Genomic DNA, 72,089 nt, shown 5'->3' on the forward strand with positions numbered 1-72,089 from the left:
AATGTTTGTAAAATGTATCATATAGAGGTCAAATACCTCGCAATGTAATCAACTATTGTGAATCGTTTATAATGTATATGAACGGGTCCTTTCAGTTGGTATCAGAGCGGTGGTCTTAGCGAACCAGGTCTGCATTAGTGTGTCTAACTGATAAGTCGATAGGATGCATTAGTGAGTCTGGACTTCGACCGTGTCTGCATGTCAAAAGTTTTGCTTATCATTTTGTGTCGAAAATTAACTACTTATCATCCTCAGGAAATTACCTGCTTATCATTTTTAGTCTAAGACACGTCTTGCTGCATTGATTGCATGAATAGTGTATAGACAAAAATTCATATCTTAGCATATCTGCTAAATCATATCTTATCGTATCTGTTACTTTAAACTTTGCCTGACATATCCCGCAAAGTCCTCCGTAATCTACGAAATCTATATATATATATATATATATATATATATATATATATATATATATATATATATATATATATATATATATATATTCTATGTAATTAGAATACCATCCGTTAGCCAAAATCATTTCATATCGGAAAAAAAATCCTTTATCCAATCGTACGAAATGGAATTCGTCATCAGTTCAAGTCACTCAGATTCCGAAATGGAATCCCATTCAAGCTCCGAAAGCAGTGTGACCGGAATAGATCAACCAATCAGTCATCACCTATTCTGGATGAATTGGGGATGGGTTCGTAGCCTCCTCAATCATTGGAGACAAGAAGAAGGTGATCCCTTCCATCCACCACATTGCCCTCTTGACGAAGAACCTGAAGCATTTATCGGCGAACCTGTCCGAAACACCATTTTCTCGCTCATTTCCAGAGTATCTTGTCACGATTATATATTACATCAAATTTTAGATTTTATTTATCCGCTCGTCCGAACCGACAATCACCCCGGTGTAATAGAAGAAGTCAACGAGCTTCGCGCTCGGGTAGTGGCTTTGGAGAATATGGTGCAGAGATTACAAACACCAGCAGCAGCATCAGCAGCATAACCAGTACCACCATCATCAATGCCAACAGTACCATTACCACCTCCAACCACAACCGTGTCGTAAACCTCAACTTCACAATCTGTCCCACGAGCATCAACGTCATACGCACCATAGATACCAAGGAGTACCAACAACAATAACTGACGAAGTATTAATTCATAACTTCATTGGAGAAACATTCCGCGGCGATTATGTAATCTCTAAAGTCTTAGAGATTATCTAATCTAGCCCTAACCATAAATCAGTTAAGCGAACCAAAATGATAGAATGAAGAGTAGAAACCCTGACAAAAATGGTGTGTGATTAACAAGCTAAACTTGCTTTACCAACAGCATCAACAGTACCGTCAGCGTTACCAGCATCATCAGTACAGTCAACATCCGAATCAACAACACCGATAACATCACAAACTCCGTCAGTTCAAGAATCACTGTGGATATCAATACGAATCAATAACGTGTATATTGTATCAACGAGTTATGAAGAATTAACTCATTCCCTCTGAAGAAATTATATGTATATTATATATATATATATATATATATATATATATATATATATTTTGAAATAAATCTTTCCGTGCTAAGCTATTGTGTGTGAATCTTAACTACTCGGTTAATTCATATTACAAATATGCAATAATGTACGTCCTTCGGCCGCAACTTAACCAGCGTTAACTACAATCTCTGTCGCAATTCAACAAATTCCAATTCATAATAAATCAAGTATATATTTGATTTTACACTTTCATCATCGATGTACCCAAAAATTTTCAGATAACATCATTCGTACTTTGCGAAATTCACAAGAATTCCACGAACCGAACATCATAAATCAACAAATAACAAAGTATTGATTCATAATTTCAATGTCATTAAAGAAATACTGCGTAAAAGTTATGTACTTTTTAAAGCCTTTAGGGATTATTCAATTCTAGTTTCAACCGTAAATCAAATGAGTTTAATTTAATATTAACTCATTAAATCTATGTTACATCTGAAGAAAATATACATATATATATTTTTATAAAGACTGTAATAAAATTCTTTTGTACAAAATATTAATTGTGAAATTTTTTTTTAACGGGTAGGTAATACCCGAGAGATATATAAATTCACAATTAATATGTTACATTCTTCGAATCTGATTCAGCAAATCATCCATTATACTCCCTACTTTCACAACAATATACATTCTTTTATAGAAATCAAAACAACCATACTCATTCAAAATTTAATTACATATTCTAATTTTGAAATCTCAAAATTCAACTTGAGATATGACCAAAATCATCACTCTTAGATCCTTACATCTTTCACAAGCTATATTTTGACTTCAAAACTGTGTTAGAACATCAAATGTATGTTAACGATTACAATCTGTGTTCAAACCCTTCAAAAATTTCTGAAGACACTTCGAATGATGAGCAATCGAGATGATGATCCAACCACATGTTACCCACAGTTATATACCCGAAAAACTCTTGAAACCAAAGTAAAAGTTTAAACAATGTATCCGCGTCAGATTCTTTGACATTTATTAGCAAAAATAATTTTGCGACTCCTATTCAAAGTAGCCAGTTTTGTCACAGCTCCAGCAAGTCAACTTCGACTTTTCAGTCAGACTAACCTTATTATAACCTTGAGATATACACCATCGTTACCAGGGAACCTTTTACATTCCACCATATTATTAGCAGATGTACCAACAACTTCATTACCCTTTGACTTTAGCCTCTCCAAAAAGTCATTATAATTATTCATTGAAACCCCATCATTTACTCATTCGCATCTTGTAATGAGAATTGCCATACGAATCATTGGGAATTAGCAATCAGTATTTTGAAATCTCACAGCATGTCTACGCCAACAGTTATATGTGTATATATAACGTCTATCTTCTGGACTTAATTTGAATGTGAAGTTTCTGAAAAACACTCCGAACTACGAATTGGTTCTCCGAAAATGGAAAAATTGCTGATGAAGCAGCAAAAACTATAAACGACTTTAAACGGTAAAAGCTGGATGATAATGATGAAGTGTGCTGGCAAAGCACAGAAAAAGAGAAGTTTTGGAACTGTAAAACGGATTGAGCAAAGTAGGAAGGAGGCTGTGGACAAATTACAAAGACTGAACCTGACTTCAAAGGATCCAAATGATTCAGTACCTGCTGAAGTCATTAACGAATACCTTGCTCCTGACTCTAAACCCCTGCGGACAATATTCTACATCATCCTCTGATATTAGAAATTCTAAAATATCATCATATCTTTCATTATAAATATCCTCCATATTTCTGAAGTTATTTTCTTAATTTTTCTTATTTGAAATCATTTACCTCTTCGCGCTATCTGTATTACATCATAAAAGAAACTATTTTAGTTTCTAAATTCTGAAACATTCAAGTTTAAAATAGGAATATTTTGAAGTAGTGTTGGGAACTGAAGCATGAATTAGTATAATATAATGACACTTGATCAATGTAATTATATTACAGTAAGTCATGCTAAGTTTCTAAATGGAACGTGATGATTCACAGATCATAACATCATCATGTGCCATGTTATACGACTCTTGTATTCTATTTAACCTCTAAAATATCAAGAAAATATTTCTTGATGATTCGGCCTTTTCTAAGGTATTCTAGTAATTTGACAAGTCAAGATCGTGCCATCACAATTTCCTTCCTAGAACATTAACAATGTTCATTCCGAAATTCATATCTGTGAATTCTGGACCATTACAAGCGGTGCTTAATCGCAAGAAGAAGAAACGAAAGGACAAAACTCCTAAATAGAAATTGGGGTATAAATTGCAGCAAATAAAAGAGAGCATTAACTGTGAATGATAATGATTATAGAAGACAGAAGCAGAGACTTTGAAATATAAGGGAACATATAAAGCCCAACGACAAACCAGAAATTAAAAACCATATATATCGATGCATATAGCAATATAAAGACACGGGAGAACTAGAAACACTATAAACCCAAGAGTATAGTAGAAGTAAATAGATTCTTTCAGCGGTAGATAAAAAGAAGAATGACCGATATGAAAGTTAGAAGTATATCGAGAATCAGAACTGGATAGAGCATATTGATGAATACTTTAAAATATAAGTTGAAGGGGAAAGAATAGAAGGTGATGAAACATGACTAGGAACTTAGAAATCAACAGATTTAACTCACACAATGGCAGAATAAGTGAATCAAATCAAACCCTCTAGTGAATAGGTTAAGTTTTTTTTGATTAATTTAGTTAAATCACAACTAAATCAAGTGTGATTAGATCAACACCTAGAGCTATTATTCACCACCTGGGTGATTTGGACTGAGAGAGAATCGGAGGAGCTCACTAGATCTGAGTGTGTATAACAAATGAGAGGCTTAACCTAAAATGAAGAACATAAGACTTTATATACCTCTGCTGTTGACTCACCCATACGATTCATTCATCACACGTACGAGTTGGCTTCATCAGCCGTACGGGTGATCACTCACTCGTGTCTTCTCATTTAGGTTGCAAATGTGACTTAGCTCAGCATCAACCGTGCGTATGAGCCTGTCAGCTATACTAGTGAGGCTTTACTCGTACGTCTGACTAAGTCTAACATAGTCAAACATCTAAATCTCGTTCCTGCAGTTCCTGTAACCATATACAAACACGGATAGGATAATAACGAGCAATCATGGTGGCCTGTAAACTGTTGTACCTGCAATGGACGTGGGTAGATGTCTAGGGACTTGCATAAAATGCATCAACAGAAGGTGTGAGTTGTAAGGAAATGAAGGAGGTGAATTTATAAGAAAATCTCTGACAGAACAATTAAAATGGACGATCGCATTTAAAGCGGATCCTAATTCCCTTGATTACCAGAGAGTCAAATCTTATTAAGAAGATTTTCTTCAAATCCCTTAAAATCTGGGAATCAATCATATCTATGTCAAATGATAAGATGAATCTACACTTACTCATTTCACTCTTCTATGTTAGCTTCATTCGTACTCTTCATATAAATGGATTGTTTATCCAAATTATTCGCTGATGATAAAACTATAATTTTCAGCCCGTATGCATCATGAAAACATACTTATTATCATTCACGACCTTTCCACTCAAATTTCGGGACGAAATTTCTTTAACGGGTAGGTACTGTGACAACCCGGAAATTTTCAACCAAATTTAAACTTTAATCTTTATATGTTTCTGACACAATAAGCAATATTTGTTAAGTTAAATTTCAAGAATTTTAAACTATGTTCATACATTCATTCAACCTCGACCAAGTTCCAACGATTCACGAACTATTAAACGAATATGATTATATATGTATATGTGTATATATATTATAACTTGAAACGTAAACAAAATATTAGATTAAATACTTTATATGATTGTATCTGTTTCAAAATGTTTATCAATGGAATTAGAAGATAAGATCAAATGATTGAATTATCAGATATATTGAATTATGATTACAAGTCTCTGTTGAAAGGCCCACGTTGATTTGAGAAATCTTTCCATTTTAACAATATTCGGAAAATGGTAAAGTGATTTATAAATAAGAACAAATTGTCAATCATTGAGAACTAGACAAAGGATAGTGGAAGATTGAATCTCATAAAGACTCGATTGATCTATTTAGTTTCAAACGTACAAAAACGTTTTCAGTTTAAAAAGAACTTTATTATTAAACGTATATAACTTTTATAAATATCTAGAACCACTTTTGACAACTCATTACTTAACTAGTATGATAAAGATAACGATATTTATATTTTATTTTATTAAATATATATAACGATTTAAATTAATATTATATATTTATACGTGTATTATACGTACATAGTTTTATACTTTTACTATACTTAAACTTTACCTTTACTTTATTTTTACTTTACTTTAACTTTAATAATTCACTTTAATAATTCATACTTTAATAATTTACTTTAATAATTCATACTTTAATAATTCACTTTAATAATTCATACTTTAATAATTCACTTTAATAATTCATACTTTAATAATTCACTTTAATAATTCATAATTTAATAATTCACTTTAATAATTCAATAGGTTTCATTATTTCATAGAAACTTGAAAATATTTTTCTCTAAACTCTCAATCGATTTACATATATATATTTACTCCGTATTATTTCAAGATATTATTAGTATACATAAAATATTACTACGGAGTGCTGTCCGAGTGATTTCGAAATTGTTTTTCGAGTAGGATATGATTAAGGAAATTATGGGTTATAGCTATGGAGGTGATTGAGTATGGTTCATAGATATGCTCGTGAGGTCAATATAGTGTTTATCATTTCCGTTGCGTCTACGTACCTTTCCTGCAATATTGAATCTCAATATTGATACGTGAGTACTCATAATTTAACTTTTACATACTAATAGTGTATCCCTGACTAGTGCTCGAGTATTTAGGATTATGCATGCTTGTACTTTTGATATTGCCCTCAGACAGGCTAGGTTGAATCTTGAATTAGTTACACTTGCGGTTGAGATAAGGTATAAGATAAGCATGTCCTTGGAAAGCTAGCGAAAAATTAAGAACTTTTCCTTTAGATATCGAATGGTTTCGATGAACGGATTAGAAGTTATAATCAATTGAATTTTTGATATTTTTATTAAAAATGATTATTATTATTATCGTTTTTATTGTCGTTCTAGTTTTATCTTATTATTATCATTATTATTATCTTTATCAATAAAAGGGATTTATCATTAAAAATTGTTATTTTTTTTATTATTACTATCGTTATTATCGTTAAAGTTATAATTAGTATTATTATTATTATCCAATTATTATTATTATTATTATTATTATTATTATTATTATTATTATTATTATCATTATTAATATATATATCATTATTTAAAAATGGTTATTGTTATTGTTATTATTATTATTACTATATTATCATTAAGATAATTATTAGTATTATCGTTAATAATCTTATAGTAACTATCATTATTAATATTAGTGTAATTAAAACAAATATTTGTAACACCTAATTATTTTGATTACTATTATTATCATTATTATGAACACGATATAAAAGACGATTAAAAGCTATTAAACGAAACGATTAGGAAATAATGAGTAAGAGTGTCATGATGAAATTAAAATATTATAAGATATTGATTTAGATAAAATTATCGTTCTTATTATTTTTATCATTACTATTATTATTAAAAGTATCGTTAGTATTAAAACTATCATTTTAACAAAAATTATCATTTTAATAGAAATGTCATTGTTACTATAAAATATCATTATTATTATTATTTTAAATAGAATTATTATTTTAAAGATAATATTAAAAATTATCGTAAATATTAAAGTTATCATAATTAGAATTATCGTTTTATCATAATGTCATTTTAGTAATTATAAATATTGATATTTTTATAATAATAATTATTATTACAAAATAATATAACTTTTACTTACTATCATTATAGATATTATTTTATCAAATAAATATGTGATACAAACATATTTTACTACGTCTAATAACTTACTTTAATAATACCTATCATATTATCTTTATGATATTAAATGAACCCTATAAATTTTATTACTTAATATATATAAAAGTATATTTTATTATATAAATTTAATATAAAATTTTATTTATTAATAAATAAATTATATTATTTACTCTAATAAATCTTTTAAAAATATTCAAAAATATAAAATGATGATATTTAAACTATATATTAATCATGTATAGATTTTTAGAAATTATTTTGAGTCAAATTTACTTTTGTTGACTTTTTCATATTAGTCTCGAGCATTAGGATTGTGGTACACTATGACTTGACCTAATTTGTTAGACAAATATTGACCAACACATAAATATATATAATTAATTTAGGTTCGTGAATCCGAGGCCAACCTTGCACTTGTTCAATGACGTTATATGTATTTTTACTACGAAATACAATATGGTGAGTTTCATTTGCCTTTTTACCCTTTATATTTTTAGGACTGAGAATACATGCGCTTTTATAAATGTTTGATGAAATAGACACAAGTAATTGAAACTACATTCTATGGTTGAATTATCGAAATCGAATATGCCCCTTTTTATTAAAGTCTGGTAATCTAAGAATTAGGGAACAGACACCCTAATTGACGCGAATCCTAAAGATAGATCTATTGGGCCTAACAAACCCCATCCAAAGTACCGGATGCTTTAGTACTTCGAAATTTATATCATGTCCGAAGGAGGATCCCGGAATGATAGGGGATATTCTTATATGTATCTAGTTAATGTCGGTTACTAGGTGTTCACCATATGAATGATTATTTTTGTCTCTATGCATGGGACGTATATTTATGAGAACTGAAAATGAAATTCTTGTGGTCTATTAAAATGATGGAAATAAATGATTGTGATAAACTAATGAACTCACCAACCTTTTGGTTGACACTTTAAAACATGTTTATTCTCAGGTGTTAAAGAAATCTTCCGCTGTGCATTTGCTCATTTTAAAGATATTACTTGGAGTCTTTCATAGCATATTTCGAAGAACGTTGCATTCGAGTCATTGAGTTCATCAAAGATTATTATTAAATCAATTTATAGTTGGATAGTGGATATTATGAAATGGTATGCATGCCTGTCAATTTTCGAAGTAAAGAAAGTTTGTCTTTTAAAAACGATTGCAATGTTTGTAAAATGTATCATATAGATGTCAAATATCTCGCAATGTAATCAACTATTGTGAATCGTTTATAATGTATATGAACGGGTCCTTTCAGGACGTTGGGCCCCGGATCCGACCATTCAGACCGATGGGGTAAAGGAAGGATGTGTTCCATATACGTACTTATATAAGTTTCTGTCGTGAACCAATGAGATACAAATTGAGTAACATCAGCTACTCCAAACAGTCGTGCTGCTGCAATAACATGTCCGCAAGGTATGCCTGATCCCTGCCACTGCCCACATGAACAAACTTTATCTGCTAGATTAACAAGGCCATTTTTTCGTCCATCGCGCACTTCTACTAGATTGTTTGTCGATGGAATTGCTTGCCATCTTCTTGACTTTTTTGTCCTCTTAGCTAGTTTATGTTCAGCATATGGAGTAACAGTTGAAGTAAGACTAACCGCTTGATTGCGATGTTTGAAATACCAATCTTGTACCGAAGCGCGAAAAAATTCCAATAACATGCAAACAGGTAGTTTTCGAGCATGTACGGATAGTGCATTAACAGACTCTACACTGTTGCTAGTAAGCTATGAATACCTAACATGTTCCGCTCTACTTCTAGACCATTTGTGGAACCCGACATCACTTAAAATTTTGTAAGACGCTTTCAATCTTCTTCTAAATACATTGAGATGATCCTCAAAATCCGACGCACGATAAGCTTTGACCATTTTCCAATAATGCCATTCAAAATATTTGAATTTGTTGGATTTACTTTTAATGCTTGCAAACAAATGACGAGCGCAGAAACAGTGAAACGCTTCGGGGAACACGGTTGAAACACCATGTGCTATTGGCAAACCTCGATCCGAAATAAAAGTAAGCTCTGACATACGATCACCCATTCCCCAAGTCATCAAATGGTCTCGTAGGTTGCCCAAAAACCAATCCAAAGACTCGTTTGTCTCGCCGCCAGCAATTCCATAAGCCAATGGCAAAATTCCATTATTGCCATCCATCGCAACAGCAACTAAATTCGTACCCAAATATCCTGCCTTCAAATGCGCTCCATCGACGATGATTATCAGGCGACAATGTTGAACAAATGATTGAATCTGCAGGAATGAACAATGTTAAAACAAATATGTTTTTAATTTTTTAATCGATACGCAAGGAACGCAAACATTAAAATTTTTATTAAATGGTAATAGTGATACTTACAACTACACCAAGGGAATAATAACACATCAGAAATCTATTTTCTTTGTCTGTGATCAAATTCATTACGCTTCCGGGGTTGTGAATCTTAATGTTATGTAGGTAAATTGGAAGCATTTGGTACGACTCTTCACTACTCTCACGAAGCATCTGTAATGTATGACATTTGGCCCTCCATGCTTGATTGTAAGATATGCTGACACCGAATCAGCTGCCTATATCCGCATGTATATCGTTTGCTTTATATTCCCGGTTTGCATATTTGAATGAATCCACAAGCATACTACCCAACACCTTTTTGGTTGCATGTTTATTGTTTCCCATAATTAGTGTGCGTGAGCATGTGTGTACGTCATGCAGTTTCTTTACCATAAAGTTTTCAGTGAATCGTATTCTGTAAGCACTACATTTCCACTCACAGTTTGACAACACACATTTAGCGGTGTATCGAGATTTGTCTGACTTTACAGGCTTTATTTGAAAGTTTTCTTCAAGACATTTTGTAAATAGGGTGTTTATAAACTCTTTGTTCAAGAAAGTTTGACGGACTTTAATTAAATCTGACACCCTATACGTGGTTGGTATTTCAGTCGTCTGTTCGCGCTCTTCCTCATGCTGACTCAAAAGAGTTGGCATATTCCAGAACGGATCTTGCTTTTCTTCTTCATATTGGAATTCTGCGTCTCGGTCTTTTCCTCCATCTGAATCACTATCTTCGACAAGAGGTACCTCAAGCGGGTGGTCTAATTCTTTAATTTTACATATGTTTTCAAGACCATAGTTATGCAAATCAAACTATTCTGTGTTTGGAAGTGGCAATTCAGGTTCTTCCACTTCCAAATTGTTACTTGCGAGGTTTTCTTCGGTATCATGTTGTAGTAACAATTGTTGTGGTTGGTGTTTTGGTGGTTTTGGTGATTTTGGTTTTTTTGGTACCTCTTTTTCTTGGTTTTATTGTAGTAGTGGCTGGTTTGTCAAGTATTTTGTTTCTGGATTTCGTTGTGACTGATGCATTATTACTCTATCGACAATATAAATATCAATAGGACCATTTACAATTGCATATTGTAAAAACTCTTGAAAGTCTTCATCATCATCAGTAATATCAAAAACTTGATTATTAAAAATGTATCTCATTGAAACAGCTGCATTGGGTGGGAAGTCAATCTTTTTAAGAACATTTTTTAACAATATTCTCCGATTCATTGGTTTTACGGGCGCAATTGGGAGTCTTAACCGAATTCTAAAACAATCTCGTGGCATATATATGGGTATGTTGTTAATGTACTCAAAAGAACCCCCACAACATATATTAACAACAAATTTATCATCATTAACACAATTCATTATGACAAAAATTAGTGAAAAAATGGTTAAAATAGTACCTTAACGTGGGTATAAGCTCTCCATTGAAAACTTTTGAAATTTTTATGAGACTGTGATTTCAAAGTCTCGGGGTCAATCTATATATAGGGACAAAATATTATCCGTAAAAATCTAGGATATCTGACGAAATCTTATCCACAAAATCGTATTTCTGATCAGATAAGGTCGCAAGTCCGCAAGACGCAAGGACGCAAGCTTGCGCCTTGCGAGGGCAACTCGCAAGGCACCTTGCGTCTTGCGAGGGCAACCTGACAATTTTTTTTTTTTGGGCTCCAGCGCAAGAAACTTGCTGGGAATGGGCATTTTGGCTATAATCCCAAAACAATACATGGTACCTTTGTATTTTATAAGCCCAAGTTAAATAAGCCCAAGTTGATTTGCAGGGAGTGCCTACACTTATTTAAGCAAGGAGTACAAATTTCTTAAGCACATTGGGAATTACTATTCATAGAATTTCTCTTGTAGTAAAAACTAGTGGTTGGGGCGGGCGTTGCCACATTGTTTTGTAACTGATTATGTTCAAAAAGATCCATACTATTTTACTACATGTTTTTTACATCAAGACCATACACATACCAAAAATAATAAAGCCAACGTCTTCATCTCTACCATCACCTGCAGCTGCTGTGGGGGCATCGATATCATTATCAACAGCAGCAGCAGCAACTACATCAGTAACAAAAGCGCCACTGGCATCAACGACAGTGGAATTGAATGTTTTAGACTTCAACGAGCTCCTGTCTTTTCTCCGACTGTTGTTCTCTTGCTGCAAACGTTAAAGAAATCATTTTATCAGTTTTAGACTTCAGTAAAAATCATCATCATTTATGTATAATGATATAGATACAAATAAGTATAGTAGTGACCTGATAAAATTTACAGGCTTTTCAAAGGAAATAAAGTGATGAAGTTAAAAAGAGATAAAGAAAAAAAAGAAAAAGGAAACGCGTGTACACAGATGAAGAAATCCCGACGATTATATTACATACATTTTTATAAAACTATTTATCCTCTTAAAATAGTCTCAAGAGTATGTTGTGTACAAACTAAAATTCACTTGTGACCTGTGGATAAATAATCTAAAGAATCTATTGTGGATAAATAATCTAAAGAATCTACTAGTCTTTGGAAGATGTGTGAAAACTTAATACGGAGTATAAAACTCGATAACTTCTGTTTAACAAAATGTATCAAAATACTTGTTTACTTCTATTGTGTTCGTCTATTGTCTATGTAAAAATGCCTATAAAGGAAATGCTTTAACCAAGAAATATGTGTAAATACTTGTAGTAATCCAAATATATTGTACTCTAGTGTTTGTTTGTTTAGTACTTCCGTTTCTATCGAATCTGAATTCTAGATGGCCTTTCGTCATCCCCTAAATTCTTGGACCGGGTCATATAGGATCCCTATTCATTTTCAATTCAGCTGATTAATTAGCCTCTTGTATCTAAATACAATATGCATTAAAAATCAGTAATTCTCCCAAATCTCAGTGTGGTGGTACCTTCTACAGTTTGCTGCCTAGGTCTGATTGGTTCGCATTCAAACTTCGAGATCTTATAGACGACGTCTAGGTCTTTCAAATTGAAGAAGTGAATGTACTCAACATTAGTGTTCGCTTCAATAGCGCTACCCTTTAGTATGTTTAGGTTTCAAATTAGCTTTAACGATATTGTAGCATACTTACTTTGTGTGCTGATATATATAAAAAAAAAACTCAGTTAGTTAAGGTTAGTTTGCGTACCATTTCATCAATCAACGTACCACATTAGCCGGTAGAGGTTTGATCTGGGATTTTCTTGCCATCTATTTCTGAAACACTTTAGCTTCTTTGCTCCGTCATTAGGTCTACCTTTGGAATATATCAACACTATCAAGAAAATCTAAGAAAGCCTCAAACAAATACCAGCTGTACTAAAAGCTACAGAAGGCACAACTCACATCATGCGTTTCCATTTTGGCTCCTTGGCAACAAATATAGGTAACTTAAGTCACATCTTCGCAAAAGGGAACAGAAAATTAAACACGAATAAATCTTAAGAAAGTCTTTAATATACATATTTCGTATGTAAAAAAAGAAGAAATCAGGCTCATATATATATATATATATATATATATATATATATATATATATATATATATAAAACCAAGCAAGGGAACACGAATCGCCATGGCTGCAACGTGCAGTCTGCCCCGCCGAGATGCGCACGCATTTTTTCTCATTGCTTGACAAACTCCCACGTATGAATCATCATAGCCTTTATTTTGTAAAAGTTCAGAACTGCAAGTAGCATGAAACAACTGAAAAAACAGTGTTGACAATGCTAGAAAACTCATTATTGACCATTTAGCAACAAAGTTGCTATATCGTCAGAGGATGGCAGCCCAAGTTTGTGCAGCAGTTTTATGTCCGAAGACAGGAGTGAACCATCCCAAAAGTAAACAATGATGGAGTATAGCTGCAACTTAATGTTTCCTTGCCGATACATCAATCCAATGCGAGAAAACACTATTGAGCATGGCTGCAACTAAAATGTTGCCATGCCAATACGTCAAGCGTTTATTCCTCATATCGTAAAAAGACATCTAAGGAACAGGAATCGCACAGTGACAGTAGTAACTTTGTAAATTAGTATATAGAGATATTTTAGGAACAGAGCTCCTGCGACAATGATTGAACATAGCTGCAACATAAATGTTGCGTTGCCAATACATCAACCTTATGAAAGAAAACATGATTAAAACATGTATTCATTACTGCTGGTCACAACTTTCACGATAATAAACAGTGAACACTGCCCATAAATAGCAGTGTAGATTGAAATGCGGCAAAATTAAAGTTATTTTATCATCAATAAAAGATTTCTGAATCGGTTACACAATCGCTGATGGTACAAACCCTAATTTAATGTCTAGGTTTTATATCGAATGAGAAAAGCATACCCGCGATAATAATTTATCGATATGTTGATATCGATTTTGTTAGACGAATAGTAACAATCCCCATCTTGAAGCAAGGCAGACAGCAAAAACGACCATAAGCCCCAATTTCTTTAGAGCCTTCGAAGGAAAAAAACAAAGAGAATATGTAAATCCATATGCTAGATGAATATCGTCACAGAAACATTGAATAATTGGAGTATCGCTTGAGTAGACCATCAAATATTGCAAAATTGCCAGAACCCTAGTTGAAGGGTAAAGTGGTGTCCTTTGATGGTTTAGGTATGAGGGCAAATTTGTCAATTAGGCAATATAAAGACACCAGTGTATTTCTGGTTGGTCAGTTTTTGTTAGTGAAAATTAAAAAAAAATTAGTAAAAGACGTGCAAGGACAATCGCTACACTGATAGCACAATGGCATGGCAGTAGTATGGTTGCTCCCAATGAGGAACTCCTCCTTCAGCCCAGCCTCTACTCCAGGAGTACACCAATGGCAGCAAGGTGTCCGCCCTCCTGTTAGTCCTCGTGCTTTTGTAAAATATTTGAGGACAGAGTGTTTGTATATATTCATTGTACTTGTAGTATTATGAGTTGTACATAATTATTAATTATTATTAATTATTAATTATTAATTATTAATTATTATTTTAATTAATTATTATTAATTAATTATTATTAATTATTAATTAATCTTATATACTAAACCTCCCTCAAATTTGGTCGTTTCAGTTTTACCGTTTTACGTTTGCGTTCACACTACAAATGGTCCTCCAACTTTCTCACAAATTACACAACAACCTCTCAACTTTACACTTTTTGGGGGGTAAAAAACGTAAATTTATAATTTAATTAAAATAAAAAAACCTTACTCCACCCGAATTTATAACGGGTCCTATCTTCTCGCTCGGTGCGAGTTAAATTTTTCCGAGGCCACCGTTCAACTCGAAAAAATCTCACGAACCCAACGGGACTAACTATATGCAAAACGGACATCGTTAAAAAAACACTAAATAACGGGCCCTATAACGGGTCCTATCTTCTCGCTCGGTGCGAGTTAAATTTTTCCGAGGCCACCGTTCAACTCGAAAAAATCTCACGAACCCAACGGGACTAACTATATGCAAAACGGACATCGTTAAAAAAACAATAAATAACGGGCCCTATATTCACGCTCGGTGCGAGTTAAATTTTTCCGAGACCACCGTTCAACTCGAAATAATTTTACGAACACAACGCGACTAACTATACGCGAAACGGACATCGTTAAAAAAAATAAATATTTCGGGTTATATTACATACATATATATACATATACAACACGACTAACTATACGCGAAACGGACATCGTATATCCAAATTGGACCGCGCGTCGAATACAACCGCAGCAACGCGCGGTCGGATTTTTTCTAGTTTAATTAAATAATATAAGTGGGTCCAAATTTATTTGAGGGAGTATATCATGGTTGGTAGTGTTTAGTCTTGGGTTTAGTCCTGGAGAGGAAGTGCTGATGTGGCAACCAAGACTAAGAAGGGAGGAGTTCCTCCGTAGGGAGCACTCTAAGTAACTATGTAAATTAGTATATTACCATATACACTAATAGACAAAAGTTATGCATAGTACTATTAGCACGCTTTAATTACCTGTACTCGCACGCTTTAATCACTTGTACACCGTGCAACAATAGTTGTATGATCAATCCTTAATTAATGATGTTACTTAATTACGGATTGAGTGCAATAAGATTGTAATGGAGGATGGAATGTTTGATGATTATTTTGGGCCCCGATGATCGTCTTTCACTTTAACTATCAAGTGATCAACCACCCCGACCCGGTCTTGATTGTTAATTAGCTTAATTCACCTTTGCGCGGTGTAAAAATCCCTTGGGCAAGATCACAAGTGGAAATTACAAAGGCTTAGGCAAAATGGCAGAGAATCAACAACCCATAAATGAGAGGCCAAGCTCCCTATTTATAGGAATCGAAATATCCGCGGTCTGCGAGTTACTTAACTATCCGCGGAAACTCAGCGGATTAAACCGCGGTCTTGCATTAATACGAAAACATAACCGCTGCACTTATTTTCAGCGAATTTTGTATAGCTTTGCCTTATAATTCGCGTAGTTCTGCCTTTGACTTTTAGCAAATAAAATATACATATACAATGCCATGTATATGATCAAGTTCCCCCAGTTTATTATGATGCATTTTCGCGAAGCTAATGCATCATGATAAACTTTAAAAATAACGAAATGCTTCTTAAAATAGTTCGCAAACAATACTTTAATATTTCTTACCGCCCATTTATTACCGTTGTTTTAATTAAGCTCAACGTGTAATTACAACGGTAACTTTCGCCAATCTGTCAAATCAACACGCTGTAACGGCTAGAAAATTACCGTTTACACGTTTTACCACGTTGCGGTAATTTCAGCCATTTAAATGCAATGATTATCTTTTCAACTTGCTCGCCCTAATCCCGATTATAAATAACACAATAATCCGCATAAAAACTTTACTCTTTCTCTTTCAATTTCATCTGCAACCAAATTCGTCGAATCACAATCGTACTTTGCAATTAGCCAATCGAACCTTCAATTTCATCAATTCAACCTCCGATTTAGCTTTTCTTATTATTCAATTTATTTTCTTTATTGCAAATGGCGTCGTCTTCATCTATGCATACCCCCGGAGGTTATGTTTCCTATATGACAGAAACAAAACTTCAAACCCTACAGGAATGGTATCCGCCACTTGCTCAATTTGTTCCTACCGCGCCTGCGGAAGAACATCGAGCCGATACTCCCCCTAAAGGGATGATTTCTGTTTACGAGGCTGCCATTTCTCAAGGCAACCTTCGATTTCCACTTACCCGCTTTTTCCGCAGTGTTTGCGAATACTATAATATCGCCATGGCACAGTTGCATCCTAACGCAATTAACAAAATTGTGTTGTTCGAGATGTACTGCAATGCCACCGGCCAACCACTACTGCTGAACGTTTTTCGTATGTGCAATAGCCTAGTGCTATACGATGTTGGGTGGTTTTCTTTCCGCAGTAAACTTGGCGTAATGACTTCACCCAAGGACTCAATAGGCAATTGGCGCAGTTCGTTCTTTTACATCAACGACACCGCCTATTTGGACAGTGCTATTCCTAAAGCTTGGTGTACAGAGCTTAACCCCGAGCTCAATGAGAGGCCTGTACTCGATGATCTTAAGAATGACACTCTCAAGACACTAAAAAACGCGGGCATATTTCTACGACCTTACTCGAATGTACCACTGTACGTTGGCAGAGTGTCAATTCAATGGTCGTGGAGCGACCATGATGCGCTTTTGGTTGACCAATCAAAAAATGGTATGCCGCTGAAATTTATCGCAGTATATTAACATAATACACTTACATTTTTCGCAATATTTTCGCTTTGCATAACACTATGCGCTTTTATTTTTACAGTGGTTCCACTTGACCTTATCATGAGGTCCGCTGATATAAGCAGGATTAGCCCTGCCCTTCGCCTAAAGAACGGCGACGGCGACATTATTCTTATTGATGAACTGTAACACCTAGACAAATCCCACATTGCCCACACACATGAGTGATCATGGGATTATAATGTAATACTCACGCTTAAATGACACAACGCGTTTTGGGACCACAGGCAGAGCAGATGTGTGAGTATGCTGCAGTTAAGCGTGCTCAGGCGAGAGCACTACCAGGATGGGTGACCTCCTGGGAAAGTGCTTCTCGTGTGTGGTCGCCAAGAAAAAGCCGTGCGCCTGCGGGCAAAGCGGACAATATTGTGGTCATGTTAAGCTGGGGTGTTACAGAATGGTATCAGAGCCACTCATGTGCCGTTGGGGGTGGTGGGGCAAACCTCATCGAGGACGATGAGTCCCTAAAGGGGGGGGGGTGAATGTAACACCTAGGAAAATCCCACATTGCCCACACACATGAGTGATCATGGGATTATAATGTAATACTCACGCTTAAATGACACAACGCGTTTTGGGACCACAGGCAGAGCAGATGTGTGAGTATGCTGCAGTTAAGCGTGCTCAGGCGAGAGCACTACCAGGATGGGTGACCTCCTGGGAAAGTTCTTCTCGTGTGTGGTCGCCAAGAAAAAGCCGTGCGCCTGCGGGCAAAGCGGACAATATTGTGGTCATGTTAATCTGGGGTGTTACATGAACCGATCATCAATACATGTTATATTGCTGGAGGCGAGGACCGCGGCAAGCGTAAGGTTGCGGAAACTACTCCCACTCCACGCAAGAAACGTCTACGCACTCATTCTGAACAAGAAGCAAGTAAGCAAATGCTATTTCGCAGTATTTATTTGATTACGCATTGTTTGTTTTAGCATAAACTTGCTATATTTGCTTATCTGTTTATAGCTATTCTTCCAGGGTCATCCGCTGAAGCTACACCGCTTTACAACATTAGAGGAAGAATCCCTACAAATGTTCTTAATGAACCCAGGAATGAAGATTTATCTCTTCCATCTGACACAGAAGCGTCCAACCAGGAAGAGGAAGGAGAAGCCGATGCGGAAGAAACTGCCGCAGCAAATCGGGCCTTTAGACTATACCAAAGGCTTTATAAATTTGTTCCTGAAGAAACAAGGGAGCAATATCGCAAATTGCCTTATCCCGAGGCTGCCAGACAACGACTACATAATTGCTACAATGCAATTTATCTGACAGTCGACAGCATGGAGCGCTTCACTGAGATGTCAGACGAGTATGATAAAGCAGTGAAAACTGCTAATGCACAAGAGAGAAGGGCGCGAAAGGCTGAAACGCGTCTTGAAAAGGTAATGGAAGAGAACGCCAAACTTAAAAGAAGGGCAGAAGTTGCGGAACATGAGTTCGCACAGCTAGTCAAGTATCTCCCAACATTCGCGGATAAAGTGATGGACTCCGAGCCAGTCACTGAAAAATTTCAAACATATGCTCAAGCAGCAAAGCTTGCCACTCGCTGCGAGTGGTATGATTTATTATGCAAACTCGGCGATCTTTCGCAACCTCTTCCTTCTGACATGGCGAAAGAAATATGCGCCACCGATGATGCCCGCGAAATACTCGAGAGGGCGAAGAAGGAGGTTGAGAAGATTAGCATACCTGTGCTTGAGGAGCTCAGTCAGCGGGAAGGCGTTTCATTTGCAGATATTAAAGCATTAGAACTTTAGTTTTGCTTTAACTAATTTGTTTTTGAATGTATTTTCGCAATTACAAATTGCGTTTGCTGTAAGAATCCGCTTTGCGTACGCGCTTAATATTATTCACTTTTTTCACAGTCCGTAGTTGCAACTTCTTTTATTTATATAGCGCTTTATTATCAATATTCATAACACGGACTTGTCCTTTGCAATTTCCAACTTTTATTATTGTGCACATAATAAATGTGTACTTTTGCGAAACAATCTGTATGCGTATATACTTATACATTATGAATCTTTTAAGTCCGCCATAACGATCCTTAGGCAAATTTAGCATTGCGAAGCATCTAAGTATTGACAAGATCAAATACTTAGGAAGTGTTATCCTTTCGCAATTATTTTCAAATTAACACAAGTGGGCAATTTCATCACTTTGTTTTTAACAGATTCTGTCACAATGCATTCTTGCATTATTATATCATTTAAGTAGGCCACACTTAGCGAAAATCATGCCACCTTACTTAAAATATCCGCAGAACAAACATTAACTTAGTGTTGTAAAAGACAAATAATTGTATTCTGCGAAAAAAGCACTACGCGTGGCCACACGCAGTGTTTTCGCTTTGTAAAGAAACAATTACTAACACTGAAATTAACTTTGCTTTATTCATTATTATTTCGCATTCGAAACATAAACACAACTATCAAATTCGCATCTTAATATCATGCATTTATAAATTTTGCCTTAGCATCTTATTACAACTTTTTAAATTTTCGCACTATTCAGGATTAACTGATCATCCTTCAATACCCAAATTCGCATTTGCCATAATCATAGCGCAGAATGGCTAAACTTCCGTAGAAATCAGCAAGCCAATGCCCTTGTTGGCAGAAAATTTTAACATACCATGTATGGTAGACGGTATAGCGCCAAACATGCGCAAAGCTGTGCGCCCAAGTATCATATTGAATCGCGATTGATTTCGCATTATGTATAGATTCAATAAAGCTTGGCGCCTTAGCGACTCATCGCTGTCATCAACTAACTCCATCTATAATTCCAGCTGACCAACGGGCCAGGATGACTCTCCTGAGAACCCGGCAAGTGAAACCGCAGTAGGTTTCATCAAAGCTTGAATGTTCACGGGCAACTTGCTAAAGCATTGTTCGTACATGACGTCGACACTGCTACCAGTGTCCACATGTACCTTCATTATCATTATTCCAGTATTTGCAATGCGACATGAAACCACTACAGGCTTATCATCATCCGCGGTCAAACTTGCAGGAGGAAACGCAATAGAAGGACATTTCCAACTGACAATCTGTTTTGAAATTTGCATTATCGACGTGTCGCCCTGCACTTCTACCACGTTGATTACCTGGATTTCGCGCTGATTTTCTTTTTTGCTCACCATTTTTACTCCCAGATTTTTTACTGCGGGAGCCTTTCGCTCAACCGCGTTTGACGCATTCGAGGTATTAGCTTCTGTAGGCATTATAATCGCATTCGTGGTGTTTTGTGCGATTAAATGGTCCAGCTTGCCTTGCTCGTATGCTTCCGCAATGAATTCCGTCAAATCTCTACAACGATTGGTGTCATGACCGTAATTGTCATGGAAAACACAAAATTTTGATCTATCGCGCCTGCTATTTTCTCCCAAAGGCTGCGGATCAGGAAAAGACTTAGCAACTCTTTCTTGCAACAAAATTTCCTTGGGCGTTTTTGTTAGCGTCTGAATGATGTTGAATGATTCATTGCTCCACTTTCGCGTAGAATAGCGATCACGGCGTCCATATCCATGGTTATCATTTTGGCTTTGAAACCTGTCATTTCGCGGGTATCCACTGCCACCATTTCTTCGCTGAAAACCTGATCCGCGGTAATTATCACTGTTACCATCGCGAAAAGAGTCATTATCATCTCGCCAACTTTTGTCTCTACCCCACCCACACGCAGGGGTTATAGTGCTATCCTCTCCACCACGGAGGTAATCATATGTTTTCTGTTGAACTTTAGCAAAAGTGTGCGGAACATCTCTTCGCAGCCTTCGCACCAGAGTTGGATGTCTCTGCGGATTAATAGCATGCAAAAATCCAGAGATTTTTTGATCTTCATGCAGGCTTGGAATCTTTTGACATTCGTAGATGTACCGCGTAAGTAATGCGTTCAAAGTCTCCTTGTTGCCTTGCTTAATATCGTGACATTCTATGTGCGTCTTTTTCTGCGGTAATAGATTTTGAAACTGCAGCAAAAAAATTTCTCGCAAATCTACGAAGCCAATGATACTGCGAGATTGAAAACTATGGAACCATTCCCTTGCTGACCCTTGCAAGGCCATGGGGAATACTCTACACGTGACTGGTTCATCCCAGTTATAAGTGCTCACAACGCCTTCGAAGCGTTGTAGAAAATCCAAAGGATCAGTTAGACCCGAATAGACTCCCAGAGTTGCCGGCACGATCGGCGGAGAAACAATTGGATAGTCAGAAATATGCTGGGCAAACTTGTCCGCAGCAGTAGTGATTTCTGTTGCCTTCTTTGTGCGAGTATCTGCATTCTCCGCACAAAACTTGGTAAGCATGTCTTGCAAAAAGTTTGGCTGATCAAACTTATATTGCATTGACTTTGGCGCAATGCTTCTAAAAGCATCCGCCAAAAAATTCTGGGCATTTTCTCTGCGAGCAGCGTCAGATGCATCGCCCTCTTCCCCATAGCGAGGGAAAGGTGTTGGTGGTCGCTTTCGCTTAATTTGTGGATTTTTAACAAACTCTTCTACGCTGTCCGAATCATCAGAAAATTCGCACTCTTCTCTTGGCGTTTTTGCCATTTTTGATTTATACACAGAGTTCAAATGAATGCGATCTTCTGCATTATCACTATCGCTATCATTATGCTAAATAACTAGACGATCAACTTGTGATCCTGAATCATTCAATGGCCATAAGTAAGTGCGCGGTATGCGAGATTCACAATTACGTTTAGCATCTCTCTTAGCATGCTCGATTGCAGTACCAACAATCTTGTCAGTTCGCAAACTAGATTTTCCAGCCAAAGCTTTTGGTTGCTTCCCATCAGCGGTTATTTCACTACGATTTTGTAGCAAATTTCTTCGCGCAATCATTTTTTCAGCAGCAACTTCTGGCTGCGAGTCACTAGCATTGTTTTCAGCAGATGTTTTAGCGATCGACTCTTGAACCGATTTTCCCGCGGTTATACTAGCATTTGTTTGTAATGGAAATATCACAACGTTCTGTGAATCACCAGGCAGTGCATCAGCATTCGCAGAACCACCAGTTTGCTTTGCATTTGTCATCATGATTGTCGAGCAGATCGACTGATTGCGTATTGTAAAAGCACCTGCAAATCATCACAACAAAAACACGATTGCAATTAAACCGTTAAATTAATTGTTTAACGGCACGAAACAAAAAATTTTCAGGTTAATTTATAAAACGTGTCCCACGGATGGCGCCAATTGATCAATCCTTAATTAATGATGTTACTTAATTACGGATTGAGTGCAATAAGATTGTAATGGAGGATGGAATGTTTGATGATTATTTTGGGCCCCGATGATCGTCTTTCACTTTAACTATCAAGTGATCAACCACCCCGACCCGGTCTTGATTGTTAATCAGCTTAATTCACCTTTGCGCGGTGTAAAAATCCCTTGGACAAGATCACAAGTGGAAATTACAAAGGTTTAGGCAAAATGGCAGAGAATCAACAACCTATAAATGAGATGCCAAGCTCCCTATTTATAGGAATCGAAATATCCGCGGTCTGCGAGTTACTTAACTATCCGCGAAAACTCAGCGGATTAAACCGCGGTCTTGCATTAATGCGAAAACATAACCGCTGCACTTATTTTCAGCGAATTTTGTATAGCTTTGTCTTATAATTCGCGTAGTTCTGCCTTTGGCTTTTAGCAAATAAAATATACATATACAATGCCATGTATATGATCATTGTACACTGGTCACTGTTCACGCGAACAGTACTATTCACGGTACTGTAGCAATTTATTTTTTTTAACAGTTTTTTTCCATTTTTTCTTTTTTGGTTTCCTTTATATTTTTCTTCACCCGCAGCCAATATCTACTAGACAAAAAATATGAATAGTACCGATAGTTTCTTTATAATTAGCAGCAGCAAATATCTACTAGGAAAAAAATATGAATAGTACCGATTGTTTCTTTTATATTTTTCTCTACCCGTTGTAACAATTTTTTTTTTCTTTTTTTTTCTTTTTTTGGTTTCCTTTATATTTTTCTCCACCCGCAGAGATGCACCTATATTGTTAATTTAAAATAACATTTAAATCTTTGACGGGTTATACCTTTTAGTTCGACTCGAGTTGCGCTTCAACGACATCATCGTTAAACTAAACGCAATAAAATACATTGAAAACCGAACCCCCGACGCGAAGCGAGGGTAAACAACTAGTTAGGATAATTAAAGGAAAAGCAAAGTCATTAATTATTTTAGATTTAAACACTATTAGTTATGGATAGAAATTCATATATCCATATTCCTTTCTTTTTTTTTTCTTTTTTTTTCTTTACAAAAAACATGGAATAAGATAAATAAAGATCAACTCAATGATTCTCTCTTTTAGTAAAAGGGTTAATAAAGATCCAATTCATTGAAACAATGAGTTGAGTCAAAAAACAATACATGGTACCTTTGTATTTTTTTTTATTTTTTTAACGACGATATTGACATCGAATGTTCTCATTTGTCACTCACACACGCAGTAGGAGGAAAGCCAATTCGCGATGATGTTGGCAGTACCATCGAAGGTTGGGAAAACCCTCCAGAGACCTTCCCAAGTCACATTAATGTTGGCAGTACTATCAAAAGTTGAAAATTCTTTGCTTGGAGTGAGAATCGAACCTGGGTTGTCAGTGCCTCAAATTGGAGCTTACGCTCATACCACTCAAGTCAAGCTTCGGTGATTGATACCTTTGTATTTTCAAAGAGGGATATAAGCTCAAGTTGAATAAGCCCAATTTGATTTGTAAGGAGTGTCTCTGATAATACACTTATTTAAGTAAGGAGTACAACTTTTTAAATATACTGGAGTACAACTTATTTCTCTTTTACTCCGTAGTAGAGAGGTTAATATAGCATAATAATATAATGACATATATAAAATGTAGGATATAAGAATGAGCCAATAGTCTAGTGGCTAATGACTCACTCTCCCTTAGGGGAGGTGAGGGTTCGATTCCCACTAGGTGAGGATTTTCCAAATAATTGGATCAAAAACATTTCTTACCGGGCCCAAATGATCCCTTGGTCCCACGCATGTGAAGATTGAAACAATGACAATGCAAGTTCGTTTATCGGGCTTGGCATGCTGTGGGGAATGGGTGATGGTGTTTCGTCAGGCTCCAGTGGGCTACCGGGAACCGCTAGATGGGTTGACAAAAGTCAACACAGGGCTAACATGTCCCTGCCGATACACATGTTTTGAAACAATAAAATGTAGGATATTTTCTTTTTGTTACCAAAGAGAGTAATAATACAATTTCATCCCTACCATGAAGTATCACTTATGACATCTTTCTCACATCGCGTTGTGGGGGTAAAGGGAGGAGGTTTTACCGTCCATGCCCTGTATGGGATTGGTACGGATTTCCTCCTGAGCACGCAGTGGGGTGGGAGGGGGGGGGTATAGCAACTACGGAAGATGATCGCGTGAGTGATTAAGTCCACTGGGTGATCCCCAACTAACTGTTATCTGAAAAAACATATTGTCTAATTTTCGGTATAAACAGGGAGATGATCCTTACACCGCCATTTTTAATATATCTAAGTAAATATACTTTAATGTGTTATACTACAATGTTTTAAAATATATTTGGTAATGTATGATTAAAAAGTAATATAGTGTAAAGATCATCGCTCTTAACAATAATCTAATATGAACATATATCTACTTTAATTAGTCCATCATTAATTCATCAAACCACTTTTAATTGCAATTCATTACAAACATTTAATAAAAAATCAAACAACCAAAAAACACTAATGATAATGTAACTTGGGATAGTCATCCTCCCAAAGCCAAAACATAATATCATCTCCATCATCTTCAAACAAAGCTTCCATTTCATTTCCATAAGAACAAAAGCCTAAAGATCCTGAAGAATTAATTCTCAAAATTTCGTCGTTTTTCACATCATTTTTAGCGCATTCGACACTCGTATCTTCTATAATCTTTTCTGTTTGTTCCTCTTCTTGAACACTCAAAATCCCATCTGATGAATTTGTAGCCCCACTTTCTAAAAACTTGCTAATATCCACTAACTCATCATCATCATCTTGAAATGTTGGACCCAATTCTTGATCTTCTGCGTCGTTTATGTTGACGGATACTGAATTTTTGTCCATTATTTCAATATTTGGTCTCTCTTTATTTAGTACTGTTTGTAGAGATGATTGATTGCTAGTATGTAGTGATGTTGACTTGACATGATGAACTGCATTATTCTTGTTATACTTTTTAGCAACACAACGACTTACACGACCAGTTCTTCGCTTTGTTTGTACAACGTTAGCTAAGTCGATTGTGGTTAATGACGAACTGTTTTTAGTTCTCAAAAATCTGTATATTTTGCGGCTTAAATGAGAATTCCAGTAGTTCTTGATCTCATTATCTGTTCGTCCAGGTAAATGGCTAGCTATCACAGACCATCTAAAAAAAATGTAAGTAAATATTTATTCATGATAATTCACTAAAAAAAAATATACAATACAGCTTTTCTATAAAGCTATATCTTCACATTTATGACTTTATTCTTTGAGAACGTATATCTAATGTGTAAGAGCGATAAATTTGTAATTCGTCAAATTTGAAATAAGCTTCACATATAGATAGTGTTCAAAATTTTGGTTGAGAAAGTGTGTTTCACTTGAACACAAATTAACATATAATAAATTGATATAGATTAACGACTATTTAGTGGGTTTTTTTTTTTTTTTTTTTTTTTTTTTTGTAGCCACTAATGAGGGCTTTAAAACGAACTAAAGCGAGTCCAAAATGGTTTAATGATGAATGAGATATCGCGTCTCAAAATTGCTAGTTTACTATAAAGAGGAAGTCTTTTGAAGGATGTGGAACTTATCTCACATAAGAATGGGAAAAAACTTATATGGAGTATATAAGTGAATAGCTATAAGCTATGTTAAGTTGTTATGCTGGGTTTTACTCTAGCTCCTATGTGCACTCAGGCAATTGTTCAAATTTGCTTTCACACCTAAAAGTGTGGTCATTTATGATTTTTAGGTGTGTGGGAGATTTAAGGCACTGCTTCCTATTTTTGCTTCCTATTTTTAGTAGCATATACAGATGTAGATTTTTTTGGCGAAAGACGAAAAATATTAACAAAAATATATATAAATGAAATTGAAAATCAACACGGTAAAAATTCAATATAAGAACCAAAAAAAGTAGCCAACCCAACAAACACACAAAGACCCTTTGTAATGCAAGGAATGCATCAGCGTGAGAAGGTGATGTGGCACCAAACCCACGCCCAAAAATGGAGGAATGGTGTGTGGGTTGGGGCATTGGTAGGGATGTGTGGGAAAGCAACACTAAAACTCACGAGTGTAGCTTTTGAATGGGTAATTGTAATTGGTTAATTTTTTTATCTTATTATTTTTATCCTATTTCTTTTCAACTTTCAATTATATTATATTTTATTACATCATCACAAAACTTCTCACACACAAATCAACTCGCACCACCATTACTTCACATTTTCAACTCACACCATCAAATCATAAAAAAAAAAAAAAATGCACATCACAAATTCACGTCCCTCCCCATTACAAATAGTCTAAACGATGAGCGATCAAAGAAACAACCTAACCTAAACTACAACCTTAACGACCAAGAGAATTGACAAAGAGACTAAGATTAACAAGGTTAACAAACTAAACAAAACTTTTTTTCAACATTACCTTCACACGAGCAATGTTAATAAACATATAGCGACAATATTGTTAGCAGAGTGTTAGGCCCATTATATTTAGCTTGGTTTAGGGCTAAGCCCATTGTAATGTTTTATATAAACTCTTGCTTGTACTGAGATTCATTATGCAAAATACATCACATTAATCTAAAAGAAGAGATCGGACTTAAGAGACAAACAAAAGTTCAATCGAATTTCATGTTAATTCAGTCGGATTGATCCACCGTACATATACGTCCCCTACATATGTACGTTATATATAGCTCGTAGTATAGTACTCCGTATGTAAAGTGGCTTTGAATTGCACATGGAATTGAATTTGTGTATATATTGGATCCATACGTGATTTGAAAATTAACCACTAAATCAAGATCGTATAGTACTTGTTGCATTGACTATTTAATCCCGATCACGAACATTGAGTACGTGAGGACCATATTTATACATGTGACTTTCTGCCACCAAAGCTGGAAATACATGCTCAAGTGAGTTAGTACCTTGAGGCTTTTAAATTTTTTTTATGAAAGTTTCGCTTTTTATATATTAAATTCTTTGTATATATTAAAATTATATTTTACGTACGCACAAAAAGTGACTTAGACCGAGTTTATGGCGCCTCAATACTTTGTTAATTACTCTCAGTATAAAAAAAGTGTCAACTTATTATTTAAATCTCGTCGAAATAATTGCTCACATAAAAAAAATAACTACTACTTTCGTCCTATAATTATTATTTCATTTGATTTTTTTTTCTTTTTAAAGACAAGTTGTTGGCATAAAATACTCTCATTTGCCACGGACGCACGCAATTCGGGCAGGAAACCGAACCGCATTACAGGGATCCGAACCTTAAACCATTCCGAGGGGCAGGCGGTCGGACCTGGGTCTTGAATACGGGTCGGTAAAACCTTCCTTGGGGCAATCCGGCTTCAAGAAATAAATCTCACAGATATTTTTAAAGAGAGAAACTTGAACTTGAGGCCCACCACCCCCATCCCAATGTACAAGTGCAAAGAGGTGAACAATTGTACTAATAGGGTGGATTCATTTGATTTTTTTCATGAATTTAAAACATATCACCAAATTGTCTAATTTCCCATTCAATTCTAATGAGTTATTTTATTCTAATTAAATAAGGTTGTTATAAATAACACTTGTTGATAAATTAATTGTCCTTTTGAATGTCACTTCCTTAATGATAAAAATGGTATAATAGAAACTTAATGAATTTTATTGTTATTTAGAATACTTCCTTAATAATAAAAATGGTATAATAGAAACTTAATGAATTTTTATTGTTATTTAGAATAAGGAAAAAAAATTTAGAGACAAATAAAAAATCTTAGGCAGGTGATCCTCACACACAATTTTTTGATCCATGTAAAACTAATTACCTATTATAAACTTAATTATATTTAAATTAATAATATAAGTTTAACTTCCTAAATTAATATTGGAGTATAACTGTAAGTTTATGAGATAAAAGTATACATAGATCAAAAAGTGGTGTATGAAGATCATTTCTCAAAATAATATAGGTAAAATTTTTTAGAATAGAGGAGTACTAATTAAATACTGTTAAACTCTATTTATTAATTACACTAAATAATTTATTTCTTTAATTAAATCAATTAAATTTACCTTCAATATAGGCAAAACTGAATTGTATCAATATATCTTATATCTTATATCTTATATCTTATATCTTTTATTATATCCAATAAAAATCAATAGGAAACAGTTTTTAGAGTTTGCTAAAAGATTATTGGTTAATGGGGGTATTTCCTGTTGTTATTTTTCTAAAGTTGAATATTTGAAGACGAAGGATAAGATAAAAATGAAACGTAGCAAAAGGAAATCAACAAAATTATAGCGAACACTTAATAATTTGTATATAAATAGAAATAGATTTAAGAAATAGTGAACAAATTACCTATTTCCCAATGATCCATGTAACTTGACAATGAGTTCTTCTTCTTCTGTAGTAATGTTTCCTCTCTTTAGATCACCTCTCAAATAATTAATCCATCTAAGTCTGCAACTTTTTCCGCATCTTAAAAGCCCTAGCTTCCAAAATTTGATCCACCAATTAATTAAAATTACGCTTTTATGTGCAGTAATCATAACTAGCTAACTAGATATTAAAAGTTCGGTTGTAAAAATATCTATATCTATATGATTCTTCATGTATTCGTTATTTCTTTTTCCTTTAACATATAGAAAACTGCTCGTTCACTAAAAGTCGAATTGATCTAACACGTAAAAACCATAGTAATTTAATTTGTTGTAGATACGTCGAACATATATTGATTGAACGATAAATTGTGTATTAATTGTAGATAACTGAGTGAAGTTAGTCGGTGATCGAATTAGGATATATGTACCTGCATTTTTGGGTAACGACCTCCAAGAACCCTCACCATTTGTTTGGATGTATTTGATCAAGGTCTCATCTTCTTCAGCAGTCCATCTTCCTTTCTTTAGTCCTTCCTTTTCACAACATGGTGCTCTTCCCATTTTTTATTATATAATTTATGTGAATGAAGTGTGTCTTGAAGAGTAATAGTATATAGTATAATAGTATAATAAAGTTACTAAAGAGAAAACCATATAGGAGCTAGGGTTGAGTGGAGATGAAACCTACCTATATAAATATATGAAACATGTTGTTACACGTAAATCAAATGGTTATTGTGACGACCCGGAAATTTCCGATCAAATTTAAACTTAATCTTATAATGATTCCGACACAATAAGCAAAATCTATTAAACCGAGTCTCAAAATGTTAGAACTATTTTTCAAGAATGCATTTGACCTTCAATTATTTCCGACGATTCACGAACACTAGTTGTAAATAAATATGTACATATAAATATAAATATATGTATATATACAATATTTTGAATTAATAACGTATACTTTAAATAGTAGAATAAAAAATGTAAAGTATGATACAAAAACAATCATGATGTTAATAAAACGAATCTATGTAAATATATATATATATATATATAATTTTTGTACACAATTAAGATACTATGTATATTGTATTAAATATTCGAACATGTTATATGAATATTATATAATTAATAATAGGTAATGTAATATATTAAATGTAATTAGAAGTTAAACATATAATATTAATATTAATATTTCCATTACTATCAATAATATCAACATGAATATCAAAATCAGTGTTAGTCATATTATTATTTTCAATAGATAATATAGGAAAGTTGATACGTATAAATTGTTGTGATGTTATTGTTATCATTAATAACATCATTATTATATTATAATGAGTAATAAAAGTTTGATTAAGATTATTATTATTATTATTTACTCATTATACTTATTATTAGTATTATTTTGTTATCAGTATTACATTATTTTGATATTTATTAAAAGAGTAATCATAATCTATAAAAAATAAATATAATTATCTAAATAAAAGAGAAATAAAAATAAAAATAAAAATATAAAAATATAGATATATAAAGATATATATAATAGGAAATCAGTATTGTTATTTATTATTATTAGTATTAGTATTTGTATTATTATTATTAATATTATTATTAATACATTTAATAATTATTAATTAATTAAAATTATTAATAATAGATTAAGAATCTGTTTCCTATCTTTGTCATGCTCGATATATTTTTCCTTGTTATCTATTTAACTCGTGATCCCTGGTCGACCTATCAGCATCATATATATCAATCAACTATCCTTTATGCTTACCAGAAACAATTTGCTACCTATCTGTTATATTATTTATTTTAAAGAAAAACTAACCGATACCCTGCTCGTGTCATGATTGAGTCAAAAACTCAAATTCAAATCGATTTTCGAAATTCAACAATGCAGATGTGTTAGGATACATGTAGTTGAACTATCTGCAAAGTTTCGAACCCTAATTCTTTCAATTAATCATGAATTTTCGAGTCAAAGTTTTGAAAATAAAAGTCAACCGAATTGAATATCAAGAAATTCGAGTTCATTATGATGTTTCAAGTGTAATTAGCGATTCCAATAGTTTCAAGGAGTGGATTACAATCTATTTTATGTTTTAACATTTGTCTAAAACTAGCTCGAAGTCAAAATCGAATTTTTTTTCTTCTTATATAGCGACGAGCAGGTGCTGAAGCATATGTATTTGTTTTTATTTATTTTCGTTTTGTTTTAATTAAATTAAACACTTAAACTAAATCTTTCTGTTTGTTATTAAATTTGAAAACGTATTCTGGTTATTTATCTGTTATGATTACATGGGTTTTAGCCGATTGGGTTATGAAGGAGAAGATGAGAAACAGATCTAAGGACATGATACATTTATTAGTTTCGGTATAATTACATAAAAGTATGGGCAGTACAATGGTTTAGAACGTTAGGAGGGAGCGTAAGGTCGCGGGTTCGAGTCCGGTCTGGGACATTTCTTTTTAGAAAAGCTTTATGAGGTAGTTTTCTAATTAATATTATTGTTATTATGATCATTATTATTATTGTTATTTTTATTTTAATTGTTATTATTATTATTATTATTATCATAATTATAAGTAGAGTAATCAATATTATTATTAATTATTAGTATAACTATTATTATTACCATTATTATTATTATTATGATTATTATTATTATTATTATTGTTAGTATTATAATTATTACTATCACCATTATCATGCTTAGATTTATAAATATTAAGACATAACTATTACTATTATTTTTATAAGTATTATTAATAGATGAGTAGGTTGTTTGGTTTTGTTTGTGTGTTTGTGGTTTTGTGGGTCTGTGTGGGTGTCTTCTTTCACTATGTTCTTTGCTCTTTGCTGGTTTGTTGTTTTTTTGTATGATTTTTTTGTTGTGAGACCTTTTTTTTTTCCTAGACCCATGCATAGATGGTGTAAGTTTTGACATGTGGGTTTCAATGTGTATGTATGGATGTTCGTGTTTGTATGTATGTATTGAAGTTTGTGCGCATGTTTATGTGTGTTTGTATGTATGTATTGAAGTTCGTGTTTGTTTGTATGTACGCTTGTTTTGCATTTCTGCTTGCCTATGATTGTTTTATGTATTTATGTACGTTTGTATGTTTATATGTATGTATTGTTATATGTTTGGTTGTATGTATATTCGTATGTTTGTATGTATATCCGTATGTTGGTATGTATATTCGTATGTTTGTATGTTTTATATCTATGTATGCGTATGTAGGTTTTCCCGTATGTATGCGTGTAGGTGGATATCTATGAATGTACGTTTGTATGTTTATGTAGGTTTGAGTAGATACGGTTTTATATATGTTTGTATGTTTATTTTTATAGACTGGCTTGCTATGATGTGATTTTATCTATTTGTGGACATATATGTTTATTTCTCATTTAGTGCCGCTTTACTTTATTCGTCATGTGCTCCGCAGTACACTCTAAGGTTTTTATTTTATTTTATACGGCGCTGTTTCAGGAGCCATCAGCAAGCGTCTACTTATTGGCGACTTGACTGTCGCTTAGAGCCTAAATCGAATTCCAGTCAACATTTTAAAACCCATGGAAATTTGTCCCACCATTTTCATGGCGTTGGCATTTTTTTTTTTTTTTTTTTTTTTTGGCCGGAGGTCCTTTGCAAGCAGTCTCTTTATCCGTCGAACATAAAGAGGAAGGACTTTCTCTACTCTTGTGAGTGTTTCACTCGGGGTAGTGAAATGACTTCTCTTTGTCCTAGGGTAGAGGAAGGATTGTCTACGTCTCACCCCCCCCATATCCTACAAGTGTGGGATTGGGTATTGTTGTTGTTGTTGTTGTTGTTGTTGTTGTTGTTGTTGTTGTTGTTGTATTAATATTATTATTAATTTTATCATTTAAGTATTATTAATATTATTACTATGAAAATAATAACATTTATTAGTAACTTCATTAATATTAGTGCTAGTATCATTTTATTAGTATTATTATTGGCATAAGTATTATTATTAATATTAATATTAACATTAATATTAATATGATTATCAATACTAGTACTGTTATTATTAGAGATTATTATAATTACTAGAATTATCATTACTTTAAATCTACCATTTTTATTAAAACTATTATTATTATTATTATTATTATTATTATTATTATTATTATTATTATTATTATTATTATTATTATTATTATTACAATTATTATTATTACTATTATTATACTTATTCTAATATTATTATAACTATTATTTTGCAAACACATATTATATTTAATATACATGATTTAAAATTATTAATACTTTTATTTATCTAAAATATACAAAAATGAATATATAATAAAATATATAAGATATTGATATAAAAATCACTAATAAAAATATATATAATTGTTCGATTACGATTATACGTTTTAATATATATATATATATATATATATATATATATATATATATATATATATATATATATATATACACAAATGATATAGGTTTGTGAATCCGAGGCCAACCCTGCATTATTCAATATAGTCATATGTATTTTTACTACAAAATACATTAGGTGAGTTTCATTTGCTTTTTTACCCTTTATATTTTTGGGCTGAGAATACATGCGCAATTTTTATAAATGTTTAACGAAATAGACACAAGTAATCGAAACTACATTATATGGTTGAATGATCGAAGCCAAATATGCCCCTTTTTACTTGGTAACCTAAGAATTAGTAAACCAGTCTACTAATTGACGCGAATCCTAAAGATAGATCTATTGGGCTCAACAAAACCCATCCGTTGTAGCGGACGCTTTAGTACTTCGATGTTGTTTTATCATGTCCGAAGGATTTTCCGGAATGATAGGGGATATTCTTATATGCATCTTGTTAATGTCGGTTACCAGGTGTTCAATCCATATGAATGATTTTTGTCTCTATGCATGAGACGTATATTTATGAGAATTGAAATATGAAATCTTGTGGTCTATTAAAATAATGAAATGATTATTTATGTTAAACTAATGAACTCACCAACCTTTTGGTTGACACTTTAAAGCATGTTTATTCTCAGGTATGAAAGAAATCTTCCGCTGTGCATTTGCTCATTTTAGAGATATTACTGGGAGTCATTCATGACATATTTCGAAAGACGTTGCATTCGAGTCGTTGAGTTCATCAAGATTATTATTAAGTCAAATATAGTTAGATGTATTATGAAATGGTATGCATAATGTCAACTTTCGATGAAAAGAAAGTTTGTCTTTTAAAAACGAATGCAATGTTTGTAAAATGTATCATATAGAGGTCAAATACCTCGCGATGTAACCAACTATTGTGAATCGTTTGTAATCGATATGGACTTCGTCCAGATGGATTAGGACGGGTCACTTCAGTTGGTATCAGAGCGGTGGTCTTAGTGAACCAGGTCTTGCATTAGTGTGTCTAACTGATAGTTTCTTAGATGCAATAATGAGTCTGGACTTCGACCGTGTCTGCATGTCAAAAGTTTTGCTTAACATTTCGTGTCGAAAATTACCTACTTATCATCCTTAGGAAATTACCTGCTTATCATTCCTATTCTAGACACATCTTACTACATTGATTGCATGAATAGTGTATAGACAAATTCATATCTTAGCGTATCTGTTACTGTAGACTTTATCTGACACTTTTCCTTAATTTCCTCCGTAATCTACGGGATCTTCTGTACTATATTAGATATTCTATATAATTAGAATATTATTCGATGATCGAAAATCATTTCATATCGAAAATCCTCTAACTGATCATAAGAGATTGATCCTACACCTAGCTTGGATTCCATTAGTTTCGGAAGCAATTTTGAGATGCGTATTGAAGTAGACTCCGAAGTCAATGAACCCGAAGTATCTCCAGGGTTTAGATATTTTTCTTTCTAGAGGAGATGGGGTGGGTCCGAGACTTACTCACTCGATGGAGAAATGAAGAAGGCGAGCCTTATCACGAACCAAACTTACCTCCTAACATCGGAGAAAACGATGTACTCACCGATGAACCTATGCGCAACACTGTATTCACCCTTCTTGCTAAAGTTTTCCACCTCGAAGGTCGCATTACTGCAATCTCAGAAAATATTCAACCTCTACTTTCGAATACCAATCGAAGGGGAATATTAGAAGAAGTTAGGGAACTTCGAATTGATAATCAAGATCTATCGAATCAGATGAGTAGATGGAAAAAAATGATAGAGGGTAGGATAGAAACCCTGACAAGAATGGTGCGTGATCTACAAGCTATACTTACTACACCAACCTCAGCACCAACAACATTTGTAGCACCGACAGCAACAGTACCACCATCAGCAGCACCAGCAGCATAACCAGTACCAATAACAACAACATCATCACACGTCTCAACCTCGCAATCTATACCTCAAGCATAATCATTGTTCTACGAATCGTTCTACATAAACTATCTTCGTCCTTCGTGACGATTATGTAATCTCTAATGTTTTAGAGATTATGTACTATAGTTCTAGCTGTAAATCTGATGAGTTTAATATCACATTGACTCATTAAATCCATGATTACGTCTGAAGAAAATATATATGTATATATGTTTTCATAAAGATTGTAATTAAAAGTTTTATTGTACGAACTGTTAATGGTGAAAATATTTTAACGGGTAGGTAATACCTGAGGAATATTTAGATTTCACATTAATAAGTACACTGTACATTCTTTCAAATTTAATTCAACAGTCATTTACTATCCTATTTACAACCACCGATATACGTATCCGTTCACCACAGAATAACCTTTTTCATTCAATTTCATATTTGGATTTTGATCTATCAGAATCCAACAAGTGGCATAATGAAGAAAACATTGGACAAAAATAAAATTTGTTAGAAACAAACAAATTAACCATGAGAAAATTTTGTTAAGAATCCACGCTAACAAAATCCTAGCTAACTGTTCCTAGCTAACTGTTAATTCATTATTACATTTTTTTATCGCAATTTATTTATCGCAGTTTATATTCTCGCAATTTTATTTATCGTCATTTAATTTCTGTATTTATTTTACGCACTTTAAATATCGGGACACGTATACAAGGTTTTGACATATCATGTCGACATATATATATATATATATATATATATATATATATATATATATATATATATATATATATATATATATATATATATATATATATATATATATATATATATAATTTGGAATTACCATAGACACTCTATATGCAGTAATGACCGAGTTAGCTATACAGGGTTGAGGTTGATTCTACAATAATATATATACTTTGAGTTGTGATCGAGTCTGAGACATGTACACGGGTCACGACACGTATTAATTAATTCGAATATTATATATTAAACTATATATGAATTATTAAACTGTTAATTGTGGACTATCGACTGTGGACTAATAACATGGACAATTAAAATGAATTAAAATATTGATTATAACATATGAAACTAAATAATTCTTCAAGTTTGCCACTTAAGTTCATCTTAAACCTCATCTATATCTCGACGATTTCAATCTGCGTTCAAACCTTTCATAATTCTTGAAAACACCACAATCGAGAGGATGAACCGCACTTCATCTACGAAAGAAGAGATTGATGCATATAGTTATGCACTTAAAAACACTCGGAACTTGAGTAAACGTTTAACACGTATCTTTATTAGCTCCTTTGGCGTTGTTATTCTCGAAAATAACTTTACAATCCCTTTTCAAGGTAGTCAACTTTGTCACAGCTCCAGCAAATCAACTTCGACTTTTCAATCGTACTAATCTTATTATAACCTTGATGTATACGATTGCCTTTTTCGTCATCGTTACCGGAGAACCTTTTATATTCCACCATATTACCAGCAAATGTACCAGCAACCTCGTCGCTTCTTGGTTTAAATCTCTTCGACAAATCACTAAATTTATCTATTGAAATCTCATCATGTACTCATCCGCATCTTGTAACAAGAATTGCCATACCAATTACCGGGAATCAACAAATCTGTATTGTGAGTCTCGCAACGTTTCCACATCAACAGTTATATGTATCCATATAATATTTATCTCTTAGAACTATGATCTTCCATTCTGAAATTCTGAAAAGCACCCAGTCTGCGAAATAATACTCTGAATTTTGAAAAGCTGAATGAAGCAACAAAAACTGTAAACGATCTCAACAGCCAAAAGCTGATGATAAAGAATTGTATGTTGGCAAAGCTCAGAAAAAGTTTGAAACTGAAAAACTGATTGAACAAACTAAGAAGGAGTCTCTGAACAAATCACAAGGACTAAACTTATACATTAAGAATCCTGATGATTCTGTTTCTGATAAAATCTTTAGCGAATACATTGCTTCTGACTCCAAACTCTTGCGAACAAATTTTCTTCACCATCCTTCGATATTAGAAATTCCAAGATATCATCGTATCTTTCATTATAAATATCCTACATATTCCTGAAGATATTTTCATAACTATTCTTATCTGAAATCAAGAATCTCTTCGTGCTATCAGTGTTACATCATATAGAAACTGTTTGTTTCTATATTCTGTAAACTTTCGAGATTAAAATATGAATGTTATTGAAGTAATGTTGGGAACTGATGCATGAGTTAGTATAATATAATGACACTTGATCAACGTGATTATATTACAGTAAGTCATGCTGAGTTTCTAATAAAACGTGATGATTCACAGACCATAATGTCATCATGTGCCATGTTACACGACTCTTACATTCTACCTAATCTATAAACATATCAAGAACATATTTTCTTGATAGTTATATCTTTTCTCCTGAATTCTGGTAATATAACCTATCAAGATCGTGCTAATACATTCTTTTTTGTTTAGAACATGATGTTTATCCGAAATTCTATAATTACGAATTCTGGACCGTTACTCGTTTTACTAGAGGTCGAGAGGATAATAAAAAGGCAAAGAGCTCCAAAATATAAGAGAAAATATAAAGCCCAATAACAACACGGAGGTTACAAACCGTGGATATTAATACGAACAGCAACATAAAGACACGGTAAAATTAAGAATAATATCACCCTAAGGTAATAGTAGAAGTAAACAGATTTTTCTGGTGAAAGATTGAAAAGAAGGATGACAGAAGTGATAATTAGAAAAATATCAAGGATTAGAAAGGGATTAAGCATTTTCACAATCTTTTGGGTGTATGAACTAAGAAAGAAAGTATAGGAATGGTGAGAAAAAAGGGAATGAAAGAACTTAATTTATAATGGAAATATCAGGCAGAGTAATCGAAGAAAATCACCGTATTTAATTATAGAGATCTTAATTTCTTTATTCGCCGAAGAATCAAATCTTTTAAATTTTGAAGATTTTCTTTAATTCCTTGATTTTCGGAAATCAACCGTGACTACGACACCAGACAAGACAGATCTGCATTTTCTCATTTCATTCTTTTGTGATATCTTCAGCCTTACGCTTCGAGTATCGAGTTATTTTATCTATGATACTCAATGTTGATAAAATCTTATTTTTAACTTATATTCGTCATGAAAATATTTTTATTGTTAACCATGACCACCTCACTCAAATTTCGGGACGAAATTTCTTTAACGGGTAGGTACTGTGACGACCCGGAAATTTCCGATCAAATTTAAACTTAATCTTATAATGATTCCGACACGATAAGCAAAGTCTATTAAACCGAGTCTCAAAATGTTAGAACTATTTTTCAAGAATGCATTTGACCTTCAATTATTTCTGACGATTCACGAACACTAGTTGTAAATAAATATGTAGATATAAATATAAATATATGTATATATACAATATTTTGAATTAATAATGTATACTTTAAATAGTAGAATCAAAAATGTAAAGTATGATACAAAAACAATCATGTTGTTAATAAAACGAATCTATGTATATATATATATATATATATATATATATATATATATATATATATATATATATATATATATATAATTTTTGTACACAATTAAGATACTATGTATATTGTATTAAATATTCGAACATGTTATATGAATATTATATAATTAATAATAGGTAATGTAATATATTAAATGTAATAAGAAGTTAAACATATAATATTAATATTAATATTTCCATTACTATCAATAATATCAACATGAATATCAAAATCAGTGTTAGTCATATTATTATTTTCAATAGATAATATAGGAAAGTTGATACATATAAATTGTTGTGATGTTATTGTTATCATTAATAACATCATTATTATATTATAATGAGTAATAAAAGTTTGATTAAGATTATTATTATTATTATTATTTACTCATTATACTTATTATTAGTATTATTTTGTTATCAGTATTACATTATTTTGATATTTATTAAAAGAGTAATCATAATCTATAAAAAATAAATATACTTATCTAAATAAAAGAGAAATACAAATAAAAATATAAATATAAATATATAGATATATACAAATATATATAATAGGAAATCAGTATTGTTATTTATTATTATTAGTATTAGTATTTGTATTATTATTATTAATATTATTATTAATACATTTAATAATTATTAATTAATTAAAATTATTAATAACAGATTAAGAATATGTTTCCTATCTTTGTCATGCTCGATATATTTTTCCTTGTTATCTATTTAACTCGTGATCCCTGGTCGACCTATCAGCATCATATATATCAATCAACTATCCTTTATGCTTACCAGAAACAATCTGCTACCTATCTGTTATATTATTTATTTTAAAGAAAAACCAACCGATACCCTGCTCGTGTCATGTTTGAGTCAAAAACTCAAATTCAAATCGATTTTTGAAATTCAACAATGCAGATGTATTAGGATACATGTAGTTGAACTATCTGCAAAGTTTCGAACCCTAATTCTTTCAATTAATCATGAATTTTCGAGTCAAAGTTTTGAAAATAAAAGTCAACCGAATTGAATATCAAGAAATTCGAGTTGATTATGATGTTTCAAGTGTAATTAGCGATTCCAATAGTTTCAAGGAGTGGATTATAATCTATTTTATGTTTTAACATTTGTCTAAAACTAGCTCGAAGTCAAAATCGAATTTTTTTCCTTATATAGCGACGAGCAGGTGCTGAAGCATATGTATTTGTTTTTATTTATTTTCGTTTTGTTTTAATTAAATTAAACACTTAAACTAAATCTTTCTATTTGTTATTAAATTTGAAAATGTATTCTGGTTATTTATCTGTTATGATTACATGGGTGTTAGCCGATTGGGTTATGAAGGAGAAGATGAGAAACAGATCTAAGGACATGATACATTTATTAGTTTCGGTATAATTACAGAAAAGTATGGGCAGTACAATGGTTTAGAACGTTAGGAGGGAGCGTAAGGTCGCGGATTCGAGTCCGGTCTGGGACATTTCTTTTTAGAAAAGCTTTATGAGCTAGTTTTCTAACTAATATTATTATTATTGTTATTATGATCATAATTATTGTTGTTATTATTATTTTAATTGTTATTATTATTATTATTATTATTATCATAATTATAAGTAGAGTAATCATTATTATTATTAATTATTAGTATAACTATTATTATTACCATTATTATTATTATTATGATTATTATTATTATTATTATTATTATTATTATTATTATTATTATTGTTATTATTATAATTATCACTATCACCATTATCATGCTTAGATTTATAAATACTAAGACATAACTATTACTATTATTTTTATAAGTATTATTAATATTATTATTAATTTTATCATTTAAGTATTATTAATATTATTACTATGAAAATAATAACATTTATTAGTAAGTTCATTAATATTAGTGCTAGTATCATTTTATTAGTATTATTATTGGCATAAGTATTATTATTAATATTAACATTAATATTAATATGATTATCAATACTAGTACTGTTATTATTAGAGATTATTATAATTACTAAAAGTATCATTACTTTAAATCTACCATTTTTATTAAAACTATTATTGTTGCTACTATTATTATTATTATTATTATTATTATTATTATTATTATTATTATTATTATTATTATTATTATTATTATTATTATTATTATTATTATTAGTATTACAATTATTATTATTACTATTATTATACTTATTCTAATAGTATTATAACTATTATTTTGCAAACACAGATTATATTTAATATACATGATTTAAAATTATTAATACTTTTATTTATCTAAAATATACAAAAATGAATATATAATAAAATATATAATTGTTCGATTACGATTATACGTTTATATATATATATATATATATATATATATATATATATATATATATATATATATATATATATATATATATATATATATATATATATATATATATATATATATATATATATATATATATATATATAAATGATAAAGGTTTGTGAATCCGAGGCCAACCCTGCATTATTCAATATAGTCATATGTATTTTTACTACAAAATACATTAGGTGAGTTTCATTTGCCTTTTTACCCTTTATATTTTTAGGCTGAGAATACATGCGCAATTTTTATAAATGTTTTACGAAATAGACACAAGTAATCGAAACTACATTATATGGTTGAATGATCGAAGCCGAATATGCCCCTTTTTACTTGGTAACCTAAGAATTAGTAAACCAGTCTACTAGTTGACGCGAATCCTAAAGATAGATCTATTGGGCTCATCAAACCCCATCCGTTGTAGCGGATGCTTTAGTACTTCGATGTTGTTTTATCGTCTCCGAAGGATTTTCCGGAATGATAGGGGATATTCTTATATGCATTTTGTTAATGTCGATTACCAGGTGTTCAATCCATATGAATGATTTTTGTCTCTATGCATGGGACGTATATTTATGAGAATTGAAATATGAAATCTTGTGGTCTATTAAAATAATGAAATGATTATTTATGTTAAACTAATGAACTCACCAACCTTTTGGTTGACACTTTAAAGCATGTTTATTCTCAGGTATGAAAGAAATCTTCCGCTGTGCATTTGCTCATTTTAGAGATATTATTGGGAGTCATTCATGACATATTTCGAAAGACGTTGCATTCGAGTCGTTGAGTTCATCAAGATTATTATTAAGTCAAATATAGTTGGATGTATTATGAAATGGTATGCATAATGTCAACTTTCGATGAAAAGAAAGTTTGCCTTTTAAAAACGAATGCAATGTTTGTAAAATGTATCATATAGAGGTCAAATACCTCGCGATGTAACCAACTATTGTGAATAATTTGTAATCGATATGGACTTCGTCCGGATGGATTAGGACGGGTCGCTTCAGTTATTGACATGACATGGATGTTCAAATTTAGAGGTGAATAATATGTAGTATATACGTGGGAAAAATTGTGTTAGGATGTGTGAAAAACTAAAAAAAATAAAATAAAGAAATTACTATCATACACATCAAATAGCCAATGGCATATATAGGGGTATCGAAGTAGTGTAATTATGAAGTTACGAGTTTAAGTTGAGAGTTGAACAATGTGTTATATGTTTGCGGAAAATAATTGTTAGGATGTGTGAAAAATACTATCTTATAAAATTTATCACACATATCAAATGGTTATTGGTATAGCGGTATCAACTACGAAATTATGAGTTTAAGTTTTGACGTGAACAATATGTGTATATTTATAGAAAAATTGTGTTAAGATGTGTGAAGTACTTACTAACAGAATGTCAGACACACCTGCTCATGGTTTGGGTCACGATCAAAATAAAAATAGTTGATATAAAATGTTAGGTAGGTTGAATTTTTTTATTTTTTTTTACACGACTGTTAACAAGCTTTAATTATTTACAAATGATTTACATGTATAAGCACAGTGACTCCGATTTAGACTTGGGGTGTGTTTGAATGAAACTAGCTGGAGTTGGAGCTTATAGCTAGAACTGGAGCTTATGAGCTAGAGTTGGAGCTGAAGCTTATTTTTAAAGCCGGTAGCTGAATCTTATTATTTTTTATAAGTGTATGGTAAACTAGCTGGAGCTTATTTTCCAGTTCATAAACTCTAATTTTTTTCATAAGCTACTAGAAGTATATAACTTATTTTTTAAAAGCTTATGATTTTCATAATCTCTACTTTTTATGTCTACCAAACGAAGCTTATGACTTAAAGCTCATTAAAATCATAAGCTCAAGCTCCAATAAGCTCCTATAAGCTCCAAGAGGTTTGTGTGCCAAACACACCTTTGGACTTAGACTTGTAGCATCTAGGTGACATGATCAAACTCCTAAGAGCAAGGTTGAAAAAGACGCGAGACGGGGCCGAAACGGTAGCGACCTCAAAACGTCGCAACGGAAAATACGGGGCCGAGACGGGGTCAAAACGGATGTTGACTATTGTTGACTTTTATATATATAAATATATATTTACACATATTATAGAGCTAAAAAACCTTCGTTGACAAGTTTGTATCTATAATTGCTATTAGCGTTAATATAATACACAACGGAATACTAACTAAGTCAATTTTGATTGATTTGACCGACTTATGACAAATTTTAATAGAATTTCTGACTTTTGATCGGCGTTGATCCAATTTTTTCTGCATTTGACCTGCCTTTTGACCGTTGACCGGCTTATAAGAAAACGGGACGGGGTCGAAATGGTTTAGTCACCAAAACGCCACAACGGGCGTCGAAACTGACGCAACGGACGCCGTTTACAACAGTGCCTAAGAGTATTAAAAGTGACAAGTGATTCGTCTAAATTACGCATGAAGTTTTATGTGTTTGAGATAGTTTGTGTAGTTCTATAGGTAAAACATTGGAAAATGATTGAAAAATGATCTAGCAATGACATGAGGCCAAAAGTTAGAGGATACGTGAAGGAAGAGTCAAAGAAGGTCAAAGTCAACAAGAACATCTCCCATGTATCGATTTAGCTGCCAACTAAAGAGTTCATCAAGTTCCAGAAAATTTTCAAAATGCAAGAAATAGCTTTTCGGCTAAACTGAAGAACAACCCTAGCTATCTCTTTGGTCGGCTGCTGAATGATGAGTCCAGATGAAGATTGAAAAAACTCCAAAGTTCATTCCAGCTGCTAGCTATTCAAACAGATGCCAGCTATTCGAAGAATACTCTAAAAACTGTAAACATCCGCCGGAGATCACCTACAGCCGCCGGTTAATTACCAAAGCAACCCCCGAATACACTGGTAGGCGCCGACTCGAATTGATTTCGAACTTTTTTTTTTTAAGGTTTTACACTATAAATATAGGGTCAGCTGTAGAGTTCTGTATCACTTTCAATTCAGTTTCAAGTTTTGTTTTTTAGTCTATGCTTTCTCAAAATAATTTAGATTTACTTTTCAATTCTTGGATTTCAATCCTAACGCTTTGTTCTACAATATTATTTTGAGGTATTTATTATTTCAATTCGATGGTTATTATAATTTCAATTATTGTTATTTTTAATTTCAATATGAGCTAATCTTGTTAGTATTCACTTGGTAATGACATGAACCCTCGTTCGGATTAACGATTATTTCAAATGTGTTTTTATCACTTGTATGAATAAAAAATTTTATGACTACGTAAAAATCCATTGATTATTTATAGATTGTGATAAAAGTGTATGCGTAGATAAAAGATAAGATTAACGATCATATTTAATCCGATTACTTACTCGTTACTAGTATCTTTCATATGTCAACCTAGGTAATTTGTTTATTATTTAATGCGAACGAGTTGAAGATTATAAATTGGCTAGTACACACTTAAGTCTTGGAATCTAAATGAGCCTTGCAACAAATTATGTATATATCCGGTATATAAAGTTGGTGATTTAATGAACCTAGTAATTAAGTCAACACTTATATCATAATTATCATTCTAATTCTTGTTTTAAAATCTTTCTACTAGTTGGTCTGACTTACTAAGTAGGTGTTTGAATTAAAGTATAAGTTGTTTAAACCAACTTACTTCAAAAGGTTAATATGAAACTAAAGGAATTGTGAAAATCTAAATGAATACTGTTGTCTATTTTATTCATATCATTTGATTGCTTTATTTAATTAATTCCTTAGTTTATAGTAAAACCAAAATCCCCCAATTAATCGGGACACTTAAATATAACAAATTCAATCGTACTACTCTATATGAAACGAACTCAACTGACCATTCAACCTATTGTTATACTAATCGTGACTGTTGCATGTAATGTGTGCTAGGGTACTTAATTTTGTTTATAAATTTAAAGGTCGATCAACACGCATTAATAATGCGTTATTTCAGTGTTCAGTTTAAAGTATTGTAGGACCTTTAAAGCAAAAAAGTACAAGTGTCATGTAAGATAAGGTCAAAATTCAGATGAATGTGCAAGAATATTATAATATTATTTATATAATTATTTAAATTTGTTTAATTTGAATTAAACCATAAAATAAACAAAATAAATAAAGTAAAACTTTCGTTATTTATGAAGAAATTTATTCAACAACAATCAGATCAAAGTAATTTGAACAACACCAACAAATCATCAAAAATACTTCATTAAACTGAAGAATAAAAGTGACCGGGCAAAGCCCAAACAAATACAGAAAAATAAGAACACTAGCTTCCAATTACACAGAAAATCACTCAATGAATTATCACCAACAGATGATAATCATTCACACACTAAATATGACAAACCCTAGATGATAGTCGGGTGCCAGAGAATAAAAAGAAAAGATAAAAAACCCTAAATGACTACTGTTACAATATACAGAGAAAACTTTGGCTTAATGTCATATTTGGTCCCTCACAAATAAAACACTCAAACTTCTGCCACAATTCTTCATGTATTTACCTGCAAACACATCAAATACAAAACAAGCACAAATAATATTCCAAGTTAGATTGAAATTTATATCTTACTTTTTGAACATGCCCCCTCAATATGATCTTGGAATAAATCTACAATTCCAAGCTTGTCACAAAAATAGTTATGAACTTTAGAGCTTAATCCTTTAGTAAAGATATCTGCTGTTTGAATACATGAATCAATCTTAATAGTTTTCACAACACCAGCAGCAACCTTCTCTCTGATAAAATGAACATCAACTTCCAAATGCTTAAATTTCTCATGAAAAACTGGATTAGCAGCAAGTTGAATTGCAAATTTATTATCACAGTACAAATAAACAGGTAAATCAGTTTTAATTTGAAGATCTTTTAAAAGTTTCAAAATCCACATAATTTCACAAGTAGCATTACTCATTCCTCTATATTCAGATTCTGCAGAGGATCTAGAAACAACATCCTGTTTTTTTTACTTTTCCATGAAACAAGAGAATTACCCAGAAAGATACAATATCCATTCACAGACTTTCTAAGAAAAGCATATTTAGCCCAGTCAGCATCAACAATTGCAGTCAAATTCAAATTAAGTGACTTAACAATAGAAACACCTTTTCCAGGTGAGAGCTTAAGATATTTTAAGACATGAAAAGCAAGTTTTAAATGACTTTCTAAAGGAGAATGTATGAATTGACTCAAGCAATGTACAGCATATGCAATATCAGGTCTGGTCATTGTTAAGTAAATTAACTTTCCCACAAGTTTTTGATAATATGTAATATTCTTAATCCTTTTATCTTTGACACTGCACTCATTATTTAAAACAATATTTGCTTCAATGGGTGTAGACAAAGGTTTACATCCAAGCATTCTAAATTCTTGAAGTAATTCAAGATAATACTTTCTCTGATTAAGACATACACCATCTTTTGTTTGAAGAACTTCAATTCTTAGAAAGTATTTAAGATTTCCCAAGTCTTTTATTTTGAAATTAGAACTTAAGTATGATTTAAACTGTGCAATTTCAAGTTCACTATTTCCAGTAATGATAATATCATCAACATACACTAAAATTGCTAAAAATAAACCATTTTCAGATTTAGTGTATAATGAATAATCATTAGTGCTTTGCCTAAAACCATTATCAATTAGAACATCAGTCAACTTCTCATTCCATTTTCTAGGGGCTTGTTTCAAGCCATATAGAGATTTTATTAATTTGCATACTTTGTTTGGATCATCATTGAAGTAACCTTCAGGAGGTTTCATGTAAACATCCTCAATGATTTCACCATACAAAAAAGCATTGTTTACATCAAGTTGATGTAACACCCAACCTTTGTCAATTGCAAGAGCAATTAAACATCTAACTGTTACCATTTTAGCAACATGAGAGAAGGTTTCTTCATAATCTAAACCTTCCCTTTGGCTAAACCCTTTAGCCACAAGCCTTGCTTTATATCTTTCAATCTCTCTATTTGACTTGTATTTAATTTTATAAACCCATTTAGAACCAATTGGTTTTCTACCAGGGGGTAGATCAACCATAATCCAAGTGTTATTTCTGTTAAGAGCACAGATTTCCTCATTCATAGCATTAACCCAATTTTCATCTTTTACAGCTTCAGAATAAGTATTAGGTTCAATACTTTTATTCAGATTGGAAACAAAACAATAGTTGTCAGAATTTAGCAAAGAGTAATTTACAACTCTGTTAATCCCATACTTAACTTTATCATCAAGCACATAATCATTAAATCTTTTAGGAAGCATTGTTGTTCTATCAGACCTTCTAACAGTTGAAGTCTCACCCACTTGAGTATGATTTAGATTTTGATTTGTGCCCTCAGGGATATCACTAGTGTCATCAGGTGTTGCACTTTGATCACTCTCAGTTCCAATACTTGAAGTATTATCATGAGAATTATCTGTGCCATCACTTACTTCAGTGTCTCTCCCTTCATCATTGGGACTTTTAGAGTCTTGATTTTTAAAAACAACATCTTTTTCAGAATAAAGATCAAAAAAATTTAAGTGAGTTACATCAGAAAGCTGATCAGTAGTTTTAGAAGCATTATCTTTTTTAAATGGAAAAACTGTTTCATAAAATTTCACATCCCTTGAAAACATGACTAATTTTGTATCAAGATTATAAAGTTTATAACCTTTTTTAACAGAAGAATATCTAATCATAACACATTTTTCAACTCTACTACTAAACTTATCATGAATGTTTAAAACAGTAGCATAACACAAACAACCAAAAACTCTAATGTGAGAGTGAGACTAGGCTTATAGCCAAAAACACACTCAAATGGGGACTTTCCAGCTAGAACAATAGTTGGCAACCTATTAATCAAATACACAGCAGTCAATACACATTCAGACCAAAAAGTAAGAGGTAACCCCCCTTGAAACATAAGACTTCTTGCAACATTTAAAAGATGTCTATGTTTCCTTTCTACAATCCCATTTTGTTGTGGTGTATAAGAACAAGATGTTTGATGAAAAATTCCTTTTGAATCACAGAAACTTTGAACATTTGAATTGCAAAACTCAGTTCCATTATTAGACCTTATGATCTTAATTGAAACATTAAACCGATTTTTAAGTAAATTATAAAACTGCACAAGATTATCAAATACTTGATCTTTAGATTTTAAAAGATAAACTCAAACAGCTCTTGGAAAATCATCAACAATAGTGAGGAAAAATTTAAAACCTTCTCTACTTTGAACTTTATAGGGGCCCTACAAGTCAAGATGAATTAATTCTCCTATTGATTTTGATTTACGTTCACTCAAGGGAAAGGGTTCCCTTGTTTGTTTAGCTTTATGACAAATATCACAAGGATTATTATTAATAGTTTCTCTTATATTAAGATTTGATTTCAAAACTTCTAAAACTTGACTTGCAGGGTGACCCAATCTGTGATGCCATAATCTTAATGACACAGCATTTGAAACAACATTTGAATTTTTAACAATATATTCACCTTTTTTAAAACAAATATAGACCATTGATTTCATCACCAATCCCCAATGTCTTGTTTCCCTTCAAATCCTGAAGATAACATCTATCTTTATCAAAACCCACAAATATATCACTGTCTTTTGTAAGTCTGTTAACAGACAGTAGATTGACACAATATTCAGGAACCAGTAACACATTATTAAGAACAATTGAATTATTAAGTTGATATTTTCCAACTTTTTGAATTTTGGCCTTTGTACCATTGGGATGACCAACAGTAATATTAAATTTTGAAACATCAACTTTTTCAATTAAGTTATGTTCAAAGCAAACCATATGTTGATTTGCACCAGAGTCAACAATCCAGTTATTAATATGTGTTAAAGGTTTATTTATTAGATTTGAACAAAAGAACTTAGTAATATTCTCATTAAAGTAGGTATTGAAGTAATAAAACCCACCAGCCATAGCAGTGTTTACTTCATTTGCAGGTTCTTTGTCATTACTAATTAAGCTCATAATCTTTTGAATTTGTTCTTCAGAAAAAGGAAAACTGTAGCTTTCACTGTTACTAACACACTTATTTGAAACAGAATTGTTAGTGTTAGCAACAAACTTCGGAGCAAATTGGTTAAAAGGCTTTCTCTTATACCAAGGAGGGTATCCTATGATTTCAAAACATCTCTCAATGGTATGCCCCATCATACCACATTTTGTACAATGAAAATTAGTGTTAGGACCTCTTGGTCCTTTTTTAAAACCAGAATTATTATTTGTCTTAGCCATAAAAGTTGAAGATTGAACTGAATTATTGTTATTATTGGCCTTAGCCATGAAATTTGAGGTTTGAACAACTTTTGACACATCATTGGTAACAATTCCTCTATGAGATTCTTCCCTAGATAAGATTGCATAAGCAGTCTTAAAATTAGGAAGAGGATCTCTTGTCAGAATGTTACTTCTAATTGGTTGATACACATCATTTAGACCCATTAGAAATTGCATTAGTTTCATTAATTGATTATGATCTTGAAACTCTTAATTTGCTTTACATGTACATGTTGGTAGTTTGATGAGGGCATCAAACTGTTTCCATAAACAATTTAACTTGTGATAATATTCAGACAAACTACTTTATCCTTGAGTAAGTGAATTGATTTTATGATGAAGATTAAATGTAATAGAGCCATCTATCTTATCATATGTTTCCTTTAACTCTTGCCACACAACAGCTGCATTATCAGAAAAGATTTGTCCTAAATATAACTCATCAGAAACAGAAGTTAAAATCCATGTTAAAACTACAACATTGCACCTATCCCATTGTTGAGCAAGAACATCATCTTCCTCATATGTAGCTCTTTCACAAGTTCCATCAACAAAACCTTTTTTATTTTTAGTATTTAAAGCCAAAATCAAAGCTCTACTCCAAACATTATAATTTTCTGTAACTTTAAGTTTAATTGAAATCAATGAAGTACCAGAAGTATCACTGGCATGAAGATAAAGTGGATCTCCAAAATCAAGTTTATTTATCAAAGTTACAGAATCATCTGTATCAGCCATTTTAAAAAAAAAAAAAAATTGATAAAACTTGTGAGACTTATAACAAAAAACAAATACAAAGTAGATATGCAAAGAATACACAAATATGCAGAACCAAATAAGCAGATAAGCAAGCAGATATACAAATATGCAGAACAATCAATAAACAAATAAGTAGATATGCAGAACAAATAAGCAAATATGCAAAGAAATATCTAAAAGAATACCAGTGCTTGATCAGGTTTCCATTGATTTCAAGAATCAAGGTCAAGAGTTGGGCACTGGATTCTTATACTACACAAATCAGATATGAAAAAAATGCAGAAAAACAAAATAAACACAATTATAAAGAAAGAGAGGTCTTGGCTATGGTCCAAGTGTGAACACAGAGGGCAGTTTATTCTTCTTAAGCAAGAAGAACTCTCTGGTCAGGTACTTGCCACAACACAAGTAGGTTTAGATTATACCAACATAATCCACACTCCAGATATCAAGAGCCACCAACAGAAACTAGCGGAAGCACGAACAAGATCCAATAACACCAGATCTTAACAAACTGAAGCAAAACCCTAACCCTAATTTCCTTGAATTAGAAAACTAAAGTAAAACACCAGATCTTATTGATCGAAGATCTTAAATCACCCACAGTCTTTGTCGAACCCAATAGAACACCAATCAACCAGAAGATTGAATCGAAACCCTAGAACAATCGAAATACGAAGAACGGCTCAATAACACCAGATCAAAGACGCCTACGCTCTGATACCATGAAGAAATTTATTCAACAACAATCAGATCAAAGTAATTTGAACAACACCAACAAATCATCAAAAATACTTCATTAAACTGAAGAATAAAAGTGACCGGGCAAAGCCCAATCAAATACAGAAAAATAAGAACACTTGCTTCCAATTACACAGAAAATCACTCAATGAATTATCACCAACAGATGATAATCATTCACACACCAAATACGACAAACCCTAGATGATAGTTGGGTGCCAGAGAATAAAAAGAAAAGATAAAAACCCCTAAATGACTACTGTTACAATATATAGAGAAAACTTTGGCTTAATGTTATATTTGGTCCCTCACAAATAAAACACTCAAACTTCTGCCACACTTCTTCATGTATTTACCTGCAAACACATCAAATACAAAACAAGCACAAATAATATTCCAAGTTAGATTGAAATTTATATCTTACTTTTTGAACAAGTTATGTAGAAAAGTAATACAAATCTTAAAAATTAAAAATAAAGAAAAATACTATATGGTTGTAAGTTGTTTAACATGAATTTTGCAAGCCATAAAACTACTTAAAAAAAGAAAGAATTAGATTACATAAATTATGAATGAGAAGTGTTATATTTTGGACGAATGCTCGAAAAATTAATTAATTAATTAATATATATATTCTACTAATTCATAGGGTTTCTGTGCGATCTTCATCATTCAGCAACTTTATTCAACTGATTCGTTTCTATTCTACTCGTTAATGCTTATCTTTTCTATTCTGGCTATTATCTCTAATGGGGAAAAACTCTGGAGGATCTCTGATATGACTAAAACGAACGGTTTTATTTGTGCGGTGTCGTCAGGTTGCAAAACGTCAGAATCAGTTACCAAGTGAGAGCAGTGGTTTTATTATTTGTATTTAGCTGGGTTTCCTAGCTATAGTTCACCTACTTGTCTTCCTTTTAACGAGTAAGTGGTAAATATAACTCAGGTTCATATTTTTGTATGTTTGCTCAGTAACGTGGGACAAAAGTGCCTATAAAGTTAACCCTAGTGACAAGTGGTAATAGATTAAAATTAACTAAGGTAATATAAGCTAAAGAGAATAGAAAGGGATAGGTATGAAGAATAGAATCCTGATGGGGAACTATCATAAGAGTTTAATTTCCTAAAATAAATACTAAACCTCAATCAACTTGGCTATGAACCTAATTGATTTGTCACTAAGAGTTTAGCCTTTGAAGATTCTGGCTAAGACGGATATCCCTACTCCCAACATTAACCATAGAAGATTTAAACGACCTTATGGAAAGAATCCTAGGTACATGAATAAAGTGGTATATCCCTAAAGGAAAGTCTCAGCTTTTTTCTTAATCCAAGTCGGTCTAACTACAGTAATATTCCACCACTTAATACTAAGCTATGCCTTAACATTAACAGATGTGCAATCATAGATATTCTAAGGTACTGCTAATTGGATTAGAGGTCTCTCCTTTGCGATCACTTACTGAACCCGGGATCATCTTACAACATCTCAAGAACATTACTTTTGACGCGAATCATGCTTTTGAGCAACCCAGTGTTCACTGAACTCTATATTGCCTACTCTAATCAAAACCTAAATGAGCATTTCTTCTTTGATGAATAAATGATTATTCGTACGTAGGTACTATATCCCTATTGTGACGTTAAGCACACATAACTACTTACCTCGTATTCTATGGTTGATCAAGTCCTGATACTAGGTTATAGCCATGTGAATAAGCGGAAAGGGTGATCCGTAAATTAGACTTCTAAACCGTCAAGGTTTCAGCATAACAATAGCATAAGTTTCAGATAAAGTATTCAACACATAATAAACATTTGCAACGGATAGATAAGCATGCAAGATGAAAGCAACTTAAAGTAACAAGATAACTTTATTAAGTTAGGAAAGCGTTCACCGTTTACAGACGAGATCTGGACCATTAAAAGTGCTGACATCCTCTAGACCGCTCCTATTACTATCTTCGGCGTTCGCCTCCGGGTACTTAATTTCTCGCTCGAAGGTGAGAAGGCCTTGAAAGCTCTAGTGAGAGAAAGTATATTGTAGTGAGAGAGTGAAGAGATGTGTATTGAAAATGGATGACAAAAAGCCTTTAAATAGAAGTGAAAAATGCCTGCAAACGGCTGTCAGGCCGTTTGCAAGGCCCGTTTGGCAAGTCAGCCCATTTTTTATGGCCGTTTGTCTGGGCCATCTGGCAGGCCATTTTTCATAGTGGCAGGATATTTGGTAAGCCGTTTGGCCTGCTTGTTTCCTGGATCGTAACTTGATTTCTTGTCTTTCACCGTTTTCGCTCTAGAATCTTCGTTTTAGCTCCAATTCTCTTGATTCTTTTTGCATCGTCTTTGTAATTACTTAATCTACAAATTTAACTGAAAAAGCAATTATTTTTCTGACAAAGTTTGGAACTTTATGCTTTTTGGGACTCAATATCGGGGATAAAAACGTGACTTTTTAGCCGATATCAAATATCTCACACTTAGACTTTGCTCGTCCTCAAGCAAACTTTCGAGCTTTTAGCACCGAAGATTTTTATTCGTAGTGATCAAGTAATCTTTGTTTCGCAAGACGTAGGAGCGAAAACTTGGTTTTACTCTTTTGTTATTCCCGAGCCCTTTTCCGCAAGCATGAGAAGAGGTTACATAACTGAGGCTATCTCACTCAGGTCACTCAATTCACTAAAGTGTTTTAGGTGTCCTATAGTTCTAAGAAATGAAATCGCTAAAAGCCAGTCATGTATGCATTCTTCGTCATTAGCTTGATCAAGACTCAAATCTCCATCACTTATTTGAGAGAATTTTCAGTTATAGACTCAGCTTATATCGTGAAGAGATGGTGACTTTGGAGGTTAAAGGGTGTAAAGGGTTGGATAGATAGGAATTCTTTTTAGGATCGATTTTTAATAATCCTTTCAGCTTTTTGTCGGGAGTTTCAGATTGAGCATCCTTCTTTTTTACTGCCAGGAGTTCTTTTCTCGAATCTTTTTGGGTTCGCTCCTTTTCTCAGAACCTTTATTCAAATTATTATTATTTTTTTATTTTTTATTTTTGGCAATCATCTTTTACTTTTTTCTTCGAGGTCTCCTTTTATTGGAGGTCTCTTTGATAATTGACTTGGATGCTCGCATTTTTCTAATGCGGTTTTATAGGAAATTTTCCGAAAGTATGATTTCGACGGGATTTATTTATTTATTTATGAGGTGAGTGGAATAGGTAGTAGTGGATGGAATTTTGGTAGTTTGGAGTGAAAATGGAAATGAAGGTATTTGATGGGGGTGTTTTGTCTTCACGAATAGCCGAGGTCTCTAACTTAGTAGTTCTCGCCAAAAGGTGTGATTTCGAAATGTAGATCAAGAGCAAATTCTGATTCAGAGATGCTAACATCGGCGCACTCAACAGAAATATAATGAAGCACTAAAAATGAGTGCTTATTAGGCCTTATTTGGGGTAGCTCACAGCAATTATAATGGGTCGAATTGCGCCTTTCGTTATGCAATGCTCTTTTGGAAAAATTGGTTTGGTTTTCGCAAAAAGTCTTGACCTTGTTCTACCCTTTTATCTATTTTGTAACAAAGACTTTTTGATCATTTATAGAATTTTGTAATCCTAAGTGTTTTATAGCTCGGAAAGTTTTAAATTTTGTGAAAAATTTAGTTTTATAAACACTTGAGGATTTTACGAGAATCATTATGTGTAATATTTGCTATCCCACACTTTAAAATAACATTGTCCTCAATGTTAAGGATATGGCGTATCCCACACTTAGGTTTTGAAAATGACGTTTTGTTATTAAAAGTTGATGTTGATGGGTTGCTAATCCCATACTTAGCATTTAAAGTGGTCTAGTATATTGCGTATATTCTATTGAAAAAGTAGTGAAGACGTAGTACTCCCTTATGGTCGCAAGGCGTGTATGAATGGTTTGCCGAATATGATTTCTTCTAATCTCGTGCTAGCGCCATTCTCGTTCAGTACGTCCTTGCTGTGCGTCCTTGCTCCAAATCGTGCTTCCATCTTGTATAGTCTAGATCGTTGTTTATTTGTGACGTTTATTCATGCATTTTATTCTACCATATCATACAAACTTAAAATGTAAAAAGTAGTTATGCCCAAGGTTGGGCGTACAACAATAAAGTAATAGTATATTATGACATCACAGGTTATCATAAAATGAAATAGAGATAGGGAGAATCATAGCTGATTTGGCTGGTGTGGTGGAAGAGAATATGACACGCTCGTGCAGGGTTGCTTCGGGTTCCTAAGAGCTGATTGTCCTTCGTCATCCATCTCCTCGTCAGTGGTGAACTATCGTGCTAACTCTGAGGTGTTCATATAACAACCCTCACATTTCCATACTTGAATTGACTAATTTGCCCCTAGGGTTGTTATCCATACTTAATATATGATTAAATTCGACGTTGATTAAATATTTATTTTTTGTCGACACGTTTTGTTAACTAAAGTTTATACTAATTATATAAAATAACTTTAGTTAATATTAATATTAATATTAATGTATATTATATATAAAACTATATGTAACATAATTATTAATTAAATGATAAGTTATTTTAATCATTATTTATATTTTTAGCTTATAAAAAAAAAGAAATAAGATTTTTTTTATAAATTAAATAATGAGCCCATGAATTCTGACTAAATATTTTCAAAGACAAAACATATTAAAAATATTTTTAACATGTTTTCTTTTTTTTATCAAAATTGGCACCTTTATTTTATTTATATTTTTTCTTTTCACCAACCATTTTTTTCCTATAAATACCCATTTCTATTTCATAAAAACTTGTATCAAATCTTTGGTTAACTCTCTCACAAACTTGGGAAATAACTTGAGGTATTTTCTATATTTTTTTATCGAATTGCTTTTATTTTTTGTATATTCTTTATAAATTCAAAATTAATATATATATAAATTATGTTTATATGTTATAATTAGTATTATAAGTATTATGATGTATAAAAATAATTTTGATAATTTATGGAATATTATTTCTAATTAAATACGAATTATGTAGTATTTAAACGTAAAAAAATGTAAAATTTGTAATAAATATTTTTAACCAAAAATAAAATATATATAATTTTTTTGAGTTTATAAAACTTATATAGATCTGAAAAAATTATAAAAATAATTACTTGGGTCAAATTGGTAATTATTATATAATTAAACTATATTATTATGTAATTCGAAGGTAAATTAAGAATAAATATAAAATAATAAAAATATTTTTTAAATATTTTTTCTACAGGTTATTAGACTGGTAGAAACTTATAAAAATTATAAAAATAATTGTTTGGGTTTATTTAGTAATTATGTAGAATTAAACTTGTTTTGTGAATAAATTAAAGGTAAAAACAAAAATAAATACAAAATATAATATCTTAATTTTTTACTGATTTATATGATTAACTAAGACTATAAAAATTATGTATATAATTTTTAGATATTTAATTAAGTATTTAGACATTTTTGGATAATGTTTGACTAATAAAACACTATTATCTTTGAAGTAATTTAGGTATTTATTTAAAGGTAATTATATTTAATATATATAGACATACTAAGGTATAACTAAATATTAAATAATACTTAGGTTATATTATCACATATATAATTATTAAGTACATTAATAATTCGTTGTGTGTATACACCTATAACGTGAAGGTTATAATTAAAAGATAACGTGCACTTTATACAAACCTCACCGCTACTTGTGGCCTAGGGTGATCCTTGTTACCATTATGGGACGCTTGTGGATCTCGAATGCCAAGACTTAGATTCTGGTCAAGAGATCCTGGGCCGCTCGGTAACAATAGATCATTCGAGTGACTTGCATGTTAGCAATGAAGTTTGGGCAAGATTGTACAACGTCTTTCTTGAGAATTATAACCCGAACATTCTTAAACTAGAAGCTTACTATAAGTGGAAGCTTTCCATAAATAGTAGGTTTCCAAAAATAGAAACTTTTGAGAAATAGGAACTTTTCTCAAAAACCGTCACTGTTAATATAGTTGCTGTATTAATAAACAAACTTTATGTTTGTTAGACATTAACTAATCAAAGATTATATCTCTAGGTTAAGATCTCCGATCACTTACTCCGTTAATTCTTCTTTGCGTGGAATAACTTACTTGCTACTAAGGTGAACTTCATAGCCCCACTTTTGGGGTGACACACATGCTTGCTTTTAAACTGTTTTACGCTTAGACACAAGTACTCAACTATTAACTATGTTGTCTTGCTTTGATTCATGCTAAATTCCTACCGTAATATCGTTAATTGCTACGTATAAATGCAAACTTAATTATTGTGAGTAGGCCTATTGAGAGTAAAGTCTCTAACTATTTGACCGCTGGTCTTTGGTTACATAAATAATGATTCCACGACACTGACAGTACAAGGTGTCATAGGGTAAACTTGTTTAGTAGCGATATTACAAACTGCAGCAACACTTTTAGATTGATATATCTATATTGATCAACTTTAAACTAAATCTTGCGGTCTAAAACTTTGGGTATTATTTATAAACCCGTGAATTCACTCAACCTTTTTGGTTGACACTTTAAACATGTTTTGTCTCGGGTGATGATTGAGCTAGCTGTTTGCAACTTTGTGATGATAGATTTGATGATTGTATGGAGTCCACATCGCATATTATATTTTAGTTCATAAATATTTATTTTACATTTTAATAATAATGTAAACATTTATTACTGCTTCCGCTATTTTATTAAGAAAGGTTTTATTTAAAAAGTCTCATATAGAGTCGTTCTTGTTTATACAACTATGTTATGATATGATTGGTCACAATTACCCCTAGTCCATTTTGGAGGTGTGACAGATTGGTATCAGAGCAGGCTGTTGTAGAGAACCAGAATTGCATTTTAAGTGTGCCTTATACAATTAGGTACCTTAGCAATGTAGGACTACAACTTTCCTTGACTATAGTGCCTTTGATTGTTGCCTTTAACTGTTAAATGCTACACTATACTTTAGAAACTTTACTTATCTTAGAATGCCGATCCAATCTAAGAACTCTGCTCATTCTCCTAAGTACTATTTAATTCTGCCACCACATTTAAATGCGACACCGTTCTCGACATTCCTATATCATCTATCATGGTTTTGTGTATTACATATGTATTACATGAAATATTATCCATAATTTTTGAAACTCCTATATTTGTTACTATTCATACTCAAACATATATAACCTCCTTGTTATATCACGTACCTATATGATTTATGCCTTCATTCATCGGTTTGCGAACTGGAAAATGTCATTGAGTTATCGAGAATCTCAAAGACATTATAATGTCATCACTACTCATATTCATTACTTTTAAATCTTTGAGTTCTCGTTATTTTTTATCATTGAATTTTCTTGACGGATGGCGTCTACGAAACTCTAGAATGAAAGGGTTTGGATTACCGATTTAAAGGATCCTATAGCTCAAGCCCCTAGACCTGAATAGGCCATTACGAATTGAAAGTCTTTAATCATTATCTGATTACATACTTATCATTTTTAATCTAGACATGTCATACTGTAATTATTGCATAAATGGAGTAAAGACAAATCATATCTTATCATATCTATCCCAATAAACTTTGCCTAACACTTTTCTTAAATTTTCTCCGTAAATTACGGAAATCTTTTTTCTACATATACGTATTCAAGGGGACGAATATATCATTCAGTATTCAACACCCACTCGTATCAAAAACCCTAATTCCAATCACATAAGATGGATTTCTCAATTGATTCCTCGAACTCCTCGAGCTCCAATGGTAGCATAACCGGAACAAACGAACCAATTAGCCATCATCTATTTTGGATGAATTGGGGATGAGTTCGTAGTCTACTTAATTAATGAAGAAGTGAAGAAGGTGATCCTTTTCACCCACCACATTTCCCTATTGGCGAAGAACCTGAAGCACTTACCGACGAACCAATCCGGAACACCATTTTCACCCTCATTTCCAGGATATCTCATCACGAGTATATAATATCTAAAATTATAGATCTTATTCATCCCCTTGTCCGAACCGCCAATCATCCCAGAATAATAGAAGAAGTCAACGAGCTTCGCGCTCGAGTAGTGGCTTTAGAAAATATGGTGCAAAACCTACGAGCACCAGCAGCAGCACCAGCAGCATAACCAGCACCACCAGTACCATCAGCATCACCACCAACATCATCAGCTTCACTAACAACAACATCAGCATCCCACGTCTCAACATCATAATCGGTACCTCAAACATCGACATCATACGCCCATATATACCAAGGAATATTAGTAATAATGAGTTAAGATGTATTGACTCATTCTTCCTGAAGAATTATATATGTATACTGTATATATATATGGTTTGGAACAATAATAAATCTTTTCGTACTAAGCTATTACGTGTGAATCTTAACTAGTATGTACTACTTGGTTAATTCATATCACTAATAGGCTATGATGTACATCCTTCGTTAATGACTTAACAATCGTTAATCACTGCTTTAGCACAATAAACTCCATTTCATAATAAATCAAGTGTATTATTCAAATACATGTTTGATTTTACACTTCCATTTTCGATGTACTCGAAACTTTTTAGAAAAAATTATTCGTGTCTTGTGAATTTCACAAGAATTCCATGAGCACCAACATCATATACTGAGGTATATCAATAACAATGAACGATGAAGTATTGATTCATAACTCCATTAAAGAAATATTCCGCGACGATTATGTAATCTCTCAAGTTTTGAAGATTATTTATTCTCGTTCCAACCGCAAATCAAATGAGCTTAATATTATATTAACTCATTAAATCTATATTATATTTGAAGAATACATATATGAACGTATTTCTCCATAAAGATTGTAATTAAAGTTCTTTTGTACAAACTGTTAATTGTGAAAATATTTTAACGGGTAGGTAATACCCGAAAAATATTTATATCTCACATTAATATGTTGCATTGTACATTCTTCAATTCTGATTCAATAATCAGTAATTATACTACTTACGTTCACAAGATATATGTATCCGTTCACTAAAGAACAACCATTTTCATACAAATTCAATTACATATTCTGATTTTGACATATTAGAATCCAAGTAAAGCTTTAGCAGGTGTTATCTTCCTAAAGATTACTAAATATATATATATATATATATATATATATATATATATATATATATATATATATATATATATATATATATATATATATATATATATATATATATATATATATATATATATATATATATATATATATATATATATATATATATATTCATTCGTATTCTGTGATGAATTATCACGTCAAACCACCGAAATTAGAACCATTGATGGTTACATCCTACACTTAAACACTTCAAATTCAAAACTCTTGAAAACGCCTCAGATTGATAATCAATGATTCAGATTCATTAATCTTGAGAATGCTGATGAAGCAGCAAAAGCTATAGATGGTCTTAATGGCCAAAAGTTTGATGATAAAGAATGACGTATTGAAAAAGCTCAGAGTTGGAACTGAAAAACGGATTGATCTAACCATTAAGGAGACCAAGGACTAATACAAGGACCAAACCCTATATTCAAAGAATCCAGGTAATTCTGGATCCGATGAAATCTTTAGAGAATATCTTGCTCCGAAGTCATGTTAAAAGCTTGCGGAAAATTTTTCTTCATCAACTTTCGAACTTAGAAATTCCAAAATATTATCATAAATATCTTCGATATTTCTAAAGATATTTTCATAAATATTCTCTTCCGAAATTATATACCTCTTCGTGCTATCTGTATTACATTATATTGGAAACTTCTGTAAAACCTAAGTATAAATTATGAATGAATTCTGGAGAAGTGTTGGGAATTGAAGCATGAGTTAGTATAATATAATGACGTCGGGCCAACGTGATTATATTACAGTAAGTCATGCTGAGTTTCTTATGGGACGTGATAAAGGTTCACAGATCATACCCTCATCATGAACCTTGTTACATAACTCTTTCATTCTATTTAACCTCTAAACATATCAAGAAAATATTTTTCTTGATGATTCGGTCTTTTTCGGATATTCTCGTAATTTGACAAATCAATTCGTGCTATTACCTTTCCTTTCTGCTTTGTATATTATGATCATTCGAAACTTCATACCTATGAATTCTGGACCATTATTCGCTTGACTTGAAGTCGGGAAGGAAAAACAAAAGCACGGAGCTCCGACATATAAGGAAAAATATAAAGCCCGATAACAACACGGAAATTACAAACCGTGTATATCAATACGTATTGCAACGTAAAGACACGGGAGAATTAAAAACATTATAACCCCAAGGGAATAGTAGAAGAAAACAAATTCCTCTGGTGGTAAATGAAAAAGAAGAGTGACTCTATATATGGTCAATATAATAACAAGGATCAATACGGGATTGAGCATATTAACAAATCTTTTGAAAGTATGAATTGAGGAAGAAAGTATAGAAGTGGTGAAGATAATGAGACGGAAGAAGCTAATTTATAGCAAAATTCTAAACACAGCAATCGAGGCAATTCACCGCATTTAATCAAAGAAATCTCAAAATTCTTTAATTACCGGAGAATCAAATCTTATAAAGATTATGAAAATTTCTTTAAGTCCCTTGAATTCCGAAAATCAACTTTAGCTATGTCAAAAGTTAAGACGAACATTTATTTTCCTCATTTCACTTTTTTTACGATAGCTTCACTCATACTCTTCACGTAATCGAATTGTTTTATTACTCTATAGTGATAAAACTCTATTTTCTAACTCATATCTTCATGAAAACATACTTATTGTCAACCATGACGATCTCTGTCAAATTTCGGGACAAATTTCTTTAACGGGTAGGTAATATAACAACCCTCACATTTCCATACTTGAATTGACTAATTTGCCCCTAGGGTTGTTCTCCATACTTAATATATGATTAAATTCGACGTTGATTACATATTTTTTTTTTGTCGACACATTTTGTTAACTAAAGTTTATACTAATTATATAAAATAACTTTAGTTAATATTAATATTAATGTGTATTATATATAAAACTATATGTAACATAATTATTAATTAAATGATAAGTTATTTTAATCATTATTTATATTTTTAGCTTATAAAAAAAAGAAATAAGATTTTTTTTATAAATTAAATAATGAGCCCATGAATTTTGACTAAATATTTTCAAAGATAAAACATATTAAAAATTATTTAACATGTTTTCTTTTTTTGTCAAAATTGGCACCTTTATTTTATTTATATTTTTTCTTTTCACCAACCATTTTTTTCCTATAAATATCCACTTCCATTTCATAAAAACTTGTATCAAATCTTTGAATAAACTCTCTCACAAACTTCGGAAACTACTTGAGATATTTTCTATATTTTTTTTTATCGAATTGCTTTTATTTTTTGTATATTCTTTATAAATATGAAATTAATATATAAAAATTATGTTTATATGTTATAATTAGTATTATAAGTATTATGACATATAAAAATAATTTTGATAATTTATGGAATATTATTTATAATTAAATACGAATTATGTAGTATTTAAACGTAAAAACAATGTAAAATTCGTAATAAATATTTTTATCCAAAAATAAAATATATATAATTTTTTGAGATTATAAAACTTATATAGATCTGAGAAAAAATTATAAAAATAATTACTTGGGTCAAATTGGTAATTATTATATAATTAAACTATATTATTATGTAATTCGAAGGTAAATTAAGAATAAATATAAAATAATAAAAATATTTTTTAAATATTTTTTCTACAGGTTATTAGACTGGTAGAAACTTATAAAAATTATAAAAATAATTATTTGGGTTTATTTAGTAATTATGTAGAATTAAACTTTTTTTGTGAATAAATTAAAGGTAAAAACAAAAATAAATACAAAATATAATATCTTAAATTTTTTTCTGATTTATATGATTAACTAAGGCTATAAAAATTATGTATATAATTTTTAGATATTTAATTAAGTATTTAGACATTTTTGGATAATGTTTGACTAATAAAACACTATTATCTTTGAAGTAATTTAGGTATTTATTTAAAGGTAATTATATGTAATATATATAAGACATACTAAGGTATAACTAAATATTAAATAATACTTAGGTTATATTATCACATATATAATTATTAAGTACATTAATAATTCGTTGTGTGTATACACCTATAACGTGAAAGTTATAATTAAAAGATAACGTGCACTTTATACAAACCTCACCGCTACTTGTGGCCTAGGGTGATCCTTGTTACCATTATGGGACGCTTGTGGATCTCGAATGCCAAGACTTAGATTCTGGTCAAGAGATCCTGGGCCGCTCGGTAACAATAGATCATTCGAGTGACTTGCATGTTAGCAATGAAGTTTGGGTAAGATTGTACAACGTCTTTCTTGAGAATTATAACCCGAACATTCTTAAACTAGAAGCTTACTATAAGTGGAAGCTTTCCATAAATAGTAGGTTTCCAAAAATAGAAACTTTTGAGAAATAGGAACTTTTCTCAAAAACCGTCACTGTTAATATAGTTGCTGTATTAATAAACAAACTTTATGTCTGTTAGACATTAACTAATCAAAGATTATATCTCTAGGTTAAGATCTCCGATCACTTACTCCGTTCATTCTTCTTTGCGTGGAATAACTTACTTGCTACTAAGGTGAACTTCATAGCCCCACTTTTTACTGTTTTATAACTGTTTTTATAACTTTTGGGGTGAGACACATGCTTGCTTTTAAACTGTTTTACGCTTAGACACAAGTACTCAACTGTTAACTATGCTGTCTTGCTTTGATTCATGCTAAATCCCTACTGTAATATCGTTAATTGCTACGAATAAATGCAAACTTAATTATTGTGAGTAGGCCTTTTGAGAGTAACGTCTCTAACTATTTGACCGCTGGTCTTTGGTTACATAATAATGATTCCACGACACTGACAGTACAAGGTGTCATAGGGTAAACTTGCTTAGTAGCGATATTACAAACTGCAGCAACACTTTTAGATTGATATATCTATATTGATCAACTTTAAACTAAATCTTGGGGTCTAAAACTTTGGATATTATTTATAAACCTGTGAATTCACTCAAACTTTTTGGTTGACACTTTAAGCATGTTTTATCTCAGGTGATGATTTGTGAAGACCCGTCCTAATCCATCCGAACGAAGTCCATATCGATTATAAATGATTCACAACAGTTGATTACATCGCGAGGTACTTGACCTCTATATGATACATTTTACAAACATTGCATTCGTTTTTGAAAAGACAATCTTTCATTTCATCGAAAGTTGACAGGCTTGCATACCATTTCATAATATATCCAACTATAATTGACTTGATAATAATCTTGATGAGCTCGACGACTCGAATGAAACGTCTTTTGAAATATGCCATGAATGACTCCAAGTAATATCTATAAAATGAGCAAATGCACAGCGGAAGATTTCTTTCGTACCTGAGAATAAATACGCTTTCAAGTGTCAACCAAAAGGTTGGTGAGTTCATTAGTTTAACATAAATAATCATTTCCATCATTTTAATAGACCACAAGATTTTCATTTCCATTTCTCATAAATATACGTCCCATGCATAGAGACAAAAATATCATTCATATGGATTGAACACCTGGTAACCGACATTCACAATATACATATAAGAATATCCCCATCATTCCAGGATCCTCCTTCGGACATGATATAAATTTCGAAGTACTAAAGCATCCGGTACTTTGGATGGGGATTGCTGGGCCCGATAGATCTATCTTTAGGATACACATCAATTAGGGTGTCTGTTCCCAAATTCTTAGATTACCAGACTAAAAACTGGCATATTCGATTTAATAATTCAACCATAGAATGTAGTTTCGATTACTTGTGTCTATTTCGTAAAACAGTTATAAAAGTAGCGCATGTATTCTCAGTCCCAAAAATATATATTGTAAAAGCATTTAAAAAGGGAGCAAATGAAACTCACCTAATGTATTTTGTAGTAAAAATACATAGAACGACATTGAACAAGTATATGGTTGGCCTCGGATTCACGAACCTATATCATTTGTATATTTATTAATACATATAATCGTAATTGAATGAATATATATATTAGTTTATTGGTCACACCATTTTTACATTAATAACATATATTTTTAATTTGTATATACATTCAAAATAATTAATATTTTTATAGTTATATATGTATATCTGCTTTGTGTTATATTATAAATATCTAAATTGTTATATATGAGTATTTCTAAAATAATTTGTTAATATTTACTTATAATCTTAACAACGTCGTTAAAACTTTTATTTTTATAGTTATAATTATTTTGAATAATAATACTTACATTAATCTAGTTAATATTAATAACAATGATAATAGTATTAATAATAATAATAATAATCCCAATTGTAATTATAATACTTATACTAATGATAACGATAATGATAATACTCGTAATTTGATTACTAATAATGATATTCCTAAATATTAGGAGTAATAACGATTATCATTATCATAGTAATAATAACAATGATGTTAATAATAATATTAGTTAGTTAATGATAATAATACTCATAACATTAATATTAGTGATAATAATAATTAACACAATACTAATAACATAATTAATAATAATAACAATAATAATAATAACAATAATAATAATAATAATAATAATAATAATAATAATAATAATAATAATAATAATAACAATTATAAAAGAAAATAAAAGAAAAGAGAACTACCTCTAAAAGCTCAAAAAGAATTAATAATCTGCCCAAGCCGGGACTCGAACCCGCGACCTCCCGTTCACATGACCACACTCTTAACCATGGAACTGATCTGTTTTTCTGTAATTATGTCAACCCAGTTTATTTTTAACATTCATTATTTAGTTTTTGTTTCTTCATCATCTCCAACACCTCATCGACTAAGACCAAATCAAATCATCCTTTAATATATCATGTAGTATCACAACAGAAACCACTAAACGTTGTGATACTAATTAATAGACACAAAACAAAAAAAAAATGAACTAAAAAGAATGAAAACAGTCGCGGTTTGCTCGAAAAAAAAAGTGAAGAACTCAAATCCCAATTTCAAATTTTAGGATGTTTTAGACAAAGTTTATAACACAAATTATGTTTCAAAACTATCATAGAAACTTTCCACATTGTCAATTGAACTCGAATTATAGCAGGTAGCTCGAATTCGTTTTAAAAAAAATTTGTTTAACTTTTGATACCGAAACTTTGACTCGTAAATTCGAGTTTGATTTGATGAATTGAAAGAAGAATTTTTACAGGAAGATCCTTTAGTATAATCTTAACAATACTGCAATAATAGATTTTAGAATAAATTTCAAATCCAATATTTGGCATAAAATGTTGAAGAACAGAGGTAAACGTGCAGGAACTTCAAATTTTGTTTGATTGTTCTGTGTTCCCACTCGATTTGTAATAATAGATGGTTATACAGAGGTTAATAGGTGTTATTACAGCTAAATTGACTTTGTTTACATCTGTTTGTAATTGGACTCTATCGACACATAATATTCCCACTAGTACGAATAATATATAAAAAATATAAGGCTGGACTCGACTTATAACTACTTGGTGCTTTCGACTATGATGTTCAATAATTCAAGAGATTCAAACAAACATAAATACAGTAATTGATTGAGTTGGTAATCTACTTTTGGAGTTGTTATGCACACTCACGATTGTTATATATAATTAATTATAATTATATTAATAATAATTAAATTTTCCAATAATATTAATAATAAAATTAATAATAATGATATTATTAATAATAAATAATAATACTGATTTCTTTGTATATATATATATATATATATATATATATATATATATATATATATATATATCTTTGTATATTATTTATATAAAGGAACATAATAATGTTAATTATAGATAAACATTAATATTTTAAATATTAATTTTTATTAATAATTAAACTAGTAACAATAACAGAATTAATAATGATAATAATATCAATAATACTAATGATAATAACTAATGATGATTATAATTGTAAATATAATAATGATCATATTATTAATGATTATAAAAATGATAATTTTTAATAAGTTTAATATTAATAATCAAAATAAGAATGATAATAATAATATTATTACAAATGTTAATAATAACACTACTTATAATAATATTAATATTATTAATAATACTAATAATAATAATACAACAACTTATACATATCAAATTTCATATTATAATTTTAATAATACTAATATTAATAATAATGAATATACTAATAATATAACAACTATAATTAAACTTGTAATTACATTTAATATATAAACATTATTATCTATTATGTATTATTATATGATAACATTTATTGAATATTTATTTACAATATAATAACTATTGATAGTAATCATATATACATATATATATTGATAATAATATTATATATATATATATATATATATATATATATATATATATATATATATATATATTATTTATTTATTTATATTTATTCTTTTTAATAGTATCTTATTTATTCTATTTATTAGTTTACATTTTAAATTCCAATTGATTAAAGGTATTTTATTAATTCAAAATATTTTATATATATATATACATATGTTTATATATATATATATATATATATATATATAATTACATATTTGTTATACACAATTGTACGTGAATCGTCGAGCACGGTCAAAGGGTAATTGATTACATGAATATAGATTTCAAAACTTTCAAGACTCAACATTACAGATTTTGCTTATCGTGTCAAAATCAAATAAAGATTAAGTTTAAATTTGGTCGGAAATTTCCGGGTCATCACAGTACCTACCCGTTAAAGAAATTTCGTCCCGAAATTTGAGTGAGGTGGTCATGGCTAACAATAAAAATGTTTTTATGACGAATATGAGTTGATGAATTGAGTTTTATCATCATTGAGTAATATGGATAAAAATAACTCGATTATTCGAAGAGTACGAATGAAGCTATCACCAAAGAGTGAAATAGGAAAGTAAAGATTCATCTTAACTTTTGACAGAGTCAGGGTTGAATTCCAGAATTCAAGGGATTTAAAGAAAATCTTCGAAATCTAAAAGATTTGATTCTTCGAGATTTAAGGAAATTGAGATCTCTTTAATTACATACGGTGATCTGTTTTGATTGCTCTGTCTGATATTTTCATTATAAATTTACCTTTTTCGTTCCATTAGTTTTCACCACTTCTATACCTTCTTTCTCAGTTCTTATATCAAAAGATTATAATAATGCTTAATCCGGTTCTAATCCTTATTCTCATTCTGACTATCGCAATGATCATCCTTCTTTTCCAACTCCCACCGAAAGATTCTGTTTATTTCTACTATGCTCTAGTGGTTATTGTATTTATAATCCTCCCGTGTCTTTATATTGCTATACGCACTGATATCCACTGTTTGTAATTTCGGTGTTGTTGTTGGGCTTTGTATTTTCTCTTATATATCGGAGTTTCATGCTCTTGTCTTCTTTTCCCGACTTTAAGTCAAGCGAATAATGGTCCAGAATTCGTAGCCATAGAATTTCGGATGATTATAATGTTCTAAGCAGGAAGGAACGTAATAGCACGATTTGATTTTCAAATTTATCAAAAATACAGACGATAGAACTATCAAGAATATATTCTTCTTGATATGTTCGGAGGTTATGTAGAATGAAAGAGTTATGTAACATGACACGTGATGATGGTATAATCTACTGTGAACCATCATTACATTTCATTAGAAACTCAGCATGACTTACTGTAATATAATCACGTTGATCAAGTGTCATCATATTATACTAATTCATGCATCAATTTCTTTACATTTCTGCAGAATTCATTCATAAATTAAACTTAAATTTTACAGAAGTTTCCAATATAATGAAACACAGGAAGCACGAAGAGGTATATAATTTCGGACGAGAATATCTATGAAAATATCCTCAGAAATATCGAAGATATTTATGATGATATTTTGGAATTTCTAAGTTCGATGGTTGATGAAGAAAGATTTTCCGCAAGATTTTAACATGACCTCGGAGCAAGATATTCTCTAAAAAAATTTCATTGGATCCAGAATTACCTGGCTCCTTTGAATATAGGGTTTCATCCTTGTATTTGTTCTTGGTCTCCTTCTTGGGTAGCTCAACCTGTTTTTCAGTACCAAATTTTCTATCGAGCGTTCCTAACACTCCTTTCTTTATCATCAAACTTTTAGTCGTTTAGACCATCTACCATTTTTCTGTTTCGTCTGCATTTAATGCTACGATATCTGAATCATCGGTTATTAATCTGAGGTGGTTTCAGGAGAATTGTGTTTTTAGATGATTAAATGCTGATGGTAATATGGTGGAATATGAAAGGTTCCCTGGTAACAATAAAAGAGCACACATATATATCAAAGTGATAATAAGGTTATTTGGAACGAAAAGTCGAAGTTGACTTGCTGGAGCTGTGACAAAATTTGCTATTTTGAAAAGGGGTTATCAAGTTATTTTGGGTAATAATAACACTAAGGAATTAGCACAACTACGCGTTAAACGTTTACTCAGTTTCCGAGAGTTTTTCAGATGCATAACTATATGCATCAATCATTTCTTCCGTAGATGAAGTGCGGTTGGTTCATTTTCTGGATTGAGGTATATTCAAGAATCATGAAAGGTTTGAACGCAGACTGTAATCGTCAAGATACAAATGAGATTTAAGATGAAATCAAGTGGCAAACTTGAAGAATTGTTTAGTTTCATATGTTATAATCAATATTTTAATTCATTTTAATTGTCCAATGCTGGTAGTCCTCAGTTGATAGTCCACAGTTAGCAATTAAATAATTCATATATAGTTTAATATATAATATTCGAATTAATTAATACGTATCGTGACCCGTGTACATGTCTCAGACTCGATCACAACTCAAAGTATATTTATTATTATAGAATCAACCTCAACCATGTATAGAGAACTCGATCAATACTGCATATAGAGTGTCTATGGTTATTTCAAATAATACATATATACATATATATATATATATATATATATATATATATATATATATATATGCGTCGATATGATATGTCAAAACCTTGTATACGTGTCCCGATATTTAAAGTGCGTAAAATAAATAACAGAAATTAAATGATGATAAATTAAATTGCGATAATTAAATTACGATAAATAAACTGCGATAAATAAAATGTAATCAGTTAGCTAGGAACAGTTAGCGTGGATTCTTAACAAATTTCCTCATAGTTAATTTGTTTGTTTCTAACAAATTTTATTTTTGTCAAATGTTTTCTTCATTATGCCACTTGTTGGATTCTGATAAATCAAAATCCAAATATGAAATTGAATGAAAATGGTTATTCTGCGGTGAACGGATACGTATATCTGTGGATGTAAGTAGAATAGTAAATGACTGTTGAATCATATTCGAAGAGTGTACAGTGTAACTTATTAATGTGGAATCTAAATATTCCTCGGGTATTACCTACCCGTTAAAATATTTTCACCATTAACAGTTTGTACAATAAAACTTTTAATTACAATCTTTATGAAAACATATATACATATATTTTCTTCGGACGTAATCATGAATTTAATGAGTCAATGTGATATTAAACTCATCAGATTTACGGCTAGAACTAGAGTACATAATCTCTAAAACATTAGAGATTACGTAATTACCATGAAGGACGAAGATAGTTTATGTAGAACGATTCGTAGAATGATGATTATGCTTGAGGTATAGATTGCGAGGTTGAGACGTATAATGATGTTGTTATTGGTACTGGTTTATGCTGCTGGTGCTGCTGATGGTGGTACTGTTGCTGTCGGTGCTACAAGTGTTGTTGGTGCTGAGGTTGGTAATGATGTTGGTGTAGTAAGTATAGCTTGTAGATCACGCACCATTCTTGTCAGGTTTTCTATCCTGCCCTCTATCATTTCTATCCATCCACTCATCTGATTCGATAGATCTTGATTATCAATTTGAAGTTCCCTAACTTCTTCTAATATTCCCCTTCGATTGGTATTCGGAAGTAGAGATTGAATATTTTCTGAGATTGCAGTAATGCGACCTTCGAGGTGGAAAACATTAACAAGAATGGTGAATACAGTGTTGCGCATAGGTTTACCGGTGAGTACATCGTTTTCTCCGATGTTAGGAGGTAAGTTTGGTTTGCGGTAGGGCTCGCCTTCTTCATTTTTCCATCGAGTAAGTAAGTCTCGGACCCTCCCCCATCTCCTCTAAAAAGAAAAATAACTAAATGGTTGAGGCACTTCTGGTTCATTGACTTCGGAGTCTGCTTCAATATACATCTCGAAATCGTTTCCGGAACTAATGGAATCCAAGCTAGGTGTAGGATCCATCTCTCACGATCAGTTACAGGGTTTTGATATGAAATGATTTTCGAATATCGAATGATATTCTAATTATATATAGAATATCTATACATACTTCCAAAGATCCCGTGAATTACGGAGAAAATTAAGGAA

The 72,089-nt window shown here is 31.6% G+C and overlaps 3 protein-coding genes across 3 annotated transcripts; all 3 read right to left on the minus strand.

The window, feature by feature from the left end:
* Positions 1 to 25,446: 25,446 nt before the first annotated feature.
* On the minus strand, positions 25,447 to 29,915 carry LOC139859258 (uncharacterized). Its single transcript, XM_071848054.1, has 3 exons — positions 29,783 to 29,915; positions 29,332 to 29,461; positions 25,447 to 26,116 (listed from the first exon to the last, which is right to left on the minus strand). The coding sequence occupies exons 1-3, from the start codon at positions 29,913 to 29,915 to the stop codon at positions 25,447 to 25,449; spliced, it is 933 nt and encodes a 310-aa protein (XP_071704155.1).
* An 18,495-nt stretch (positions 29,916 to 48,410) lies between these two features.
* LOC139859259 (uncharacterized) lies at positions 48,411 to 50,142 on the minus strand. The gene is made up of 2 exons (XM_071848056.1): positions 49,194 to 50,142; positions 48,411 to 48,826 (listed from the first exon to the last, which is right to left on the minus strand). The coding sequence occupies exons 1-2, from the start codon at positions 50,140 to 50,142 to the stop codon at positions 48,411 to 48,413; spliced, it is 1,365 nt and encodes a 454-aa protein (XP_071704157.1).
* Positions 50,143 to 50,283: 141 nt separating this feature from the next.
* Positions 50,284 to 50,715, minus strand: LOC139859260 (uncharacterized). The gene has a single exon (XM_071848057.1). The coding sequence runs from the start codon at positions 50,713 to 50,715 to the stop codon at positions 50,284 to 50,286; it is 432 nt and encodes a 143-aa protein (XP_071704158.1).
* Positions 50,716 to 72,089: the final 21,374 nt, after the last annotated feature.

Source organism: Rutidosis leptorrhynchoides, chromosome 7, assembly GCF_046630445.1.
Source record: "Rutidosis leptorrhynchoides isolate AG116_Rl617_1_P2 chromosome 7, CSIRO_AGI_Rlap_v1, whole genome shotgun sequence".
In the NCBI taxonomy this organism is placed as follows: Eukaryota; Viridiplantae; Streptophyta; class Magnoliopsida; order Asterales; family Asteraceae; genus Rutidosis; species Rutidosis leptorrhynchoides.

Coding starts and splice junctions, on each gene's coding strand:
- LOC139859258 (XM_071848054.1), bottom strand. CDS start 29,915: ATGGGAAGAGCACCATGTTGTGAAAAGGAAGGACTAAAGAAAGGAAGA. Junction 29,462..29,782: donor GTCGTTACCCAAAAATGCAG/GTACATATATCC, acceptor TTTGGAAGCTAG/GGCTTTTAAGATGCGGAAAA. Junction 26,117..29,331: donor CATGGATCATTGGGAAATAG/GTAATTTGTTCA, acceptor CATTTTTTTTAG/ATGGTCTGTGATAGCTAGCC.
- LOC139859259 (XM_071848056.1), bottom strand. CDS start 50,142: ATGGGTCTAAATGATGTGTATCAACCAATTAGAAGTAACATTCTGACA. Junction 48,827..49,193: donor GATTGGTGATGAAATCAATG/GTCTATATTTGT, acceptor TAAAATCTAAAG/ATCAAGTATTTGATAATCTT.
- LOC139859260 (XM_071848057.1), bottom strand. CDS start 50,715: ATGGCTGATACAGATGATTCTGTAACTTTGATAAATAAACTTGATTTT.